The 65,872-nt window shown below is 39.6% G+C and overlaps 4 protein-coding genes across 6 annotated transcripts; 1 reads left to right on the top strand and 3 right to left on the bottom strand.

Annotated features, from left to right (window-relative positions):
* Positions 1–19,011: 19,011 nt before the first annotated feature.
* Positions 19,012–31,463, top strand: LOC108668874 (eukaryotic translation initiation factor 3 subunit B). The gene is made up of 13 exons (XM_018156131.2): positions 19,012–19,319; positions 24,725–24,923; positions 25,661–25,832; positions 26,222–26,356; positions 26,760–26,917; positions 27,112–27,310; positions 28,118–28,270; positions 28,795–29,007; positions 29,239–29,472; positions 29,794–29,889; positions 30,299–30,424; positions 30,556–30,739; positions 31,029–31,463. The coding sequence occupies exons 1-13, from the start codon at positions 19,211–19,213 to the stop codon at positions 31,118–31,120; spliced, it is 2,070 nt and encodes a 689-aa protein (XP_018011620.1). The 5' UTR covers positions 19,012–19,210; the 3' UTR covers positions 31,121–31,463.
* A 79-nt stretch (positions 31,464–31,542) lies between these two features.
* On the bottom strand, positions 31,543–41,843 carry LOC108668875 (cdc42 homolog). 2 transcript variants are annotated; one of them, XM_018156132.2, is made up of 6 exons: positions 41,745–41,843; positions 34,983–35,172; positions 34,300–34,372; positions 33,476–33,585; positions 33,135–33,269; positions 31,543–33,035 (listed from the first exon to the last, which is right to left on the bottom strand). In XM_018156132.2, the coding sequence occupies exons 2-6, from the start codon at positions 35,085–35,087 to the stop codon at positions 32,883–32,885; spliced, it is 576 nt and encodes a 191-aa protein (XP_018011621.1). In that variant the 5' UTR covers positions 35,088–35,172; positions 41,745–41,843; the 3' UTR covers positions 31,543–32,882. The 2 variants fall into 2 exon arrangements, with proteins under 2 accessions (XP_018011621.1, XP_047741698.1); XM_047885742.1 differs by lacking the exon at positions 41,745–41,843 and adding an exon at positions 41,243–41,410.
* Positions 41,844–43,671: 1,828 nt separating this feature from the next.
* On the bottom strand, positions 43,672–52,353 carry LOC108668877 (insulin-like growth factor-binding protein-related protein 1). The gene is made up of 6 exons (XM_018156136.2): positions 52,228–52,353; positions 49,325–49,499; positions 46,095–46,242; positions 45,405–45,548; positions 44,491–44,664; positions 43,672–44,046 (listed from the first exon to the last, which is right to left on the bottom strand). Exons 1-6 carry the CDS (start codon positions 52,329–52,331, stop codon positions 44,033–44,035), a joined length of 759 nt encoding a protein of 252 aa, XP_018011625.1. The 5' UTR covers positions 52,332–52,353; the 3' UTR covers positions 43,672–44,032.
* A 1,348-nt stretch (positions 52,354–53,701) lies between these two features.
* Positions 53,702–62,441, bottom strand: LOC108668876 (nitrilase and fragile histidine triad fusion protein NitFhit). Of its 2 annotated transcripts, none has more exons than XM_018156134.2 (13): positions 62,163–62,441; positions 61,821–61,923; positions 61,233–61,388; positions 60,577–60,780; positions 59,902–60,037; positions 59,620–59,696; positions 59,086–59,258; positions 58,539–58,675; positions 57,946–58,121; positions 57,101–57,318; positions 56,708–56,811; positions 54,917–55,086; positions 53,702–54,358 (listed from the first exon to the last, which is right to left on the bottom strand). In XM_018156134.2, exons 1-13 carry the CDS (start codon positions 62,309–62,311, stop codon positions 54,167–54,169), a joined length of 1,995 nt encoding a protein of 664 aa, XP_018011623.1. In that variant the 5' UTR covers positions 62,312–62,441; the 3' UTR covers positions 53,702–54,166. The 2 variants fall into 2 exon arrangements, with proteins under 2 accessions (XP_018011623.1, XP_018011624.1); XM_018156135.2 differs by having other exon boundaries at positions 57,101–57,315.
* Between the last annotated feature and the right edge of the window lie 3,431 nt (positions 62,442–65,872).

The following is a 65,872-nucleotide window of genomic DNA, read 5'->3' as shown; positions in this document are numbered from 1 at the left end:
TCACTTTCATTCGTGAGTTACGCCTACGTGTATATTGCGAAACAGGCCGAAATTCGCAGTGATCAAAGAATTTCTTCCAAACTATTGAACAGATTTCAACGAAATTTTGAATATACATTCCTAACTACCAAACAGTGATTTTTTTAGCTTCAAAAATTTTTTTTTTAGATTTTCCTTTCGTTTGCGAGCTTTTTTCCATTTCACCGTCATTCTTGATTTCACACTTCATTATCTTCGGCCCGTATCGCCGGGTAATTTGGCACTCAAATTCGCGGCGATCTAGAAATTTCTTCCAAACTACAAAACAAATTTCGATGAAACTTAGTATATAAATACCTAACATCTCAACGGTGATGTTTAGCTCGTGACATTTTTTTTTATTTTGCTTTCGTTTGCGAGTTATACAGATATAGGAGGAACGACCGGCTTTTCTACCGACCAGTTTAACCAAGAGCCGTATAAAGCCGTATAATTGGCAAACGAAGGCAAAACGAAAAAAATGTAACGAGCTAAACATCGCCGTTGCTGAGGTTAGGTATTAAAATACTAAGTTTTGTTCAAGCCTGTTCAGCACTTTTGAAAAAATTTCTTTTATTGCGAATTCAAACACGTATTGCTGTTTAAATCATGAATGAAGGTGAAATTAAAAAAAAAATCGCGAACGAGGGCGCAATAGAAAAAATTTTCACGAGCTTAACATTACCGTTCGGCAGTTAGGACTGCAAATTCATAATTTCGTTCGAAACTATTCGGTAGTTTGGAAGAAATTACTTGATCACTGTGAATTTCGGCCCGTATTGCCATATAACTATGACAAAAACAAACGATGGCAAAATTCAAGCAATTTTCACGAGCTAAACATTATTGTTAGGTCCTAATTAATACGTGTAGGTACTAAGTTTCATCGAGTCAAGTTCATTAGTTTGTGAGATATTTCTTGATCATTGAATTTGGAAATTGGCCGTGAGACCGGCCGCGAGTCCGGCCGTTAATTTGTCCGAGACGTAAACCCAGGAGAGGTTTAAAAAAACAGATCTGGGTGACAAAGCCATCGCTGGGAGTCATGCGCTGCACGTGTTGTGTACAAATCGTCAAACAAATGTTCGAACTTCTGACTTCGACTTCGGACTATCGCTCCCCTATCGCCCCCCAAGCGCCCTCTTCTTCCTTACCGCCCCCCAAAATCTTTCCATCGCCCCTAGGGGGGCGATATCGCCCACTTTGGGAACCACTGCTATAGTGCAACTGAAATATGTGTTTCTACAGATTTGGACGGTAATAAGACTGACAATAGATGTCCAGTTTTCCCAAATATAAGGTGTATTTTAGATTTAAGAGGGAAATTTTACGATTCAAAGGCTATGTTTTTATTTCGCAAAACATTGTCAAATTCATCCTATGTTCCAACCCCTAGTGATAGTTCTTCCAGAAGTAAGACTCTTGACTGGAGTTTTCATGAATTGGATGTAGAGGAAAATACGGACGATCTGGTTCAACGTAACTCAAAGCCTCTTCCTGAAGTAACTATTTCTCCGCCTGAAGTGTCATTTCAGATCTCACCTATTCATGATAGTCAGGCTTGTTCATCTGGTAATGTACATAATAGTTTCTTGGCGCTGCAAAGGTCTTGTACATGTTCCGATGCAATAGAAGCTACCAATTGTAACAGTTTGGATGCCGAAAATACGGTAAACTGGAATGTTGAAAACGAGACTGTGACTGAAATTATTATACCAGAGCACCGGGTGTCCACACCAGTAGAAGAACTGGCACAGGAACTCTCCGCGCATATTTCTTCAGTTAATACCGGAAGTTGCTATAGTAGTGATAAGTCTCTCGGAACGATTATAGCGTGGCTTGAACCGTCTGTTGCAGTTCAGAAAGACTTTGGGGATCGGGTAAGGACTGTTTCGCAATCGCTTAATGAAGATTGGATTGACAATGTCTCCGATATAGTTTGAATGGGTAATGTGGTACGCGATAATGTGAGAAATGATATTTTGACCACCATGCATGAACATTTGTTGCACTTCAAGTCTGGTAGAAGCCTCCGACATTATTCCTGTACTTGCCACTCGTGCAACGGATAGTGAGAGGAGATGTACAAGATCTCAGGGACCCGTAGATCTTGTACATCTCTCTACGGGTCCCTGAAACAGGGTCCTTTAAGCCCACGTGTGCAAACAAGAACTCATGAATATCGTCAAAAGTAACTTCGTGTACGTTTGGTTTTGATTCTAAATTTGTAGCCGGTGAAATTTTTACGTGCACATTATTGATCACTGAATACTTTTAACTTGCATGATTTACTGTGATAAGTAGCGTTTTAGTTGAATATAAATAGTTTCGAAATGTCCATGTAAAGTGTTATATGCCCTATGTTGTAAAGTGAATTTTCTACTATAGACTTATAGATTTAATATTGTGTAATAAATAATCCTTGTATACCGCATGATATTGTCAATGTATAGTCCGTAGGAATTAAGAAGTTGTACGGTTTAAAGTTAGAGTTTATAGACGTGAATTGTTTAATGAAATAGGATGTACTTTCAATTTGTGTTATGTTGCGTTTAATTTTTTTGTGTCAATTTTTCTGGGATTGGAAATACTTGGGTAAATATGTCTTTATATTCTGTAAATATTGAAGTTGCAAGTCGTCAGGCTTTCAAGTGCAATATTAGCAATTAGACTAAGTGGAGGCAATGTTTGGGAAGAGTATAAATTTATTCACATCTCTTAGCAAAAATTATTCCATTTTCATTTATACTTTACCGTTCCGCAATTTAGGTTTTGTTTACTTTCAGGATTTTATTCATTCATGTTTTAGTTACGCGCTGACAGAGACTACCACCCGGCACAACGCATTTGTACACACGTACTCTACTGAATATATTGTGAACTCGGTGTTTTATCCCAACTGAACCCTTTCACGGCCGTATCGAGATACAATGATAGAGAAGTAGTCCCCCAGCAATTGTACATATCTACCCTCATACATTCTATTGTACTTTCCACCAACTTACTACTGTATTCACCCTCCTACTTATTATTGTATTTCCCTCCTCCTTAATATTGTATTTACCCCCTACTTACTACTGTATTTACCCTCCTACTTACTATTTTATTTACCCTCCTACTTTCTATTGTAGTAGCCCTTCTACTTACTATTGAATGTACTTTCCAACTTAATGTTGTATTTAGCATCCTACTTACCATTGTATTTACCTCCTGCTTACTATCGTATTTACCCCCTACTTAGTATTTTATGAGCTGTCTGTTGGAGTGAACTGTCTTGCTATTCCAACCATCAGTCAGATGGCATGAGCTGCAAGCCGCTCTGATGGCATGAGCTGCAAGCCGCTCTGATGGCATGAGCTGCAAGCCGCTCTGATGGCATGAGCTGCAAGCCGCTCTGATGGCACGAGCTGCAAGCCGCTCTGATGGCAAGAGCTGCTAGCCGCTCTGATGGCATGAGCTGCAAGTCGCTCTTACGGCATGAGCTGCTAGCCGCTCTGATGGCATGAGCTGCTAGCCGCTCTGATGGCATGAGCTGCAAGTCGCTCTGACGGCATGAGCTGTTAGCCGCTCTGATGGCACGAGCTGCAAGCCGCTCTGATGGCATGAGCTGCAAGCCGCTCTGATGGCATGAGCTGCATGCCGCTCTAATGGCACGAGCTGCCAGCCGCTCTGATGGCATGAGCTGCCAGCCGCTCTGACGGCATGAGCCGCTAGCCGCTCCGACGGCATGAGCTGCAAGGCGCTCTGACGGCATGAGCTGCAAGCCGGTCCGATCGCATGAGCTGCAAGTTGTGCCGATGGCAATAACTGCAAGCCGCTATAATGGCATGAGCTACAAGTCACTCTGATGGCATGAACTGCAAATCACTCCGATGGCATAAACTGCATGCCGCTCTGATGGCATGAGCTGCATACCGCTCTGATGGCATTAGCGGCAAGCCGCTCTGATGGCATTAGCTGCATGCCGCTCTGATGGCATAAGCTGCATGCCACTCTGATGGCATGGGCTGCATCGGAGGTCATGTTTCAAAAAGTCCTCGTATGTAATTGAGGCAGAACTGTATATGTTGGACACCGAAATGCGACTGTAAGAATAATAGTCGTTCACTAATAACGACGCCTCTCTGATGATTGGCGTTCAATATGCGGTATGGTGTTTTCAAGTATTCCGTTTAATATTTTCAAATATTCAGTGTAGCGTTTTCAAATATTCAGCGTAAATATTTATTCAAAATATTCAGTGTAATATATTGTAATAAAAAATAATAGCAAAACGAAACAAAAAAACAGGGTAAGATGGCTAAATGTGTTGTTATGCAACCCACTATGGGGAGTTTGTGCATAATTTGTAAGGAACTATGTGATGAGACACTTGTACTACAGTGCAGCATATGTCAGTTATTCATTAACTTAAAATGTAGTGATTTGCCGGTATATTGAATCGTTAGGCTCGATCAAACCAGAGTTTCTTATGAATGTAAGAACTGTATTATGAATACTTACAAAAACTTCAAAGAAATCGAGAATAAAATTATTGCAGCAATGAAAGAAAAACCTAAACGGGTGGGTCACGTGCCCGGTGGTGCTGGCCACCCCTCCCTATGTGCCACCTCCTTTCCCGTTGCAGCTAACAGTACCTTACCTCTTCCCATGCCACGCCTCCCACCTCTTCAGTCACTCCTAACCCTACACCCATCCCCAGCATTATCATTGCCCTCAGCCCTTCCAGTGCCCCAACATCTGATCCTATCGACATTCCTTCCTCTGAATTAGGCCCAAACACTAGAACTACATACACTCCGGCTACCGCACTAACCCTGGAGAATGGCGACTTAGAAGATGGCTTGCCATGATCCCTTCCAGCTTTTCCAACCTTTTCAACACTGCCACCCCTATCATTCACCCAAGTTGCAAATGCACCCTCAAGTAGACCACCAGCAAAGAAAGGTGTTCCCTGGAAGTACCTGAAAAAAAACGTGAACACGGGAAAAAGGGAGATGGCTGCAGATTTTCACATCCCTGAATGTGCTATAAATTCTGTACCTACGGAAGCGGGCATCCACGAGGGTGCAAAAAATGAAGGGATTGCGCGTTCTATCACCCTAAGTTGTGGCGGATTGTTATGCAGAAAGAAGATTGGACAAACAACAACTGTAGGTTTCTTCACATAAAATCGCGGAAGCGCATGGAGGAAGCCGACAGAAGAGGAGGCAGCAATTCGCCCCCACAGCGTAGGGCTCCTGCTGGTCGCCAGACCCATCCCTCACCCTCACAGCCCCCATCATCACAGGAAAGACAGGGTAGTGATGGGGTTGCAGGAAACACTGGTAGAAGGAGCGGGGAGGAGGGTAGTTTTTGGAGAAGGAGAGATGTCCTAACTACTTCAGGGAATGGTCCAGGTGTATGGAAGAATGACGCACGCGGGAGGCCAGAGGTTACCTCTAGTGATTTATTAGAAATGAGGAAACAAATACAACACCAGAAACAGCCGCTGGAAATATTTAAACTCCAGATGCAGGAGCTGCTGGGCCTGGCAGAGTGGTGGAGACGCAGGTAAGCGCGGCAATAAGGGAAGAGTCTGTCATTTTGCTGGCTAACATCGAGGGGCTCTTCCCACTGAGAGCGCGTCACAAGATTGGCGTGCTGCGTGAGATGGCCGACGAGGGTGGAATCTTTATGATTGCACTAACGTAGTCGCACCTAAGAAAAGATATCCTCGATGCAGAAATTACAATGGAAGGATTCCAACATTACCGCGCGGACCGGAAAGAAGGGAGAAATAAGGGTGGAGTAATTGTCTACCTTAGGAATTCCCTCGCAAGAAGCACCGTAGAATTGAGATTAAAATCTGTAAACTCTGACGGCTTCGTTGTACATGTGCTTCTCCACATAAAAAATTTAGCTGTGCGTAGCCATAGTCTATAGACCGCCTGCTTGCCCGCCGGAAAATTTCAACAAAACCCTTAAGGAAATAGAGGCCAGGGTGGCTGAACTGGGCAATCCAGACCCCATCTGGATAATTAGGGGAACTTTAATCTCCCACGAATACGTTGGACAAGCCCTGACAGCTTAGAGGTCCTGACAGCTTAGAAGTTTGCTGCGGATCACTTGCTCAGTCAGCAGGTACGGTCGCCGACAAGAGAACACAATATCCTCGATCTCTTCTTTGCTAATAATGAAAGAATGGTGCTTGATGTTCGGGTTGAAGAAACCTCACTCAGATCATCGCTTAGTGATGGTGGAAACGACAATTGGAATTGAAACCCAGCCTAGGATAATGCCCCAAGAGGGACTGGCAGGACTTAACTTTCACAATCGAAGAACGGATTGGGTGGCAATTTGGAATGAAATTGACGAAATCGATTGGAGAGCGGAGTTCCACGAGATGAATGCTGAGGAAATCTACACAAAACTGTGTGAGAAACTAGCACAGGTACGTGTGCGTCATACCCCAAGAAAAACAGGCCCTAAAGTCCGCCACATTCCGAAAGACCGACGAATCCTTATGAGAAAACGCAAACGATGAAATAAACAAATAGCTGAATCTACTGCTGATATGAGGAGACAGAGGCTAGTAGATTTGCACAAGGAAATCGAAGAACAAGTCGCGGAAGAGCGAGTGGTTGAGGTCATCAAAGAGAACCCCAAGTATTTTTTTAAATACGCTCTCAACAAGGCTAAAATAAAGACACCAGCAGGCCCGCTTAAGGATAACGAAGTCATTGTTGAAGATGGCCATGGCATGTGTGAGTTACTGGGATCACAGTTTGAATCAGTGTTCAGTAACCCACGCTACTCAAGGGAGGAGAATGAAATTGAAGTTCTCCAGGAGCTGCCAGGCGGTAGAGGGTTGGAGAACATTGAGTTTAGACCAGAAGACATGGAAATAAGTATCAAAGAACTGGTGACGTTTTCAGCGCCAGGATGCGACGGAATCTCGGCAGTGCTGCTGAAGAAGTGTGTTGGAGCACTGAAGGCTCCGCTCACAACGCTCTGGAAAGCCTCGATAACAGAGGGAATTATCCCTGTGGGTCTCAAAGTGGGACCGATAACGCCAATCCTCAAAAGAGGTCCGAGGGACAGACCCCAAAATTACAGACCTGTGACCTTGACCTCACATGTGATCAAGGTTTTTGAGAAGGTAGTGGTCAGGAGGCTTGTCCGGTTTATATAAGAGGCTGACCTGTATGATAACGGACAATATGGTTTCCGGCGTAATCGTTCCTGTTTATCGCAGTTACTGGAGCACCATCACCGTCTTGTAGCTCAGCTGGGGGAGGGAGCTGGCGTGTACGTGGTATACCTAGACTTTGCTAAAGCTTTTGATAAAGTTGACCATGGGTGCTCTTAAGAAAGCTGAAGCTGTTGGGGGAAGGAGGAAGCCTGTTGAGGTGGATCCACAACTTCCTTACAGATAGAGTACAAGCTGTCGCAATTGGAAACTCGAAATCGAGAGAAGCGAGGGAGAAAAGCGGAGTTTCGCAGGGCTCAGTGCTTGGACCGATCCTCTTTCTCATCCACATTGCCGATATTGACTCGGAAATCATCCACGCATCTACATCGTCATTAGCGGACGATACAAGAGTGCTGATGAAGATCACAGATGACCTAGACTGCGAGAGGTTACAGGAGGACCTATCGTCAATCTACGATTGGGCCCTAGTGAACAATATGCAGTTCAACGGCACCAAGTTCGACGTAATGACATACAGAGTCCGCACAGAGATCGGGATGCCATATCGCTACTTGGCATCAGATGGCACAGAAATTGAGGAGAAGCAACTAGTTCGAGATCTCGGAGTGTTGATGAGTACTGAAGCCACGTTCGATGCCCATATCAAGGAAATAGTCGCGCGCAGCCGGCAACGGATGGGGTGGATATGGAGGACATTTCGAACGAGAGCAGCAGCACCAATGATTACAGTCTTCAGAGCCCTCGTGCTCCCCAATCTTGAGTACTGCTGCCAACTTTGATCGCCACTCAAGGCGGGTGCGGTGCGATAACTGGAGGCAGTGCAGCGGACCTTCACGTACAGGATCAGCGGCACGAGGGAGCTGAACCTGAACTACTGCGAAAGGCTGAAACACTTGGGACTGTACTAACTGGAGAGGAGAAGAGAAAGGTATATTATACTGTACACATTGAAGATGCTAACCGGACAGGCTCTCAACTTTGAGAGTGAGACCTCCACAATAGTGACACGTTACAACGAAAGGAGGAGGAGACTGTGCAAGGTTCCCCCATTTAATAACCGAGCCGCGGCCAGAGTACTGACTCTCCGGTAGGGATCACTGTCTGTTGTAGGACCGAGGCTCTTTAATGCCCTGCCAAAAGAGCTGAGCGAAGGGGAGTTCACCCTTGCAACATTCAAGAGACGACTGGACAATTGGTTGAGAAAGATCCCAGATTGTCCAGTAATGGGAAACTTCCCTCAGCAAGGGACAAGCAACAGCATCTTTCATCAGCTGGCTCAAAGAAGGGCAAGTATACGGAACACGTCTAACGTTTCATCCGGGACCTGAGGGCGGGGTGGCCTGCCTAGCGACGACTCGGAGACGGAGGACGACAAAAGCGGTGCATCAGCGTAACCGGGGACTAGGAAGTCCCGAACTCATCATAAGGTCAGTCAAAATGAAAAACGCGGCGTTGAATAGGTCAAAATTCAATTTGAGGTCAAAATTCAACTCTAGGTACCCTAGAGCAACAAATTTTGTGAGCATAAACTCCCGACTTGAGCTTCTTGCAAACCATTGAGTATACGAATAAAAATCAGATATTCTTCGGATTGGCGGCATAATTGGGATTAATGTGCAGTCCAAAGGATGGGGGTATGGTTAACAGGATTTATCGATGTTTTACATTAAATATAAGGGTAAATAGTTAATAAGACTTACATGTTCACATTTCATGCGGAGTAAAACAAATAATACGTTATACATCGACATATTAAATGTAAGGTAATACGGGTCAATTGATTTTAGATTTTCATGGTAGCCTCGAACAGGGATACTGCCTTTTACCTTCTGCTGAATTTAAAGCTATATTTAGGGTTATAAGTTAAGAATAGAATAGAAGTGTCGGCTCTGAAGAAATAGGCCCTTGGCCTGTTACCGATTCTTGAATTTTTCGTGACTCGATTCACAAGGGAACCGGGATTTGGAACCCATTCTTTTCATAACTGACGATTGATTGAGATAGCTGCTAGACTTATTGCCTGGTCCGTAATTTGTTAGGCATTTTTTAGGGTTTTAGTTAAAGAGGCCAAGCAGCAAACCAGCAATGAGGGAACAGGGTTATTACTCGACCCTGCAATGTTGGAAACAGGACTTTCATCGAAACATTGCTCGATGCGGTTCGTGATGTCAAAAATTTCCGAAACGATGTCATGCACAATAAGACCGAAATTATGAATAAACATCAGTACGATGTATTGCAAAAAGCTCAGCTCGAGCTGATACGAAGGAATGGGCAATTTTATTCTCTGCTTCAGGACGAGTTCGACGAAGAGCCTCTCAGTGACTATACACTCCGCCTAGGGAGATGACGAGCTTCCAGTCGCTCAGTGAAGATGTCAGAAGTCAATTATCTGAACCCATCAACTTGATTCATTTCTGTAAGATGCTGAAGCACTTCCCTGAGGCGATATTCTCGTGGCAGACGCTCGGGGATGTGGCGTCTGACATGCTCAGCTTTTACAAAGAATTTGTCATGTCGAAATTAACAAAGACGAACTACACTAATACAGACGTTATAGCTGCCAGTCTGTTTGCCTATGTCGGTGCAGAAGCACTCAAGTTGCTTCAAGAAAATACCGTCACAGTCAATATGTCCCCTCAAACTAAAGTGGGCCAATATGGTTGACTCTGAAATTGTTTTATCAGCGGTCCTGAAAGTGTACAGGCCACTGTCCGGTAGAGGGTGCAAGCACTTTGAGTTTCGCCACAATCCGTCCAGGAAATGTTCGATGTTAATTGCATCGTCCATCGCCTCATATATAGTCATGCGCTGAGTTCCTCAACCGTATTCTGGCAGTCACATCCGAGGATATAAAAAGGTTTGCAAACACTGTAATAATATAGTAAAAATTTTATATTAGATTTAGTCAATATTGTAGAAAATTTCTTGAGCCAAGTTAACGAAATTGCTTGTCATTATTTCGCGATATTCAAGGTTCATTTGGATTGCTGCGGTGTCTGTACTTAGCTGAGCGTATCACAGATAGTGGTGCGTCTCGTAGGCGAGCCCCGCTTATTTTGCCCGCTACTAACACCACCGCCGCGTTGGTCTGATGAATGTAGAATTCAATGATACGTTGAAATCGATATTAACGGAGACGATGATCTGGATAAATTCAGCGCATGGCCACCACATTTCCTCGTGTAATTCCTTTTGGGAATATTGGGCTGTTGTTGGAAAGACTGAACCAGCGAAGATGATGATGTGCAATGATTATTATTAATGTGTTCTGGTGGCGTTGCTTGAAGTTGTCGCCCGCGTTGTGTCGCAGGAGCGTTGATCGCGTCCAGCGCCCACCAGGAGTGCCTGCCGACGCCCTGGAGATGGCGGAGCCTGGCTTGGGGTCGCAACTTCTTAAACGACTGCGACGTCTCGTGAAGCCGCGACGTTCTTTGGACGTCGCCGTGCAGCCGCGACGTCCTTTGGAGCCGTAAGTTGTTGCTGTTAGATACATTCTCATGGTGACGTTGAGTCGCCCGTGTTGTAATTTAATCATACTTGCTATTGTATTTGCCCTCTTTTTTGCTATTGTATTTACCCGAGGACTTACTATTGTATTTGCCCTGCTTGTATTTACCCTGCTACTTACTACTGTATTTATCCTTCTACTTACTATTGTTTTTACCCTCCTACTTACAATTGTATTTACCTTCCTATTTACTATTGTATTTTCCCTTCTACTCAATATTGTATTTACCCTCCCACTTACTATTATATTTACTCTTCTACTTGCTATTGCCCTACTTGCATGCCGCTCTGATGGCATGAGCTGCAAGCCGCTCTGATGGCATTCACTGCATGCCACTCTGATGGCATGAGCTGCAAGCCGCTCTGATGGCATGAGCTGCATGCCTAACTTGAGGTCAAAATTCAACTTGAGGTCAAAATTCAACATGAGGTCAAAATTCAACTCGAGGTCAAAATTCAACTTGAGGTAGCCTAGAGCGACATGTCTTGTGAGCATAAACTCCCGACTTGATCTTGTTGCAATTGCGAACCATTGAGTACACGAATAAAAACCAGAAATTCTACGGATTAGCGGCATAATTGGATTTATGTGAACTCCGAGGTATGGAAGTATTGGTAACAGGCTTTATCGATGTTTTATATTAGATACAAGGGTAAATAGTCAATATGATTTACTTCGTCACATTACATGTAAGGAAATTACGGTCAATTGTCTTTAGACTATCATTGTAGCCTCGAACATACATAGATACTGTTTTTACCTACTGCTGAAGTTAAAGTTATATTTAGGGCTATAGTTAAGATATATGGCCAAGCAGCAAACCATCTATGAGGGCACAGGTTCATATCTCGACCCCGCATGATGCAAGATTCACATGCTCCCGATGTAAACCCTTCATTCGAGAGAGGTCCACTTTGTCGGCATATTCTACCATCAACATACCACATTCCGTTAGGTTTTCACATCGTCACAAATGTCCGGTAACATATTCAAAACTACCAGGCCCCAACTAACATGCTTCTATTACTCACTTCTAGCTAAATATATGATCTATATATGTAGAACAAAATTTCTGATTCATGACCGGACGATTGCATTTTCTTAGCACTGCTGTAGTTGCTTCTAACCTTATCGTTCTCCGCACTGACCACTTCGCAGGTTTAGTTTGCTAAATATTCTCACACGACGTAACTGCCTTTGGCACGGATAAGATTTTCTAGAATCTTCATAAATGATGATAATCAAAAAGCTGGACTACAGTTTCACTCTTAATATATTCCATGAAATCAAACATGTCCTTTAGCTTTTCTACTTACGCCAAGTTTCTACTGTTAACAATTTTTCGGAACTGCTTCAATGAAGAACGTAATTCGTTACGTGTCGCAATCCCCGTATCTCAATCCCCGTATCTCAATCCCCCGCCATGCACCTTCGTTCAGTGAAGCCGTTCAGAAAACACGATATTGACCTCGCGGCTGAGTCAATGTGTGTCCAATGAGATTAATGTTGCATATTGATGAATTTGAATGAAATGAATCATATGAAACTGGTCACTAAATCGCATTGTGCATTAGTTGTTTTTGCATTAATTTTGGACTAACGATTATAACACGTTTAGATTATTTCAGAATCCATTCACACATCTTTCGTTAATGTCATTTGAAGTAATTACAGTACTAATTCATTCAGCTCCGTTATCCCTTCGATCAGAGGAATTAACTCGGTAGGCTTTAAAGGAAATGCCCTGCCTCAGCCCGCGTTACTCGAGACCAGGGATACACAAATAAAAATTATGAGTGGAGCACCTATGTTTTAATGGTGGCTATTGGCGGACGCAATAGGTGGAGCAGCTATGATTTATACAGTGATTAAGGGTGGCGTGCACCACCTTTACCACACCTTAGTATAACCTGCCGATGGCCCCCCTACCCGTGAAGCTTTTCTTCCGCCAATAACTACCCATTGGCATCAGTGGCACATTGATGAGCCACCGATGGCCACTTTTAAAATGAAGTCGATAAAATTTTTTTATTTAGTTTCTAATCCGATGCTTATGTATTTACTGACATAGTTCCACATAATCACCATTCTAAGGGCGGCGTATTTAAAGTCTACCATGATAGTACAAGTAACAATATCAGGCATGAAGCAGGAACAAATTTTCAGAGTACACGCACATACACATACCTCGTGAGAAATCGACTTGATGAAACTCCCAGCCTGCAGGATTCGAACTTCGGTCTCCCATACGCGAAGCAAAGCCTTTGCTCTTGAGCTATAGGAGAGGACTAGGCACTAGAGTAATTTTAAAATATTTGCCTGAAGTATTGCAAGTATTAATTTCATCAAACGACAGAAGTTAGTGCTGCCACCGTGATGATTAAATGGTTCCATCAACAATTTTATTTGAGCATGCTGCTAGATCCGAGTAAACTGCCACTGAAAGAAACTCCGTTTATTCATAACGAACGATGGTTCAGCTCAGAGTAAAGTCTACGGAAAAAGGCTTAATAAGCATTGAAGTTTCATAGTGTGAACATTACACCAATTTTGAAAGCGGTTTTATTTTAAATATTTTCACCAAGAATATTCTTGCGTGAAATAAGGAATTAATATCACTCGATGATTTTTAAACGTCATTCGTGAATTACCTGCACCACTTCGAGTCGCTATTTTTCTTTTGCATAATCTTTAATCTCTTGCGTCCAAAAGATACCGGAATCACTCTAGCAGAAATTTAGACTTAAAATCGAAATAATTATCTGACTGTATGGGCAAATTTCCCTAAATAATTAAATTCCACTGTCGAAGTAAGCGATAGAAGGCCGAATTTTTATTTGTATCCCTCTGCGTAAAAATGATTTTTTTAACAAGCAAATTTCCCGGAAAGCACATATTTCAAGCAGGACATGGTAAAGATTAGTATAGAAGCAGGACCTGGTAAAGATTAGTAGGAAGCAGGACATGGTAAAGTTTAGTAGGAAGCTCGACGCCGACTCCCGTAAACCCAACTCGTATGAACGTGAACGTGTGCTCACTCGACTTGCTCACTGCACTTGAGGACTGCAGAGCCGCTGCGCTTTAGAGCTGCCTTGCCTCTGCCGACTACGTCGACGTGGTTATAGAGTTTAGATAAATGGAGCAACTTGAGAATATTGTCAATATTACATAACACACCTAATCGATCCATACAATTTATACTTAATGGTACAATAATTATCTGAATTGATCGCAATATTTCCAACACAGCCAGTTGGCGCAGACGCAATATTCGCAATCAATTTACTCAATAACTCATGTGAACATAAAAAATTGTATTCGCTATCATCTTCTGAGAAACTGCATTTTTTGTGACAAAAATTTTCCATTGTTCCTCGGACAATTTATATCAGGAGCAGTCTGATACATGCCCAGTAGCTTCACTTTGGTTTGAAAAATTTGTGAACACCTTGCTTCAGTTTTACTCGTACCTACCGAATTCACCCTAAATTTTTGATAAATTTTCTTAACAGAACCTAATCTTAAAAGCCAAGCACACAGAACGAAGTCATGGTTTCGTCTTGATCTCGAATTACCCGCAACCCAATAACACCTTTCTACGTTGGATAAATTACAGTAGCAAACACCTTCGTGCACTGTGCAGTTTGGGCAAACTGTTATCGGTGGCGCATAAGAGATTTGTCTGCAATGTGCCATAGATTTTTTAGACCCTATATATCATCGATGATTCATCGAGGACACCCACCTATACTCGCCACCCTTTCGATTTATTGGTGTTTTAGTGTCGATTTTCGGCAGATCTGGCCACCCACCGTTACGCCACCTATAATCATCGGTGCGCCACCCTTAATTTTTTATTTGGGTAGTGGCAGGGATCGGGTTATGTACAAGGGAATATATTGTGTTGACTGAGCAGGCATATATTGTGTTGACTCAGCAGACATATATTGTTTTCACTAAGCGACATATATACATAGAAAGTCACAAGTTAACACAATTGAAAGCACAGAACACAATTAGAACCTAAATTTACAAGTAATAGGGCATAAAAACCTATCTATTCACAATTTCAAGGGGATAGGGGCTCACAGCTGAATTTAAACTGGGCCTAAGCCTAAAAATGTACAATAATTCTATGATACGCAAATCTGAAGTACCGTAGGTAGAAGCTAACACCCTAAAGTCACTGTCAGAAACAGGCACATCACACTGCTCGGCGTGAGTGCGCACAGCCGAATGAGGGGGGCGCGATAGCAACTGTCCGGTCCTACAACTCCTGCCCTTATGCTCAGCGATCCTGGAATAAAGAGTGCGTGAAGTGTTTTCACGAGGTTTCTTGGCTGGCCAATTGTCCTCTTGATTTCAAGCCAATATTCTATAATAGATATGTCGATGACACATTTCTAATTTTCCAACATCCCTCCCATGTCAAACCATTATTTGATTACCTAAACTCGCAACATAATTCTATCAAATTTACCATGGAGCTCGAATCTAACAATAGTTTGTCCTTCCTTGATTGCAATATTACGAAATCTAATGGCCGTTCTTTAACTTCTGTGTTCCGAAAGCCGACATTCTCCGGTCTAAATACCAGTTTCTTTAGTTTTTGTTCATTCCAGTTCAAGTTAAATGGGCTTCAAACATTATTATACAGAGGTTTTCGCATTTGCTCAACATACCAGGCTATGATGTCGCGGTTGAGCCGTGTCACAAGACGGACGTGCGTGCTGCGCGGGCTCATAGCTTGCCTTTTCACTATGCGGTTGAACTGTATTAACGCATTTTGTATTGAAACGTCTCACTAAAAGGACTTGAAGTGAAATCAGTGAAAGAGAATGCAAACAGAGAGTGGAAGTAAAAAGCGGTTCCATGTTTTTTCATGCGAAAAAACAAGGGTAAATCTAGTAAGTGATGGCACCTTGTGTCGAAGATACGCGAAGTGCCCTCTGTTAAGAGGCCCGTTCATGGACGCTCCAACTCTAAACTCGGCACACTGGGCGAGAGCATTGTAAATTGCAGCGGCAGCGTCTGGCAGCGTAGTGACGTGGTCTAAGGTGCGCGAGAATAGTGAAGTATGAGCTGCACATTAATTGTGCATGGATTTTTTTAGTTTCGTCGAGGCAAACATTTTCATTACTATGTATTTAAATTCTCTCTATTTCCCGAGTTAGAGCAAAATTTCTCATCTGCACTGCAGACAGCGGCTTATTTTTCACTAATAGATAAACCGTTCGCTGCAGATGGGAGAAATTCAGTGCACTGCGAACAGTATCCACTGGTCTATTCTGATCATTCAAACTGTTCATGGTTATTTGCAACTACGATCATTTAGTTTCTTACGCAAATAATAGCCGGCTCAAAAACTATTTTCGCACATTGAAGAAAGCCAGAAAACTATAGTGTAAGTCGATAAAATTATTTTAATTACATTCGTGATATTAATCTGTTCACTTATTGAATGATTTCCAAAAAAAATGATCACTGGTTACTTTGGAAGTTTACTGAGAGTTTCCTCTGCTGTCGACGCGAATAAAGGAATGCTGTGTAAAGGGAGGCTCAAGTTTCAAGAGGAGGTGCATGGGGAAGAGTAGGAAGGTGGGGCAGCGAACAAAGGGGGACTGAATGATTTAGGGAGGTGGAGGAAAGGATGAATGTAGAGAGAGGAATTGGTGAATGAATTAATTGCTTAAATAATTAGGTCATGTATCGGGTACGCGTAACATATACGGGACAGAGCTGCATGGTTTGTCAACTAGTGTATTATTCAACGCCCCAAAGCTAAGTAAAAAAATTTGAAGACAGACTTATTCTACGCTTTTAATTTTACAACAGCTTTTATTTTACATTACAGTCTCATTGTCTTTCCTGAAACCTTTGTTATGTGTCATTCATAGCAATAATGTAGTCTGTTCATTGATATTATATATATTTTTTTATGTTTGGGAATACTTCGTCACTGTTCAGAACAATGAACAGTCTGGGAACTGGTGAAGAAATAAAAGGCTAGAATAATCGAACGCCTCCTCTCCCCTCCAAGCTCACCCTGATCCCCTCCCCTACCCGCTACATTTATAAACAACGTTCAGTGGTGCCAGCGTCACAGCCGACGTGGGGGTGAAGGTACCCTCATACCCTCAAATAAGTACGCTATATCTCGTTCACACAATCATACCCTGTCAACAGGTTAACAAACACACGGACAAATCCAGTGCAAATATTGTCTCATCCCTGTATTAACAAGTGCGATGTATTCAACCAATTTCAGCCAATGTATAAATAAAACAGGAGTATTGAGGAATTTATCCCCTTCCTTCAACCCCCATGGGGGCTCACCTCAACTCACTCCACCTCTCCACATTCATCAATTGGCTTTTGTTTTCTTAGTCACTCAGCCGGTGATCGTCGCTCCAACACAGGTTGTAAGAGATGCTCATGCTCTCATGTATGGCTCCTTTGTGTACTGTACACAATACAAGTGGCATCGCCTTACCACAATTTCGCGCTGTGCTGTAAAAATTCTGCCAAAAGCTGTGCAAAAACAACCTCCAAATATTGCTTTATTACTCATACGGGCTGCTTCTGGTCATTTTTAAAACTTTTGAAGGATTTGAAAGGCATGCAATTAAAGAAAATTCACTAACCGTATAATGTAAGGAATTTCGGAAAATGAAAATTTCCACATCTACATGAATGCTCCAATTATATATTGCATATAGCGTCTTGTGCCACATTGCTCAAGATGCATAGCGTGATAGCGTGATACTGCATACCATGATACTTTGTATCATTGTGATTATCGCTCNTTTTACGATCCTTATGGTTCAAAATTTTCGTTAGCGATAACACTGGTAATACAAAGTTTACATAATTTATCTTAATGTCCACAGATTGAAAATAATTAGCCAGGATAGCATTCCAAATTTCAGATTTTTATCTTATTTATGAGAGGAGTTATCTGTCGAATTCATAGTTAAGAATGTCCATAGACGACTACCGCGGCTGAGTGCGTTGAACGGGCCGAAATTTTGGAAAAATTTGCAATGAAAAGGCTTTCATCATGATTAAATGAGAGCTCAACGCAGGAAACTCAGAGTTTCTGTATATCTTAAATCTAATAAAAAACATTTTGTTATGTTTTAATTTTCGAAACAAACGATTTCTTTTGGAAACATTTCTGTATGCCAAAACAAACTAAAAACTCTTTTATAGATCTTGAGATGTGGTAAATTTTAGCATAAAACTCTGATTTCTTGTAGGAAGCGACGCCAAAAATTAAAGTACAAAGAGTTTTCACCAACACATCCATTTAATTAGGGAAGACTAACAAGAAATCGTACCACGCATTCAGGCAAGGAACTCTTAATTATGAAATTATACAAAAGATGGGAAGTAAATTGTATTTCCCACACGCATTAGATAACACGCATGCATGTTATATATTAGAGTACATAATAAATACATTACTCATGGAAAATACAACACACAATTTTTCGTTAAAATCGCAGCAGAAGAGCCAGTGCAATTTTACCAGAATAACATATACAAATGTGAAAGACTGCAGATCAGGATTGTTTTACATAATCATATACATTTAATCTACACAAAAGAATTTTTTGCAAGTATCTAGCAATTCAGAATGAAATATTACGTCGTGGATTTAGGATTTATTATCCCATACTCATTATTTATTACCCCCAGGATTCTCATGATAGCTACACGCTGAAAATGTTTTTGTTTTTTAACAAATCGACTACATTGCCTCTGGTCATTTTATATATTAATTTGAATTAAATTTCCATTTAATTAGTTCTTGAACTTCTGCCTATTTTGTGCGTTTGTTTATTAACCGAATCGACACTAGCGTACTGATATTATCTACTTATATTTCAAATTTGAAGAAAATCCGTCCATTATTGACGGAGTTATGCGTGCCACAGTTGAAAATTAAGTTAGGTTTTGCATGCGAGCTCGCAGGCGAGTTCGCAGGCGAGTTCGCTGAAGTGTCGATTCGGTCTCCCATCGGAGCTTAATTAAATAATTATGTTAATGCTAGAATGAGCGTAATGCCAATAAATATCTCCATTTTTTAATTTGGTCCCGATGGATTTAGATTTGACAAACTTATGTGTAGAAGACCTGCTATGAAAATTCTTCCCAGAAGAGTCGATGTTTTTATTTAAAGGCCTACCCAATATTAAAATTTCTCATCTCAACGGTGACTTTACAAATCATCATGCTTTGATTTTGTTTAGAAGAGTTTACTGTATCGAAACAGTAGCCACTCATTTTATATAGCTTATAATTGATTAACTGCCAAATAGTTTTCCTACTTCCGCTTAATAAAAAAAAACTCAGTATTGTAATTGTGATTTGCAATTTGAAATTTTATTATTTTTTTCGTACTATTATAGAGTTGTCATTCGAACCAGTCGTACCTGAACCCGCACCGATATAAAACGCCGACACGTGGCGGCTCCTACAAAATGGCCAAGAAAAATAGATTAAAGACTATGGAAAATGATAATTACAATGAAGATGAAGAACTAGACTTCAGTGATCCTGAAGGTTTTGTTGATTCTATATCTGATGAAGGTATGCATTTGTAACAGTTTTGAAATGAAATAACCATGCATGATGTGACAGATGTACCTAGTATTATCTATGAGCGCTGTCGTGAATTTGGAAATGGCTTCTAATTTCAATTATTTTCAATAGGATTAGAATTGAATAATTAGAATAAGGTGATACGTGATAGCGTTAAAGAACTATTAAGTGGTAGATTTGAATTTTGAAGTAAAAATTTTGTTCCCAATTATTGTATATTTTGGGTTGTATTTTCCAACTCTTTGTATAAAATGATCATTTGAATGTTTGGTATGCAAGCAGACATAGTGGCAAAGCAGAGTTTTTTAGACTCTCCCTCTGTCCCTCAAGTTCATTTTTGAGTCCTATAAGTACTAGACCAGTAAAGTATCATGGATACCAGCATTATCATACATAAGAAATTGGTTCAAATCTTGAGAAAATTTGGAAATTAAAAATTAACTGATTATAAAAAATCTCTGGTTTGTCACTATGCAAGCAGATGCAGGAGATGTATGTTGTACCGTCAAACGGGGTAAAAAGGGACGGTTTTGAGCGTTTTTTTTGTTAATAACTTCTTACCATGCCATGAATGTTACATTTCAGAAACAAGTTAAGGCTCATTTTATACCTAGCTCTTTGCAAGGGCTATCCAATGGCATTATGGGTATGGCATCTTCAAAAAAATCCATGGCATGTGCTATTTGTAAGGTGCCAGATCATCATCATGCATAATGGCTGAATGGCAAAGCAGAGAGTTTTTTAGACTCTCCCTCAACTTCTCAAGGTTATTTCAAGTTTTATAAGTAGACCAGTAAAGTAGGTATCATGGATAGCTACCAAAATTATCTTACTTAAGAAATTGGCTAAAATCTTAACTAAATGAGGAAATTATAAATGAACTGATTCTAAGAAATGTCTTTGTCACTATGGCCAGATGCAAAATAAAACCGTCCTGATTTGCCCCTGGGTCCTGGGAACGGGGCAATCTGGGACACTTGCAATAAAAGTTAATTTTAAAACATTTGAAGCATGCAGAGTGTACTTATCCATTACTAACAGTACTCTGAAGTCCTCTTTCATTGTAGATGATGTAGATGTAAAATAAATGACATTTTCTGTGATTTTTACTTGTTTTTCCTTTATTGATATGATATTACCACAGGCTGGAATTCTAAGAATGGAAGTTCACTTATAAAAAAGCTTTCCACCCAAGCTGGAAAGCTCTCCCACACTCACAGTGTTTTGCCAGCACTGCCAGGTGACTGACTTAAGTGACTACTGACTATAAATGAAAAGGAGGATCAAAAGTGGACAAAATGTTTCAATTTTATAGGACATTAGATTTGTAAAAGAATTATTTGGATGTCTCTTGTTTGATAGATACTTTTTATTTGACTTTTATTTAATGGATTTTTTTAAATTTTCCAGGTCTTTTGTTTGTAATGATCAAGTTTCAGTCAGTATTTAGTTGACCAGTACTGTAGTACATATACCATACTTGGGGGCGGGGCTTATGGGATATGGGCACAACCAATCACAGCTTGAAAGCATCCCCATCAACCAATCACAGCTAGAAAGCAGATAACATTACAATTCCATTATCCAACCACAGCTGGAAAGCTGGAAGGGGCTAAAATCACAATCCTATCAACCAATCACAGCTGGAATTCTGAAAGGGATAGGATATGTAAATAATGGACTGAAAGTGTAAAGTTCCTGGCCTTTCCAAGTTTTCAGGTCCTGCTTTCCAATATGCTATGTGTACTGGTTAATTTGTTATCCCTCTAGAATTCCACACTGTATTACCATAATACCATATTCATTAATTACCCAGGTACTGTATTATTAATGTGATATTAGGGTAAATGCACCATATTCCAACATCGTGGGTAATTCTGACACTTCTCAACTTTTTCCTTTATTTTAAGCTTTGTCTTAGTTCCACACATGCATAGATGGTTGAAATAGTGACGTCATACTATTGCGCGCCAGATTCCCGCAAAACACTAGGTCCGTAGATGGTTGAAATAGTGACGTCATACTATTGCGTGCCACATTCCTGCAAAAAACTAGGTCCGGCGGGAAAATGTTAAGATCCTCAGAGTGAAAGTCCAAGTCAACTAGTGAGAACATCAAAACATATGCCAAAGTTGATAGCTAACCTTGCTCTGCCAAATAGTGATAAAATGTTTGTGTAAAAAGAATATTATAGTTTAAGACTTTTAAATAAGTCTGTGAATATATTAGGATTGGAATCCTTTATGTATACTTGTATTTTCTGATTTTAAGTGGTGAATAAATTAATAGATGATTAAGTTAAGAGACAGTTTTAGACACATAAAAACTAATTCCAACACAGCTTGGAATTGGACAAACACAGCTCGTTCTGAACTGTGTTCAAAAATTAAAATTTTCCTAATTAAAAGTTTATTAGCTCTTAATGAAAAGCTTAATTAAAATTTTTTAATTGAGCTTAATTAAAATAAATTTTTTAGTTAAGCTCGTTCTGAGCTGTGTCGTATTCCGATACAGTTCACACAGGGCGTTGGATTTCCAACACTGGGCGTCAGAATAATAATTAGTAAGAGTTTGAAGCGCTGTCAGAAGTAGTCTCACAATATGCCCAATTTAGTCACACACAGCATTGAAATTCAGGGATTTTGTAGATTTGAATTCTAAAGGCCTTTTAATAAATATGGCAACAGTTTGTGACATTTCATTGTTGCTGGCGCCTAGTGTAGTGTTTTGAGAGTGACGTAAAGCAATCAGAACTCGAGTTGTGCATATGGTAATCTTTTTAAAACCATTCATTTCTTGGTACCGGTACGTCCTTAATGTGTCGGAATATGGTGTGTTTACCCTACTGTATCCATGGACATGCCATTGAGCAGTGAGTGCCAGTGACTATGACCTTGTCCACTGCAAGCTTCATATCAGCAGCCATGTAGCATTTCTTCTGTATCTGTAAGCTTACAGGATGGTTTGTAATTTTGCACAATTTTAATCAAGTCAAGTGATTTCACTGTAACAAAAAAGATTGTGAAAAACATACCTGAAACAGAAAATATTTTAAATAGTGACAACCATCATATGTTTTGGAGTAATAAATCATAGTTTAGGTCAATTACTTTTCATTCTATGATGCCTGGTGCACAATTCTTTATATAGCATTCTATGTACAATTTTGTTTGTGACGACCGATGTTGCACTAATTTTCCAATAAGGAAAATTTTTTTGCTGAGCAAGGTATATGTAATCAAAATTCTTTGTTGTTAATCAATTTTTTTGGTAACTGGAGCCTTTGCTAACTGAGGTTCTACTGTAAATGCCTTTTTAATGGTGTCCCTAATTACCCCAGGGGGGTGTCCCTTTTTACCCCGTTGCGCGGAACTGGCTGCCATTTTTTTTTAAATGAGATAGGCAAATTCCATCAATCAAGTTTTCAAGCCAACACCTGAGTGCAACTTTTATGTAAGTAAAATTTTTTAATACGGTGAATATTTTTGTTGCTCCAAATCTTGGCAGAGGTACTTTTCCAAAATTGCACTTTTCACACTTTTTTTCAGCAATTTTTTAGAGCTAGTAAATGTTTTATTTCTTGACTAGCTTTATATGTAATAGATAGTAAAAATGTTGGAGTTTATGCCACTATTTTTAGTTTTGCAAAAAAATTATTAGTTTAGCTGCTACAACATTTCTATGAAATGTGGGATGCGCGTCTCGATTTACCCTGCCCGTCCCTTTTTATCCGGTTTGACAGTATATGAAATTATTAAAAGTAATTTTTTTGTTGAATTTTAACCTGCATCAATGGTACTCAAGTTGCCAGCCTTCAATAGAAATGATTTACCCTATGAAGAAAAGTGAACCACAACTTTCCAGCTAAATTGAAACTGCTTTGTGCTGTAATATTGTTTCTGGGTCTGAAGTGTCCCCTGTTGTAGGTGAGATATACAGTGGGGGGAAATAAATATTCGTACACTTGAAAAATCATATTTTAATGTGTGTAAGTACACAAACTTAACAGGAATAGAAAAGTTCTACTACAATGCATCAAAACCTGGAGTTATTTTACCAAAAAATAAAAAAATTGGAGGGGGTACTCCGACAAGCTTTAAATAATAGCTCTTTTTCATGGGTCACATTTTTAATTTTTTTAACCTATTAGATATGCAAACTTTTTAAATCTTTCTATTGTGTTACGTAGCCTCAGTATTGGGCCTTTGATGGCCATTGACCCAAATTTTCCATGTTGAATCTTTTTTTGAGTTTTGGGGGTTTTTGTTAAAAAAACGAAAAGTGGTCAAAGTTACCCCGCCAGTCAAAGTAACCCCATTTTATGGTAGTAAAAATGTTGAAGTTTACTCCACTATTTTTAGTTTTGAAATAAAATAATTAGTTTAGCTGCTACAACATTTCTACGAAAAGTGGGATGCGCGTCCCAATTTACCCTGCCGCCTGCCCGTCCCTTTTTACCCGGTTTGACAGTATATTAAATCATAAGGAAGTAATTTTTTTGTTGAATTTTAACCTGCATCAATGGTCCCGTAAAATGGGGTTACTTTGACCGGCGGGGTAACTTTGACCACTTTTTGTTTTTTTTAACAAAAACCCCCAAAACTCGAAAACGATTTGACATAGAAAATTTTTGTCAATGGCCATCAAAGGCCTAATACTGAGGCTATGTAACACAATAGAAAGATTGAAAAAGTTTGCATATCTAATAGGTTAAAAAATTAATAATGTGGCCCACGAAAAAGAGCTATTATTTAGAGCTTGTCAGAGTACCCCCACCAATTTTTTTATTTTTTGGTAAAATAACTCCAGGTTTTGATGCATTGTAGTAGAACTCTTCTAGTTACATATGCAAAAGACAAATTTTAGGAAAGTGTCATTGTTTGCAAATGGGGGGCACTGCCCCCCAATGGGGGAACTTTGACCACCTAATGGCAGCCTTGACGGGGTAACATTGACCGACTTGGAAATTAAGTTAAAATTACCATAGGTACCTATATAACATATTTCACGTTTGATACACCTATTTATGTTTTTTTCTTTATGTTTCAGACTCTAAAGAGTCTTATATATGGTAATTTTAACTTAATTTCCAAACTGGTCAATGTTACCCCGTCACGGCTGCCATTAGGTGGTCAAATTTCGCCCATTGGGGGGTGGCGCCCCCCATTTGCAAACTATGACACTTTCCTAAAATGTGTCTTTTGCATATGTAACTAGAAGAGTTCTACTACAATGCACTAGACTCCTGCGTTTGGTATTTTTTTTAATCCGAGACGAGACGAGACAACAGGCTCTGTCCCGGTTCGCAATAAAAACCGGTTAGTATTTTATAACCTCAAATCTAACGATAACCACTAATCCCTGAACAAAGAATAAAATTATTTTTGTTTCAGAGCTTCTTGGTGACCTCCTGAGACAGCGTCCAAAAGAGAGCGATGCGACCCAAAACGTCATCATTGTTGATGGGGTTCCTCAAGTGGGCCCTGACAGACTGGAAAAGCTGAAGAGTCTCATGAAGAAACTCTTCAAAGATTTTGGAAATGGAATTGTCAATGAACATTTTCCTGTTAATGAAGAAGGCATAACAAAAGGGTGAGATTTTTACTGGTAAATTTATTTATGTCAAGAATAAATTTTTCTTGTACTTTCAAGAAAATGTATTTTGCCATTTGGCACAATAAATGTATATTTAATGCTACCTAGTCATTAAATTTTCTCACCCTCCACATTTATAATCTCTCCTGTGGCTCAAGCACTCGATTCAGAACTTGATCAGTTTTTCAGCCTAGCAAACAAACCTTACAAGACTGGCACAATACTGATGTTGAATTATAAAAATATCTCGTTTTCCTGGAATTTTGTTCATATCAAGGTTTTACTTTAAAAGATTGTACACGTGTGCATAACAAAACTTTTCAGGTACTGTGATAACTCTTAACTGTTCAAGTCCTACACTGAAACAAACATGTTGCGCAAGACAATAATTATTTTTGATCATAGCTGATTATATAATTATATTTATTATTTACAGCTGACACTGGAGCTGCGTAGTGAAGTCAAAAAGCCAAAACTGATGCTCAAATAAAGATATTACGGAAAAAGTCGCCATGAAAGTAACCTCCATGACAGAATGGAATGCAATGTAACTTGTTTGAAGAATGACTGAGTCACCTAAAGGCTATGATATGCCAACTGGATTCATTTCAATCCTGTTGTTATGACTGAACGGTACTGGCCGGAGCACTGTAACTGCTGAATACATGAGATTGGCTATGTGTGCAAGGAAGTCTGTCTATTCCTTTATGTTAATATCTTCACAAATTTTTCAGATTTGTTTTCTTGGAGATGAAGGATCGTGCCAGTGCTGAAGAGGCTGTGAGGTTGCGCAACAATTACAAGCTGGACAAGTCTCACACTTTGAGCTGTAATTTACTCACTGATGTTGACAAATATACAAATGTTCCAGAGAATTTTGAGACTCCAGCTCCCCAGCCATACCAGGTGCTCTCCCAGACTGATGCTAATTTATTTGCCAAAGGATTACTTTGCTTCCTGTTGTTCATCAATCGGTCCGCTACCATCATATTTATATACGATCGCATAGGAATAAATTGGCGCTTCTGCCAAGGATGACTTAATGTTGTTTCATGAGCAAAGATTTTAATTAAAATTTTCATAAATATTACCAGCATACTGATATTTTCAATTTTCATAGAATGTTTTAGTTACATATCTGTAAAACATTTATTGTGCAACAAGAAGAATATTGATTATTTTTTGCGGCATGTTTCATGTTCATAATTATTTGTGTATGCACAGAACGTGGAAATCATGATATTGTGGACTGTAAGGATTATTGACCAATCAAAAGTTTATTTATGTTTTCGCAGGATATGGGCAACGTTCACTATTACCTGCTTGATGAGAACTGCTTCGATCAATTCGCCGTTATATACGATGCTGGTGGCAAGACAGCTATTTATCTCAACTCGGTTCCTGAACCCACACTTATTGAAGAGAGAACGGTATGTGGACCAGTTCTGTTTAACTGGTCATATTAAATTGAAGAATTTTAATATGTGTGAACTCGAGTCACCGTCACAACGCATCTCTAGTCTATAATGTTGTTCTAGCAAAAAAATTTTTTTTTGCAAAAAAATTTTTTTTGCATTGAATTCACTCGTAATTTTACTTTAAAAAAATGTTGATCACTGTTGAAAGTAGTAATTTGAATAAAAAAATTGAAGGAAATTATATCCTGAATAAATTTAATTATCTAAAAGAAATGAAATAGTTGCGTAAGAGATAGAAAGAGTGAGCAATCTCATTTTATTGTCATGGTCATTTAAGGTGCGCTAAACATCCTTTGCTGCATTATTCATTATTTTATATGTGATTGTTGAGTAACTTGTGAGGCGCGTTCTCCAGTGCTGGACAGAGACGATGGTGCGGTGGTCGCCCCGCGGGACGTGCCTTGCTACCTTTCATCAGAAGGGAATTGCCCTCTGGGGAAGACAAGATTTCAAACAAATCCAAAAATTCCATCACCCAGGAGTGCAATTTATTGATTTTTCACCAATGGAGAAGTGAGTTAAGCTACCAAGTTACTGTCCAATAAATGTTGATCTGGTGATATTGGTTAATCTCTAATTAATTTTCTTTTGTAAAGAAACCTGCATTGTTATGAGTGAACGTTGTATTACTTGTACAACTTTTCATCCAAATTAAAATTTCTTTACATTGCTTTGTTTATGAGATGTGCCATTTTTTCTTTCGTTAGGTACATAGTCACGTTTTCCCCAACTGTAGAGCAGCGAGAAGACCCAAAATCCATCTTTATTTGGGACTTCCGCACAGGCCAGAAGAAGCGAGCCTTCCATGCAGAGCGCATGCTTGTATGGCCAGTTTTCAAGTGGTCGCCAGATGACAAATACTTTGCCCGTATGGGTGAAAACCTCATCAGCGTGTATGAAACTCCTGTGAGTTGTGTATGGCTGCCTCAAAACCCAGTGTTAGACTCTTTCAGTCTGCCTGCATGTGTAGTAGTTTGTTCATGAATGAAGTTAATGTACTTCAATTTATGAATTGTCTAGAATAATTAAAAGTGACAGAAACCATTGCAAGGATTAAAAATGAAATGTTAATTTTATTATGACTGAGGTGGTGTTTGCTGCAGGTTTATCCTACAGTTTTCGACCACGGTCTGGGAATATTACTCGTGATAGTGTTCATCCATTTCATTTCCAGATTTACCGATTAACGTTTGTTTAAGGGTATGTTCAAATTCTAGTTGAAATTTGAGCAGAGTTGGGAGCTTCTGTGCATTAGATGATAAATTCTATTGAAGTTGAAGTGTAATGGACAAAAGGAACGGGTTCTCTTAAAGGCTAAAATTTACTCTCATAAAATAAGACGACCGTTATCATGTATGGTTAGTGTTATTAATGATTCAAATTTGGGGCTTTGGCTTCTATTACTAATGGAATCTCTGAGTTATGCTTCAAGTTCAGATAGAAATAAGTTTAAATGAGATAAATTCTTGGAAATTAAATGTGTTATAAGCCTATCTCCCCTTAGAAATTAGGGTACTATAATGATATGGGTAATCTGAAACGCAAAAAGACTCATGATGATCTCACGCATGTAGATTCTGAAGGCTTGTACACGAGCCACAAGTATGTCAGAGATTTTAATTTTACTGTCAATTCAAAAAAACTATTTCAACAACTTAGTAGTAGAGATACTTTTATACTTATTCTACTCACATATCATTTTCTCTATTGCAGTCATTCGGTCTGTTAGACAAGAAGAGCGTCAAGATCAACGGCGTGAAAGACTTCAGCTGGTCCCCCACCAACAACGTCATCGCGTACTGGATTGCAGAGAACAAGGACGTACCTGCTAAAGTTTCCATCATGTCGATACCTAACAGAGAAGACGTAAGTCTGTCCACACTAAGATAAACGATGCAAGTCTGTTTAATCCTACCAGAGCAGATGTTAGGCTATCAGTTCTTAAGCGAGAAGATGCACATCTGCAGCTTGTTTACTTCATAATTTATTGCATAGGAACTTCGATGGCTGATGTCCAAAGTTCCATATCTATTCGTCTCATGTTACCACCACACTCCTCAATGCCAGCTTCAATCCATAAGTAGGAGACAACTTGGTACGCATGGAATACAAATTGATATTTTTTGTGATCGAAATTTTCTTGAATTACTCGTGCCTCAACTCATTTGGTTATTTTCAGACTATTACAATGGTTGCTCCATGCAATCAGCTGCCCTTTGAATTATAATTTGTCAGAGTACTTGGTTTATAACTGCTCAAATTTACAGTTGGGGAAAAGTGTCTGTTTCATATTTCTCAGATTCGCCCGCAGCTGTGCCGAAGGCTTAAGAACCGTGACAAGAATGCCAATTCTGAACACTTCATCATGCGATGTATTTTTTCCTTAACAGATACGATCCAAGAATTTGTTCAACGTTGCGTCGTGCAAAATGCACTGGCAAAAGTGCGGCGACTATCTCTGCGTGAAGGTGGAACGGTACACCAAAGCCAAGAGGGAGAAGAACGAAGTCAAATACACCGGTATTTACTACAGCTTTGAAATCTTTCACATGAGAGAAAAAGGAATCCCCGTTGACAGCATTGAAATCAAAGAAAATATTCTTGTGAGTAACCTTATGTATCCATATTTTAATATCCTTGTTTAACGTTATTGTTGTAGAATAAATATATTTTTTTAGAATGGTGATAATCAGCATTACCTTCTGGTATTGCTTTTGCAAATCCAAGTTTGCTGCAAAGGTTCAAACAAATTTGAATTAGAGAAAACATTTTCGATGAATAATTTTCTCTATTCGCCCATTATGAAGAAGACTGATGAACGTGTTTGTTTGCAGTGCTTTGAGTGGGAGCCCGTGGACAACAAGTTTGCCATCATCAGCGGCGAGTCTCCTTCCATCAGCGTCTCCTTCTACCAGGTCAACAAAGGCCAGGCGCCCACCGAGCTCAAGAGATTCGAGAAGCGTGCGTGCAACTCCATCTTCTGGTCGCCACGTGGCCAGTTTTTGGTGTTGGCTGGTCTGGGCCAAATGAGTGGCGCTTTAGAGTTCATTGACACTAAGGACTTCCAGGTGCGTATCATTGTTGTCCATAGTTACAGCAACAATGTAGTTCGTGAAATTTTATTTCTTTTTAATCGGTACAAATTGTCAATTTCCTCTAAGGAGAAGGCAGCTTTGTTTCTTTAGTTTCATTCTCGAATTGTTTTCCAAAATTTTCGCATTGAAATTAAATTCTATTAAGATGCGACAACGTTACATTCATCCAAAAGAGAAATCCTCGAATTTTACTTGTCAAGCTTTGAAATTTGTCTCGTTTATTAAAGAAGCTGTGATTAACTACCTAATGGCCTGCGAGGTGCTTTTACTGAATGAGGTGGCTTGTTGTCTCAGGTGATGCAAACGACGGAGCACTTCATGGTCACGGACATAGAGTGGGATCCTACCGGCCGCTATGTGGCCACCGTCGTGTCGTGGTGGGGACACAAGGTGAGTTTTCTTTCAACAAACCACGACCTCCAAATGAGGCGGATAAATACATTCTCATAGAACAACCTTTTTAGGATGAAGCCATTGCTATTTATTTATCGGTGTTAATAACTATTTTCATTAGTTAACCAATTGGCTTGCTTGGAATGTTGAGCATAGAATATTGGTCGTGCATAGAGCACGGTTAAGGGGTAATGTAGGGTTGATGTTCATCAATGTAATCATTATCAACGTACGAATAATATATGATTGAACAGTATGTTATATGGTATGTTTCTTTATTTCTGCATTTCTTTCCCGGGAAGAAACCCCTGCTTAGCATCTACAATCTTCACATCCGCGACCTCCAATTTGTGCTCGTTTGATTTCGTCTCTAATATGAAGATAATTCATTGAAATATTATGTCAGGTGGACAACGCATATTGGCTGTGGTCTTTTCAAGGCAAATGTCTAAGGAAGCAGCCTTTGGACCAATTATGCCAGTTCATCTTCCGACCCCGACCGCCGTCCCCGCTCACGCCTCAAGACTTCAAGGTGATCATGAATCCATTATTTTATCTTCGTCTTAACGATTAGGATCTTCAGCTATAATCAATCTTTCTGAATCACGTTAATGGGGGTGTCGAGTCCTGACAAGAAACATAATATATTTTTTTTTTCTTCAGGACATTAAGAGGAACATGAAGAAGTACACGGCCACTTTTGAGATACAAGACAAGATGCGCAGCAGCAAAGCAAACAAGGAAATAATCGAAAAACGCCAGGAACTCATGAAAATGTTTGACGAATATCGACAGCAGACCAAGGAGCGCTTGAGCGCAGAGAAAAAAGAACGCATCAAATTGCGAGGTGAGTTAGTATTCTTGTTACTGTTATCCCAAAACAGACTTATTTTTTGACGAGCGCATTAATGAAGCAAGTTTTGTGAGTTTAGCAGTTATTCATCAGTTAATTACGGGAAACCTGTTCTATTTCAATATTGTGTATCAATTTTATCCGACTATTTCATCCGGTTAAAATAACATTTTTTCTGCTTGGCTTTTCTGATGTTCAAGAACCTTTCCAGTTCCTTAGGAAAGATTTGTCCGTAACAAATAAACATTTGGTTAACTAAAACATTTCTTCTTTCGTATTCCAGGGAAGGATACCGATTCTGGAGTAGCCTCAGACGAAATGATGGAAGAAGTCATCGAGTTCTTGGTGAAGAAAGAGACAGTGCTAGTGCAGTAGGCGGCACTGGACACCCATTCTGTGCCACGCTTGCTAGCCGACTTGCGATACTCGCGTGCACGATAATGTGTACCGTGCGGTCAACTGTCGGTGGTGGTTGGTAGGATTTTTTTGTTTCCCCATTTATCTATCTTGTTCATCTAACTGAAATTTCGGGAAGAAGTGGTAGTGAGTGAATGTTAAAGATTTTTTTTTTCATTGTTCAAGGTAATTCATCACTTCAAGGTAATTTCGACCTGACATGGAAATGTGTTAAAATGAATAGCCTTGGCGTTCAGCAAATACCCACGGCAAAGGCCCTGTAACGGAAAATAATTATTCTGTGAATATACGTACCACCACCGATTTGCTTTGATTACCAAAACCCTTAGCAGTATAAGCTCATCGAATGAATGTGAACGAGGGAAATGAATATGCTCAAGTATATTAATGAATTTTCTTATACAGGGCAATATCTCCAATCTTTGCAAAGATTTCGATTTGCTTGCAATCTAATTACACAAAGACATCAGGACGATGTAATATCGTCCTTGGTATGTGTTGGGAAGGGTAGTTTACCAAGGGTTACTTCTTCAGTTACTACCATCTGCGGCAGCAACAGTTAACCTTAGCCTCCTTTGTAAATGTGGTTAGACACACCTAAGACAGGTGAGGCTCTATGGTCTATGCAGTGACATTTCATAGGTTTTGAAGATAAAGCGACTTTTGCAGTAAAAATGTCATCTTAGAGATTAACTTACACACTACCTACTGATAGTAAAGGTCATTTTCGTGGAGACAGCCCAGTACCCTCAACATTTGGGCCAATGATGTTCACGAGCCCATCAGGTTATATCTAAACCGCCTCGCAGGCCGCGGCATCAAACTTACGACTAAACACACTTCACATTGTTTATATAGTAGAAGCTTTATGTAAAATTCGACAATAACGATTTCTGGCCTAAAGGTGCAAAGCAATCATGTGCGCACCAACCAATCATAGTGATAAATAATAGATATGGGCTTCCTTAATAGAGTGAATATTTGTTTGAATAAACTACAGCGTTAAAACAATTGATACAACAAAGTTAAGACTGATGCACGTAATCTTCAGAAGAAATCACGACTCGAATTATTCAGGTCAGGAAACGCAATTGAAGCCTTATCCTTCAGAGCGTGTAATGCTATCAAATTGGAAGTTACTTATACAACAAAGGACCGGTATTTGTTCATGCCGCACTGGACACGTTTTTTCTACCAATGTCCTGAAAGTATAGTGTAGAGTAAATTTAGTATTTCAATAAAATGACCAATGCGGATTAAGCAGCCTTACATAGAGCGTAGCATATTTTGGCCATCGCATGAAGCATGAGCTGTGACAAGCTAGGTGCACATTTTCTGAATCAAGAGACAAATTTTACATGACGTCGTGATAACAAAGATAATTGTGCTGAAATTATCTATAATAGAAAAAAAAATTATAAAAAGTAGTTTTCTGTTCAACGGCAAAGTGAGGATAGGATTTGGATGGATGGGTTTTATAGAAGAGATGAGTGCGAAATTTGTATCTACAGTGCAGTGGCGGACGTGGTAGTGGCCGACCGCAGGGCACAAGAAGCAATACTTGGCACCACTAAGCAAAAGGCCACAGTCGTGCACGCGAGATTGCTCTAGCGTCACGCGCACGGTAGAAGCAACCATGAGTACGGCATGGGTGGTGGTGATGGTGGTCGCGTGACGCTGGGGGCAGGTTGTCGGCTCAGCACGAGGGCTGAGAAGAGCTCTACAGCAGGACGCACCGTCTCCGTCTTTGGGGCTCTGGAGGCTCCAAGGCAGCAAGGATGGCCTCATCGAACACATTCTTCAGTCCTTTCTGAGTGAGGGCCGAACATTCCACATACTTGACCGCCTTCAGTTCACGGCAAAGCTTGTCCCCCTGCAGGTATAATTCTTTCAGAGATGTTCCAGAAAAAAAACGTAATCGAGAGGACACAAAATAACGAATATGGAAAGAATAGCATCCGAAATATCTCACCTGCTCGTACGAGATGGGCTTCTGCTTATTTTTTGCAAGCTTTTCAATGGTGGCGGCATCGTCGCGCAAGTCAATCTGTGTGCCCACGAGCAAGAAGGGTGTTTTTTGGCAGTGATGACTAATCTCTGGCACCCACTGAAATAAATACGTACAATTAAGGGCTAGAAAACCTGGACGAATATTCGGGTCATTTAGTCAAAACTTTTAAATCTTGCAACTGATACCAACCTCAATAGACTAAAATTCAAATTTATTTTACGGTTGGAGAGAAGTCGAGTGAGTCCAATAAGAAGTAAGGTGCTGGAATGGCAAGACTGGGACACCACGGTTGATATGCATACCTTTTCCTTGACGTTTTCAAAAGAGGAAGGCGACACAACTGAGAAGCAGACCAAGAAAACGTCCGTTTGAGGATAACTCAATGGTCGGAGTCTGTCATAGTCTTCCTGACCTGCAAGAGGACATTGAAGATGAAACGGCTTGTTCAATAAATTCGTGCATCAATTAGCACACGGCCCATGATTTAAATGCATGCTTAATTCAGTAATCCATATAAACCATTTGTTGTCACTACTTCTGTGCATTAATGAATGCAACAATACGATAGCCCGTCATTCTGGCTAAAAATTAATAGTAGGTAAGCTATCGACGTTGTCGACAATAATGGATCCGGAAACTAGTATGTAGAGGATAAACAAGAACACAATGATGACAATTGTGCATTTTTCTTAGGGAAGAATGTTTCGCGGATTTCCGATCTATGCTTAACAAATTTATACTGCCCGAGAAAACTAAATATTATCCAAACATTTCACATAGCAAAGCAGTGAAAATAACTAAATAACAAAATCTACTGGATTGTCGTCCCCCTAAAATTTGAACAATACATAATAGTAGGGGGAGTATACCATACATAATAGTATAACTTCACATAATACTTAATTAGGTGCATGCTTGTGACTGGTGAAGATCTACTAGTGCGTGAATGATAGAAATGAACCACCAACCAGGAAGTCAGCAAAGCATATTTAGAGTCTATCATGTCTCACGATTTCACGAAAATAAAATTGCACTATTGCAATCCAGAAAAATATTGTCCAAATTTTATATCTCATTAATGAAAAAAAACTTTCAAATCATGATGAAATTGGCCATAGGTACTTACCAGCAGTGTCGAAAAGGCCCAGTGTATAGGGCTCTCCTCCTATCATGACTGTAACTGCATAGTTGTCAAACACCTGCAAGGTCGGACATTGTTTCACTGAATTACGCCCTTAATACTTAATCCTTTAGATAATAATCTATTTATAATTATTACAATTTGAAGCTTTATTAATTAAAAGAAAAAAATTCACCTAAAATGAGACTAAAAGTCCTCCCTATCATATTTAGTTCATATAGGACACATCATGCCCTCTTAAAACATAAGAGGGCATGAGCAAAAAAATCAGTAGGACACTTCAATATTCTATAAAAATGTCCTACTTTAAAATTGTTCAACAGATTTCAAGGTAAAAAAATCTTATGATTGCAATATAAATTCATTTATACTTCAAATTGGGACAATGTTTCATCAAGTTGCACCAATAGTTAAAAACCATTCATGTTTCATAATCGATAACATCATATTTAAGGTATGAGCAGAAAAACAATTATACAAGTGGACAGCTCCAATTTTACCCTTCAAACATCTCATTTGATTAACAGTTGCTCAATTGAAAAAAAGGCGAGGTTCCAAAATTCAGTAAAATTAATGATGGAACAAGAGCAGATTACCATGAATTTACAAAGAGAGATAACAATGGACTTACACAGTGTATAATTAGGCAAGAAGATGGAGTTACTGACCGTGGGCACATACTCTGAAGGGAATTTATTGGTGGTGTAGGAGATGAGAAGACAAGTCTTACCGACAGCTCCATCCCCCACCACAACACATTTGATGGTCTGCATTATGCTCTTCCCTTGAGCACCTCAAACTATAAAGGCTACAGTCAAAACAGCTCCACAGCAAACAACAGTCTTGGGCCAACAGCTCCTGCACAGTCCTCAAATTAATTAATACATTTTTAATAAAAAATTATAAGCGTATGACTAATCTTCATTAAAGTCATTAATGCAATTAAAAAATTTGAATGACAATTCAATCAAAATTAATCCAAATCCAATATTAAATTTAAGAAGTGCATAAGATGCTAACAACTCATTCATTTACAAAATTGCTCCTTATAACTGTTGACCCATAAGTGGGCAAGCTACAAAATTTCCATTATTTGCTTATGACTCCAGAAATAGTATCACCTACTGTGCAGCTCAATAATTGAAATATCAGCAGTAAAAAATAGCATACATATACATAGGTTCTTGGACACAAACATGATTCTCATTCCAACTTTTTTCCCAGTACAAAATAAGCAATAACAATCCAATTGATATCTGTCACTTTACTGAATAACTGAATGCTTCTATGTTAGACATTTTCCTTCCATAATTTGGGATGAAAAATTTAACATGTAGCATTTTGAAAAAAAGTGCAGGTGTCATATCATAAAATTCATCATATTTGCTTGTACTATGTGGCCTCAGAAATTCCAATTCATACCCATTTCTATGTCCACCCATTTAAAGTTATTTCCATGATAATAGTACGGTACTAAATATTAGAGGCATACTGTTTCAAATATCTAAGAGAAATTGCATGTTCGTTTTCAACAGAGAAGTTTGAATTATTTTGTTGGTCAAAATGCTACACTATGGTACAATAGCAAGTCAATGATCTCTTCATGTTATGAAATTAGTTCATTTTTTTTAATGCAGGCAAACTTAGATCCAATGCACTGCCACAAAGGTGTCAATTACTTTTTCATCCTAGTTGGATAGTATAGTTATGATAGAACTTAAATGTGGGGCAATTATGCACAACATTGTAAAATTGTACAGTCTGGCATGGGTTTAATTGCAACAATTAGCTATATTTCATCCATGTGAATTAAATTTTTTCAACAAACTGGCACTTGAACAAATTTATTTAGCAAAGTAAGGTTTTAATGTAAAAGCTAACAGAAAATTTGATGCCAACAGTACTGTGGACAATGGAGAGAGGTGGTAGTGATGGAGAAAGGTGGTAGCTTTGATCAGAATATTAGACAATCCTTAATTGAAGGATATTGAAGGGGTTCTGTATGTCTAAAAACAATTTCTGTATCTACTGATCATCTTTCTGAAACTTCATACACATATGTAAAACACAGATACACAAACTTCTTGTTTGTACAAATTTTTTGAGAAAAAATCCAGTGTTTATAAAGTTCAAAAGTTTACAACCTCATCATGCTTGAATTCATGTTTCTTTACACCTGATTGCCTACCATTACAATAATCACCTGCTCTGCCTGAAACCTATTTATCCTGCAGCCAGGTTGTCTCCTGTTTTGCTTCACTGCTCCTGTTTGCCAAGCACCCTGCCAGCACTAGCCTTCAATGGAGGCTAGTGCTGGCAAAACAAATAATGAGCACCCTGCCAGCATTAGCCTCCAATGGGATTTTCAGTTCATTTACCAGCCCAGTTTCCCACACGTTGCTAACAGGTTGGTGAGTACCAAGGGATGTTTGAATGCCTGGGGTGGGTAATAGTGTGTGAATATTGGGGTTGTCAGCACTCAGCTGTGATAACTATCTAGCATTTATAACTAAACATTTAGGGATTCTTGGATGGCAAGTAACCCCATTTCATGCCCTTTATTTTCCTAAATTCAAGATACCAAAGATTATTTGATCTCTCATAGGTACTTGTGCTGGTGCTACATTGTTAACTTGACCTCCACACATAGTGCAGAGACTTTTTAGACTCTTTCTTTAGTTCATTTTTTTGAGTCGTGTAAGTAGACCAGTGAAGTATCATGTATACCAACATTATCATTTTTAAGCTATTAATCTAAATCTTGAGTAGATGAGAATAAAAATGAACTGATTCCAAAATATCTGTGATTTGACACTATGCCTCCACATGCCATGCATTAATTGATCCCATTTCATATTTCCCTCTTCATTAGTAGGGTATTCATCCAAAATATTTGTGCTGATTAGTGTTTCAACCACCAAGGATCCTTTTCCCAATAATTATTTGTTAACCATTTGATCTTCAGACTACTTTGTTTTCATATTTGATGCGTTTCCTTTTCCCATAATTGAGGTAGCATCTTTGGGTGAGTGGGCTAATAACCAAGTGGTTTTTGTGGAACCCCCAGTTGAGCAAACCACTACAATGTAAAAATTTATCATTCAATTTATGTGCTACAAGTAATAACACAATTCAACTCACAATGCATATATCTAATCACTAAGTACTTTTTACTAATTTTGCCTTTTTTAGTCATTTACATTGTTTCTAATGGAATTTTTTAATTTTTCACCCCTATCATCCTTTTCCTCCCAGTTTTAACACCATATATAAACCAAAAATATAACTCAATACTCACAGCAGTGAGTGACAGAGCGCATTTTCTCATTGGCAAAAACTTGAGGTCACGGATGGACGGACAGACAGACAGACGGACATGGCAAGCACAATAGTGCATTTTTTCCATAAATGAAAAAATGCGCTAAAAAGAGATAAATCTGAAAAAAAGGCTTATGGAGCTGGCCAGCTAGAATTCCTCTTTACAAATAAAATACCTACGTCTCTCAATGTTGTAGCTTTAAAATTGGAGTTAGATTTTAAAGGAGGCAAAAGAATGGTGATTTTAATTGTTCAGGAGAGCCCAATAAGTGAAATGGATAAAAAAAACGGCTAAAAAATTTGCTTGATAACATATCCTCATTTTACATTGCATATTTCTCATATTGAGGATGCCATCAAGCACAGCATGACATGTTGTTATCTGGTTTAATGCAAATTATAATCCATAAATACCAATTTTCTTAAATAAACTACCTATTTTAAAGAAATGCTGAAAAATTTTTTTTTTCTAATTTGAAACTGCCTCATGAAAAAACTGAAGCTTATACATACATAGTTTGCTGCATTGGATGCACCTTCTATGCACCTACAACTGAGATCAGAATTGGTGTATATAATTACTGCAAATAATAATCTACATATACAATTTAGCCAAGTAATCTTTGTCCATTTTGTTAAACAATATTCATTTTATATAAATTTAAACCAGCCTTAAACAAACAATAAAACACACACATACCCAGCAGGCATATGACATTGAAACATTCATTATTTGTTGATTTCAGGTTAAAATGTTGAATAACCCAAATTAAGCATCATAACATATGTATGACTAACACTAGGAGAGATGTAAAACAACCATATTTCAACATTGAAATAATATTGATATTGGTACTTCTAATGTTGATTAATTTTCAAACATTGAATCAATGTTGATTTCAGGTTGAATGTTGAAAAACCAAAACTAAATGTCAAATCAACACCAAAATCTGATTAACATTAGAAGAGAGGTAAAACAACTTTTCAAAGTTAAAATAACATGATATTGTTACTTTGAATGTTGATTTATTTTTCAACTTTCAATCAATGTTGATTTCAGGTAAAAATGCTGAACAACACAAATTAAATATAAAATCAATATCTCAATCTGACAAGCAATAGAAGAGACATTTAATAACCTTATTTAAACATTGAAATGACATAGATATTGGTACATTGAATGCTGATTTAGTTTTAAACATTGAATCAATGTTGATTTCAGGTTTAAATGCTGAACAACCCAAGTTAAATGTCAAATCAACATCGAAATCTGACCAACTCTAGAAGAGACATAAAACAACATTATTTCAATGTTTAAATAATGTCAATATTGGTATCTTGAATGTTGATTTATTTTTAAAAGGTGAAAAAAATGTCAATTTCAGGTTGAAATGCTGAACAACCAAAATTAATTGTAAAATCAATGTTGAAATCTGACCAACACTAGAAAAGATCTAAAACAACCTAATTTCAATGTTTAAAAATGGTCCATATCAGCACATTGAATGTTTAGCTATTTACCAACATGGAACTTATGTTATTACAGCAACATTGAATGATATACATATATATAAGTGAACAATTAATGACCAGATAATGCGTTACAATTTTCCAGGAGTAAAACAATTATTAGCGCATTTTCTCATTTATGGAAAAAAGGTGCTATTGTGCTTGTCATGTCCGTCTATCCGTGACTTCATGGACGGATGGAAGAGAAAATACACTCTGTTACTCACTGCAGTGAGTACTGATCTAATTTTTTAGCTTATTTTATTTTATCTAATTATTTAGCCCATGCATGTGTTTGAAAAAATTATTTTCAAATTTATACAAAATCAATGGCATCAGTTGTAGAGTGTAGACTTGTAGTGATATATTTGCATAATTAGGCAGAAAATGAAATATTCATGCACAATTGCTCATCAAAGGTTGCACAGAAGCATCAGGAGTAACATGTTCCAGTATGACAGCATAGCTGGTCAACTAATCTCAATGAACAAAGTTTATCAAATATATCAATACTGTAAACAACTTGCTTTTTTGTAAATTTTCTTAAAAAGTAATGAATCAATGTTCTAATTGGGTATTTTGTATGAGGAAATCATATAACTAAAATGGTCATTTTTAGCGCATTTTTCTTATTTATGGAAAAAATGCACTATTGTGCTTGCCATGTCCGTCTGTCCATCCGTCCGTGACCTCAAGTTCTCGTTGACAAGAAAATGCGCTCTCTGTCACTCACTACAGTGAGTACTGAGTGAGTACTTTACTTTTTATGTTATTAGAAGATTATGTCACTGTAAAACCTTATTGAAACCTTATTAGTTAGTATTAGGTTTTTTATACCGTAAAATGGGGTAACTTAGACCACTTTTTTTTATAAATGATGCCATTTTTTTACTAGCTAAATTAAACTTTAATTGAAATCAAAATTTTTCTATGTCAAATAGTTTTTGAGTTGTGGGGGTTTTTGTTAAAAAAACGAAAAGTGGTCTAAGTTACCCCGCCGGTCTAAGTTACCCCATTTTACGGTATGCAATTGAATACTGAAAATGAACTGCAATTCTGCAAATAAGTGTAATTGTAAATGTATATAAGAAAAATCAAATTTCAATATGGACCAAGAAAGCACTGAGAATTCAATATGTTTGTTGACATTGATTCCAGTACCACAGAAACTGTAATTTCTTTCCCAGATTTCAGGTCCTTCCTCACATTCAGCTCAGCAGATTTGAGATCTCTGCTTCAGTTGAGGAGCATTTGCTTTGAGCTCTCAGGTTAGTAACATTCTATTGTGTTGCATTTTCAACCAAACCAAATGCATTGTGATAAATTTTGTATATGTTAACAATGGATAATTTTCTTAAGCTATCAGGAGTAACTCATGCTGCATGTTTTCAAGAAAACATAATTTTTATGACCAATTCATGAGCAATGGGTTCGGAATTTTTGTCTCTAATATTGTAGATTTAAAATGTGGAGATGAGTTTTTCCTAGAATACATCAGTTGTTAGACATCTTACTAAAATGAATTGCATAATCAAACACAATCAAGAGCTCTGCTGAAAGGTATAAAGTAGCTGCTCCTGCTTGCATGTCTGCATTATAGGAGGCAGAAACTGCTGCATGTACGGTACATTCATGTATCCAGGAGAAGCTAAATTGGATGCAATAAACTAATACAATTTTTGTATATTTACTTTCTAGGCTTTAGAATTGAGGTTAATAAAAGGAATCTTTTTTTAAACTAAATTGATATGTTAGCTAGTTGTTTAAATAGTGAATTGTAAAAACATAGTAATTCTGTGAAAATTTTCAAAAAACTTATGAATTCTGTGCTAATGCTTTCCTGTGTTAGGCTGTGTAATTCAAGAGAATTTTTAATTATGGTATATCATGTTCATTACCTTAAACAGACTTAAACTTTCAGTCAAGTGGACCATGATACTTTGCAGCTGCTGGTCTCCTTAAAAAACTCAAAATTTAACTTGAGAAAGAGGCTAAAAAACTCTGCTTTAACACAATGGACGAATGGTAAATGAAAGTGACTTTCATTTCATGCACATAGACATACCTAGTTTACATAGATGAAACAATCATTTTTACTCACAATTTTTGGAAACTGCTGATCAGGTTCCAGATTATGCTCAATAGTGACTTAAAATAAAGGAATTACACAATCTTCCAACTAGTTTCATCACTCATTTCCAAGCTTGGCTGATTTAGGTACCTATTTGAATTCATCAACTGATCAAGACAACTTGACAAGTGACCCAGCTGGACTGGATTGGTAAATCAAAGAAATTGAGAATCGCCATCAGCGCACATCATAAATGCTGTATATTTCTTATCCTATGACTTGAATGACGATATGATTCAGGCTAATTGAGATCAATGATTAATTTTGAATGCAATACGATTATATTCTACGGCGGCTTCTACCTAGGCTATTCTGAAAATTATGACACAAATTTTGCAGTTGAATTGAAAAATCCAGGAGAATCACGATTCCAAAAACTCGTCAACATTTTTTCAGAAGGCTCATATCTAGAATTATGATAAACGCCTTTCTTGTAATTTTTATGAATTACATCAACAATTACCGCACTTACTTAGCGATGTAATGGTAACGGAAAGCGTCATAACCATCAGGGCGTATCTCATCCGTCACCCGCTGCTGCCCTCTGTACATTGAGCAACAGTATTCTTCTCAGGAATGCCAACCTTCAAATAGGCACTAACAATATCGCAAGAGAATATCACGAAAACTTGATTCCTACTTTTCAATAATATTTATAAGCTGAATACGTTGATTCTTCACTTAAAACTAATATTGTGTTAATAACGATAAGTAATTTTGATTATGTGACAAGTTTTCGATAGACATTAATTAACATGTGAAAAATTCATAATTCACTCAAATCTAAACTTCAAAATTTTTTCCATTGTATTCAATCGTTAGAATAGAAAAGATATGTGTAGCTCTCAACTTTCTAGTCAATATCCTACAAACTGGTCGAACATTATTAGTGACTACGACAGTTTACCGACTACCCATAGAGGATAGAAGAGAATAGAATAGAATAGAAGTGTCGGCGTTGAAGAAATAGGCCCATGGCCTGTTGTAATTCTATTTGCTATTAAATTTAAAACAACTGTTTTAAAAAAACACAACTGTTTGCTATTAAATTTCACGAATATTTGTTTGATTTATTCTTACTTAACCTAATCCTAACAGATTGGAGGCGAATCGACACATTTACGGTCATGTGGGTCATTGACTCATTGTCGAGTCGGCTGGCGAGCCCGGAAAAATATAGAATAGAATATAGAATAGAATATAAGTGTCGGCGTTGAAGAAATAGGCCCATGGCCTGTTGCCGATTCTTGAACTTTTCGTGACTTGATTCACAAGGGATCCGGCCTTTGGAACCCGATCTTTCCATATTCTACTGGCTCCCTTTCGTCCAGCAGGCGGGTCCATTCGTTCAGAGTCGTCAAGAGGTTAGTGGTGCAGGATCTCCCGGCAATAAAGCCATGTTGACAGTCTGATAGGATAGATATCGTCTACTTTCCATGAGATACGCGATTGAAATCAGATTTTCTTTTAGATTCCATCATTAGTTTATTATATTATCATAAAATTATCTTATTTAATATTTGTTTGGTAAATTTAGTATGTTATAGTGCAGTGTAGTGTGGTGGAGTTTGGTGTGGTGTTGTGGGGTGTGAATGAAATTGAAATTTTCCCGGAACTACCAGGTGGAAGGGTGTTGAAGAACACAGAATTTGAACCAGCAGATATTAAAATAAGTATCAAAGAATTAGTGACGTTTTCAGTACCAGGACCCGATGTAATTCCGGCAGTGCTGTTGAAGAAGTGTGTTGGAGTACCAAAGGCTCCACTCACATTGCTCTGGAAAGCCTCGATGACGCAGGGAATTATTACTGAGGGATTCAAAGTGGGACTGATAACACCAAGCCACAAAGGTTTCCAAGGGAAAGACCCCAAAATTACACTCCTGTGACCTTGACCTCACAGGTAATCAAGGTTTTCGAGAAGATACAGGAGGCTTGTCCAGCCTATAGAAGAGGCTGAACTGTATAATAATGGACATTATGCTTTCCGGCGAAACCGTTCCTGTTTGTCACAGTTATTAGAGCACCATCACCGCCTTTCTCCCCTACTGGAGGAAGCAGGCGTAGACGTGGTACACCAGTGCTCGGTAATAGGCTGTTTAGTACTTTATCGTTATCAGAGGAACTGTTTGGTAATCTATACACTACACCTATGAGAAAACTATCTTTGCTTCTAAGATACCACACTAATTTTCTAGCTGATTGATACTCAGCAGTCAGCTTAGCTTGCTGAGCCCCATAAAAATTTCTTGCCACAACGCTACTCCTCCGTTCTGTTGCACTGTTCACCGCCTCAGTTATTGCTTCAAATAAAATCAAAGTAAAGGTTCTAGCTAAAAATATACCAGCGGTCTGCTTATGTGATTCGAGTATATGGTATAGGACAATGAAACGAACAGATGAGCTTCCGCAACATGAAAGATTTTAATTGTAGAACATTTACGTATCAAAACATTTATTTGCAGTATATTAACAATGACACCAGTGTAAAACTTAATCAATATACCTTAAATCAAATAAGTCGCATTATTCTAGTCAACGTTGCCATTTGCTTATCAAGTAAGTATTTCCTTAACGCTAAGAAATTTCCAGTCGAATTCCGATATGAGACACCAATTGCAGGAATAACGTCGGTAGGAGAGACTCGTTACACCACACGCGCAGTCTCAGCAACTCGTCAGTTTTGTCGACGTGAATATTCATTACTTAATACGAAGGAGCTCAGAGAGTGGCAGTGAGAGGCACTGGCCCAACCAGCCCGTTACAGCTCGTTTTCTGTAAAGTATAACACAAGATGAAAAACAGCAGATGAAACTGAAATTACTCGTACATTGATATTAAACGACGGTCGTACCAGGTGACAATTTTCAATGGTCTCACGTACATTTGAAAGATGTCACGTGTTTATAATACCGTTAATACGTATATTTTAGGGAGGGGGAAATCTTTCATAAATTTTTATTTAAACAATGGTGACGTTTTTTTTACATAACTGTTTATTAGAAAATACCAGTAAATGTAATATAAGTTTATATTGATATCACTGGATCAAACGAAATCCGAAGTTCTTAATATGTGCACAGTAATTTGAAGTATGATAATAATGATAATTTTTAAGAGTACCATCTAGCTGCTTCAGTGTGCCCCTCAAGGACATGACCAAGTTCTTATGGTCCCTAGGGTATCGTCGAGTTCTTTGTAACTGCAGGCAAGCCTCACCTCTACCGATGTAGGAGATGTCGGCCGTGGCTTTGGCGGCACCAAGGGAGTTCTCGGCGTTGCAGACGTAGGTGCCTACGTTGTCTTTCGTCACCTTCATGATCTGCACCCACCCCGTGACCATGTGGTGCTCCGGACCTCCACGGATCTGAACCGCAATGCCAGAATCGTCGTCTGCAAATTAATAAATTAATTAAAGCGCGTTACTTCTCGGTAATATCTTTTTCTGGGAGTCATAGATTGTTTTAAGTTGCGGTGCATTCACAAATTTATGTAATTATTTACTTTTTCATCCGCATCCTCGATTCGAGTTTAGAGAAACATTGATTGTTGACTGAAGTTGCACGATAAGATATATTGTACACCGTACAAACGAGATCACGCACCACAAGCCAGGGTAACACAATGACTTTTTTCGTTTCGATCCAATTTTGTATTTATTCTGGAATGCCCTGCACAAGAACCGAAGAACGGCAATTTTTTTCTTACGAAAAGTCTGGGGAGAAATTCATAAAACTCCTGTTCATCGTTCATCCGTTAGGTTGATAGTTGAATTTACGGTTAATGATTTACGTACGGCGGTTGATAGTTGAATTTACGATGTCCGTGTGGAAGTTGAAATGTTAATTAAAACATAAACGACATTCAAGAAGATGTACAAACATCTAGTTCGCTCAAACAGTTGACCCATTTCAGAAGTTGTATGTGTAGGTGCGACTAGCGGAATGCTCAAGTGGAGCTGACATGGAGTATGGAGCTGACATGGAGTATGGAGCTGACATGGAGTATGGAGCTGACATGGAGTGTGGAGCTGACATGGAGTATGGAGCTAACATGGAGTATGGAGCTGACATGTAATATGGAGCTGACATGGACTATGTCGCAATGCAGCTGACATTGAGTGTGTTCCTCACTTGGCAGCTTGATGGTGTTGCCGTCAGGTTTGTACAGCTCCCAGGAGATGCTGGGTACAGGGTAGCCCATGGCCTCGCAGTCCAGCACCAGGATGCCGCCCAGCTGTCGCTTCGAGCTCTGCGGTGGCGTCTTGATCACAGGTTCTGTGGTGGCGTCACGCTCGTTTAGCTCCAACATTTACGAGTGAGGACGAATATTGAGCAGGTCGCTTAGTTCCTACTATGCTTTGTGAGGCATGGGCGTTAAGGTTCAGGGAAATTTTACATGAATAAAGACATGGCACGATAATAAGTGTGATGAGCAGGCATGCGGGCCTGTTTAATGCATGCTCATAAATAATGCTTACAAAAAAGAGTAAAAATGGCAATTATTGGTCAGAACTCTTTACGTTATACTAAATTATTTGCAGTTTTTAATAACATTTTCGTATGATACCACACGTGAATAGCCCCTAAAAGTTAAGGAAATATGATTTGCAATTAATTAGGTTGTGCTTTGCGCCTCAGATTTAATGTCCCGAAACTAGAGATCTTTATTTTAGGCTCTTACAATGAATTTTTTCATGTGATACGGTGTAAACGGCTTTGATACGGCTTTCAAATATACGCCGTATCACAAATATATGATACGGCTTCCAAATATTCTAAAAGAAGAAACAGTTCAAGCTTGCACCAGGGCGAGCCACTCACTGGACAGACACGGCGACTGCTGCTGCACGGTAAGGTTAGGCTGGACACGAGCCTCCTCCAGCAGGTGACACATGGTGGTGTAGGTGACGTTGTCGCTGCCGCACACCTCCTTCTGCTGCACGCACTGACATGTCGCCTCGTCGCTTGACTGTACACACAGCGTCGCATTTTAAACGCAATGATGAAAAATTAAGAGGAAAAGCCAGGATTTATTTTATTTATTTGTGTGAAAATAACATTTTCACACACATTTATTATGTGTGTGAAAATAATGAACTATATTCTTTTTTTATTAGTATAACATAATGGTAAGTGGTATAATTTAATGCCAAAGGCAAAATTTTTAGCAGCTTCACATTTGTTAACAATGAAACTGCCTATTATTCAAGGAATTAAAAAAAACTGTCAAATTTGCATCAACGACGAATGAAATATTTGTCTCACATACTCATCCTGCGTATAATTATATCATTCTAGAATTTCTTGCCTCTCAGCTGGCGTGCTGTTGGAACCCGCAAGAGTAACATAGCTGGTGCACAGATATTATCCCATGCAAAGATTATTCCACATGAGAGGTGCGATCAATTGTTATTCCCATTGACAATATATTCAAACAATATACACGAAGGCATAATCTAAATGATAGTTAATGGTTATTCCATACGCATATAACCAACTTTCAAAATATGTTAGACAACAACAATACGTTACTGAGAGGCAGATGGTAGGTAACCGCTGCGTTACTGAGACCAAAATGGTAGGTAACCTCTCCGTTACAGAGAGTAAGATGATAGGCAACCACTACGTTACTGAGAGCAAAGGCAACCACTACGTTACTGAGAGGAAGATGGTAGGTAACTACTGCGTTACTGAGAGGAAGATGGTAGGTAACCGCTGCGTTACTGAGAGGAAGATGTAGGTAACCGCTGCGTTACTGAGAGTAAGATGGTAGCAACCACTGCGTTACTGAGAGTAAGATGGTAGCAACCACTGCGTTACTGAGAGTAAGATGGTAGCAACCACTGCGTTACTGAGAGTATCAAATTATCTAGCGAAATATCTGATTGAGAGATGTATTGCAAGGAATAAAACTCAAATTTGATTATAGCGTGTAACAATTTTAAATAAAAGCACTATTTTTAGCTTAAAATGTCCTGATATAATTTCTAATGTTTCTTTGTTTCTTATTTCACATAAGGAACAATGAATGAATGTACAATGCTCTAAAAAGTTGAAACTACGCCTGCATGAGCAATGTCATTTTCAAATATGATCGGCATATATGTACCAGACGCTCGCCCTACGAGCGTCTGCAGCGGCCACAAGTTGGAAGTGTCTGCAATATTCATCAAGCGAGAGCAACGAAACCCACGCTATCAAAGCCGCTATAAGCCAGTAACCGAAATGCAAACGTACACAAACCTCAATATATCGTATTTTTCGTCAAAATTTAATAAATAACTCCTACACCAGATAGGTAAGAAGTGCGTAATTCTCGTGCTGAATCACATTTGTTCATCAACAGCAATGTCTGCGAAAAAAATTGTTGTTTGACCAACTCGCAATTCTATCATTTTAACTTAATTATGCAGTGCTCTAACTTTGTTGTCACGAAGCATGCGATAAGAAAAGGCAATGATGAGGTTTGTCGCATCTGGGAGCGTCCGGTCGTAAGCATATGCGAACAGTATGAGCAAGTTATCTGTGTGCAGAACTGGTCCTGTCACATGGCGCGGGATACGACAGAAATCAAAGAAATATAAGCCACTTCTCATTTAAACTTGCCTTGGCTTCGAATTCACGCGGGCGAATGTGAGCTTATGATTAAAATTGCGTTTCACCTGAACCCGATGCGATGAATATTCAACTGTTTGCTAGATAGTCAACGCTCATGGTCGAACAATTTATTGCATTAACGCTTAATTAATAAAACTTGCTCAGCCTAAAATCCGGACTACTTTACGGAAATGAATAATTCATTGCCTGTATTTATGATTTCTTATTGTCCATTTAGACTGATTAAGCTCAGGTAAGTAAGTATATTATACATTAGGGTAGGATAGGATCCTGTAGGTTAGGTTAGGACATGTTATGTTAGGTTCGGATAGGTCAGGCTAAGCTAGGATGTTATTTATTTTGTTTTGTTATTATTATATAATGTTAAATTTAATGCAGAGTAGTCCTTGTTTAAAGGAAAATTCAATATCACTGAATCACATCAAATAATAATTCATAACTCGTACGTGAAGCATATACTGTGAATGCAACCTCAACATAATGTGCAGCGACCCAGCCCAGCGGAGAGTAAACATTCCCAGGGATATTGTGTGGCGATAACGGTCGGCTGACGCTCACGCGTTACAGCGCTAGAAGACGTTACTGTTTACTACACGTCATGTGACATGCCAGAGATGTTGTGTGGCGATAACGGTCGGCTGACGCTCACGCGTTACAGCGCTAGAAGACGTTACTGTTTACTACACGTCATGTGACATGCCAGAGATGTTGTGTGGCGATAACGGTCGGCTGACGCTCACGCGTTACAGCGCTAGAAGACGTTACTGTTTACTACACGTCATGTGACATGCCAGAGATGTTGTGTGGCGATAACGGTCGGCTGACGCTCACGCGTTACAGCGCTAGAAGACGTTACTGTTTACTACACGTCATGTGACATGCCAGAGATGTTGTGTGGCGATAACGGTCGGCTGACGCTCACGCGTTACAGCGCTAGAAGACGTTACTGTTTACTACACGTCATGTGACATGCCAGAGATGTTGTGTGGCGATAACGGTCGGCTGANGCGGAAGCTAATTGGTCCGCTAAAGGTTTTCAAAGTTAGCTGAACAGCTAATCCGATAAGGAAAAAGTTAGCTTCGCTAATTAGCGGTTAGCGGATTAGCGGAATTGTGCCCACCACTGCAACTTATTGAATTATCTCATCAGACATATTCGAGGCTTTATACCTACTAGTTTGGAATATCAAATGCAACTCAAGCGCTAAAAAATGAAAAATTTAAAGCACAAATGAGATGAAGATCTGCTCACCTAATATTAGGCTTTGAAGTTATTGTGCACGCTAAATATTAAAAGCTCAGCATTAAAACGAGCATGGACTCTACTACACAATTTTAACTTTTAATTTTTTGAACCATTTATTGCGGCACGAATTAGTAATGAGAGTGATCAGAATACAGGCAAGTAGAAGTCTCTCCAGCCGAGTACCCACGGCAATGTCAAGGCGTGTTTGGCAGACGAGGTACTCGCCACAGGGCCCATAGAGCACCCCTGCAGCAGGCTTAGGGTCACAGCGCTGCCCAAGACTGCGCCGACACACCACGCAGCAACCGCAGCTGTCAACCGCCTCCGCTTCCGGGCAGTCTTCCTTCGGCGGACATTTGGACCTGCGGACCAAAACACCAGGAATCCGTTAATTAAAGACGATATGCAGCGGATGAACATTGATAAAATAAAGCATAAAATGAGCCAATTTGGTTATTCAAGTTAATTCTTATCAAGAAACAAACGAAGAAAAGAATATATGACTGATAATAATCACGCCCACGTCATTATTACAAAACGGGTGGCCGTTAAAATAGAATAAATTATTCCAAAAAATAACAATCACAATCATGTAACTCATGGTTACGATAATATGATAATTCTAAGCGTGATCACTACCATTAAAAACTATAATTTTAATCGTCAAGAGAAAAATTATCGTAATTAAATAATGTATACTCAACCACAAAATGGATGGTCATTACCATGAAAGGAATTGCCATTACCATTGAAAGTACAACCACATTCTCAAAACGATTGATCATTACCATTATATGGATTATAATAGTCATGTAATGTGTATAAATTCTAATAAATCACATTAATAACCGTCCTTGTTAAATTGTCAAGGACTGTAGCTGCGTGTGGAGGATAGCTGGCAGTGGCAGTGGCAGCTTCACTGGTAAAGCGCATGAGCGGCGACTTGAAACTCACATCATCTATATAGTAGTGAAACGCGTATCAGGAATACTAGTCAAGCAACACCATACATACCAACTATGCCTTTACAGTGCAAACGCACAGGTAAAATCAAAAGTAGTTCATTTATTCAGTTATATGAAAGATATAATTAAAGATAGATAATTAATAAGGACAGATTATCATAAGAACTTCAGCGGAATTCTTTATATATAACGGGCAAATTTCAAGATTTAATCCAGCCGTGAGCTCCTTCATGAAGAACTCGGGTATAATTCTATCGTCCTTAGAATTCATCTTGAACGAATTTTCATATTCGCCGGAATTAAGAGGGGATGATTGAATTGACAGCTGGTGTCTAATACGTCAGCGGCATTGCTGAACTATGTGCGTGGGTCAGGAGACAAGATGGGGAGTCATGACGGCGACCTCAATGGCAGACAGAGGGCCTCTTGTGTAGATCTCAGCCTCGTGCCGCCACCACTACCACTTCTCTGGTACATCAGCCGTCTTTATTGGTGTACCAATCATCTTTGCTAGGCCGCCACTATTACTAATTTTTTCCGATACAACTATCTTCATTGATGCACCAATTATATTTGGTAGGCTGCCACCACTACTTCTCTGGTACATCGACCATCTATGTTGGTCCATCTGCTCCATCAATAACCTTATAACCACTGCTAACTTAAATATTCACTAAAAATCCACCTCTCCATACCCACCACCTTGCTTTGTGCGTTTACTATGTTTGTTTGTCCGATTATAAAGGTTTTCACAACCCGGTCATTCAAGAACTTCGTTCATTGTGGCAACCTCCAATTCGGTTGCCCGATATCGAGTCACAATCTTAGGTAGCTTGACAGAGATTTTATACAGAATAACATCACAATTTTCTACATCGGAGGAAGACAGCGAGTGTTCCTATTATTTCAAATTCAATACAATCATATTCTAAGCAGATTTCATTCTTAACAAATTTTGCATGATCAGCATCAAGAAGGGCGTCGAAAGGAGCCACAAACAATAAATTCTGCCTTCTTATGAGACTTGGTCTTCCCCTAATATTTTAAATTTGCACAGGCATCCTATGTGGCAGCAACAAGTTGCTGTTACACTGAGCGTGATCTTCTGCACTTAATATGGAGAGAATTCACCATTTCAATTTACTTGCTACAAACATGAATATAATTGGCCCAAGTACGGTACCTAATTCAATTTTTAGTTCCGTAAAGAATCCTCGACAACGTAGGAATTGGTGCTCAAAAGCTCAACGTGACTTCAGGCATCCTACTGCACCAGTTACCTTACCTAAAATCCTAACTTAAATTTCATTCTTAGTTATTAAGCTCGAGGCTGAGACAGCTTTTGGCTTGAAATCGAAAGTCACAAAGTCTGGTGCAATGACAAAGAACGTTATACGTACTTCCTAATGCCCAATTAATAAGGATTATAATTTGCAAGCGGCGTCTGTGAAACGTATTTAGAAAAATTCAACACAGTGAACTCTCAGATGACTATCATGCTATCTTCACAGCGTTCATTACGATTTGTAGAATTTGAAACTTATAATCAATTTGTGCATCAAATAATATTCACGCAGTCTGCGATGAGCGATGAGCTACTGAGTCGTGAGTGCAGTTCGACAATGAAACTTAGCATCTGAAGAAAAAATCCAAAATATTTTCTATGAAAAAAAATACTGTTAAACAATCGAAATATTAAACTGATATTCTAGAATCTAGAAGAACAACCAGACGTAAATGGGTGATTCTTCCAAGATTTATCCGCATCGAATAAAAAAAAACAACTATTGCTCTTAGAGAACTGAATCGATATTGTCCGAACATCAAGTTACTAGACAACGAATATTAAATTGCCACACACTCAGAATGATTTTGGTTAGCAAGACGAATGTCATTATCGAGTTACGTCTGTGCCCAAGCTGCGGTGTGGGCTGCAAAGAAACAACTAAAGACACGTAAACTAAACAAAGCTGCGCCCTCACACCCCGTGCCTCGCACTCTGCCCATGTGGTTGATAACACACTCTCCATATTTACTCAAGATTTTTATATTCTATTATTTTTATAAGATACCAGATAAAAATTAAATAAATTAATTTGATAGAATGTATAATCGTTCAACTCACTTGTCACACTCTCCGCAGAGCGTGTCAGGTTGCTGAGAGGACACGCCCTGCAGTAGCACCAGGGCTACCGCGACCGCCACAAGCCACACTCCCTCCCTCGCCATGACTTGTAAGCGACTGAGGTTCGAAGTGGGACGGGGTAGAAGTAGGAGAGGGCAAGGATAGTGCGACGAGATCGTGGGTAGCCCGACTGGGGGCGAGTTTTTTTTTAATGAACATACCCACGAACGATCTGGCAACATGATAATAATTCGCGAGCGTTTAATTTTCGGTTTCATTAAGATCACGTGGCATTGATTGGAAGGATGAACATTCTGCATAACATAACATAACATAGTGATGTCGGCTCTGAAGTGTAGGCCTGATGTGGCCTGTCGCCGATTCTTTTCCTTTTCGTGCCTTGTTCATAGATTCATTTGACCGGATCTTTTCATGACTGACGATAGTTTGAAGTAGCTACTAGACTTCCACCGGGTTCGATAAGGAGCTAGGCATTTCAAATCTGAACATATATTTTTCCATAGCTTTATCTAGTCTGTTCTTGAACGCGTTCATACTTGGAGCGCCAACTATGTCATTGGGGAGGCTGTTCCACATGTCGGTGATTCGAAGCGAGAAGAAATTTTGTCGCGGGGAGAAGTTACAGCGCAGTTTTTTTAGCTTATAGCCGTGGCCCCTGGTGTTGGTACTTGTTTCAAATTCTAGTAACCCTTCAGGGACCTTGTATAGACCATGAGTATACTTGTATACTTCAATGAGGTCCCCACGAAGACGTCAACTGTTTGCCAAAAAAATATTCATTCATTCATAAATGCATCTACGTTGTTAATTAAATCCATCAGCACGTGGCAAGAAACCAGGAAATATGAAGAGACGGTTGCTCAGCGAAAGAGAAGTAATCATGCATAAAGCCGAGGTTCCGTAACATCGGCGACAGGATTCTTCAATGCCGATGATACTATACTAAGTAATCACATTCCTACAAGCAGCTCATCTTATTCGAACCGAACCAACGTACTCACGGCACACATTATCACGACTTACTAAGGATTTTCGCCCCGCCAAGCTTCATTTATTTTCGCCCCGCTAATGCAAACTTACATTTTTGCAGTCACCTTCAGGTCAGGCGTTATCACATTTTTTGGAACATACTTTTTGCACAAAAGCTAGTCCAACGATGATTCATCACAAAAAAAGTAGAATACAAAGGAACAAATTTACCAGCGGGCTGCATCGACCTTATAGGGAGAGAACGAGCTCATCTCACTCAAATATTACGTTGAAAACAGACGCGGTCGTGTTGGGCTTTTTATCAGTATACAAGATTTAGCTTGACTCTTTCGTACTGTAGATTCGCAGATCTGAGTAGTGACCAACTACAACGTGTAACATAGAGTGATGAACTAAGTTAGGCGAGATCATTTGAGCCCATAATTTCCAAACTCATCTTTGTGAAGGTTAAACGAACAGGAACACAAGTCAACATGTTTATTTTTCACATATTTCAGGATTATTTAAGCTGTTAGAGCCACAACAGGATCAGATGACAAACATAATGCAGGAATTTTATTTCCTACCGGTACCTGGAATAAGCTTTTCTCTCAGGAAGACGTTTTAGTTTGAGCTTCCTGGTTCAGAAGAGATGGGACTGTCAACCAATGTCCTTGGAAAACAAAAATTATGAATAACTATTGCATGGATAGTATATAAAACACCTGGAGACAGCAACAATAACCTGAATTTGTAAAATTTTCATGTTGTTGAATCACAGAAATATATAATCGGGAAACGAGATAGTTATTTCTTGACGTTCTACATCTGAGAAGCTCCACGCCTGGTTTCCCTCATCCTGCACTTGAAGTGCTGAATTTATCCACGATACCCGAAGCGAGATGGGGGAACATACGAACAAAACGCGAGAGAATAAGACCCAGAGTGTTTAGTCTGTCGGGAGGCCAAGCAGGGCGCGCAGGGGGTCGAGAGAACTGTCGTCTTGCAGGACGCGTTGTAGGGCAGCGGCTAGAAGGCGCTCCTTCTGGGTGACGGCGACGCTGTAGGAGCTCACAAACGTGTACACGCCATCGCTGGGCTGTCGCTCCACCAGCCACGGCAGAACGTGCACGTGTACACTCTAAGGAAGAGTTGTATATGGTATAGATGAGTTGTAAGACGAAAACTACAATGAAAAAAAAACTCTACAATGCATCGTATTTTGTGTGGCATCGGAGGATCATAAGTAACGTTGAAGCAAAAAAGTATTGAAAGAATTAGCTTCCCATTTAAACGCACACAATGGTCTTCTTCTAACAGCCTGCAGGAAACATAACACCAGTTACTTGCTGGCGCACAATTTCTTGGGAACTTTCTGGTTAATAAGCTAAAAGCCCTTGGTTCCAAAATATCGAGCAAGAAGCTTCCTGATTGACGATTCTAGTCCCGGTACTTTAACTGTTTTGATATCGGAGATCTCGCGTGATCACCTTCTGCATAACCTATAAGTCATGTTATTATTCAGGTATTGAACTCTTTGAACTCAAACCCCAGGTATTGAACTCAAACAAGTGGTCCAGGTATTGAACTTTAATACAAGCGATAAAATTTATAAAAAAATGGAATAAGCAATTCTTAGAGTTGCTTGCAATAAGGCAGGTAACTTTCTTTCATTAAACTACCCTGGCGGTCAAGTCACCTGGAAATCTTGATTAGGAGGTCTGAAGATGAAGGAGGTGGAGGCGTGAGGAGTGAGGTGCTGCAGGACGCGCTGCTGCAGCAGGTGACACGCCCCCAGAAGGCTAGAGGCCTCGGAGGGGAGGACCTCGCTCAGCGACGACACGCGTCTACGCAGGAGCACCACCAGGTCTTATCATATTAAGAAAAGTTCACGCGTAACTCGTGAGGCACAGGAAGAGTGGTTCAGTTGATATGACAAATGGGCGGACGTTGAGTCTCATTCAAGGATTTGCTATTTACGCGAGCGGTTTAAGCGGCACTGCTATGGCGAACCTGAGTAAACCTCCAAGTTAAAGTTCCTCTGATTTAATGAAAAAATATTCCTGTGATTTCATCTGCACTCCAACAAGATCTCAATCGGCAAGCTATGAAATTCAACCAAGAAGCTATTTTGATCCGACGTGGGTAGGTAAGCAATGAGAGATAAACATCGTTCTCGAAGCGAGTCTCGTTTATATGCCAGCATATTATTACCGAAAATTCGCGCTAGGTATCAATTTTCGTGATATCAGCTTTATTTCAATTTTAAATATCTTTGACAAGGAAGCTAACAGTGAAATACCAAGTATGCTAATCAGTTGAGAATAAATTCACCTAGAAATAAAGTATTTTATTCCTTCACTAAATGAATAACACAGCAAGGTAAATTTAGAAGATTTTGTGTTAAAATGAAACGATAGCAAATCAGTAGCTAGAAGAGCATAAGTCATTGGACGGTTATCCTTAAGTTAGCAGGAATCTCCCCGTGAAGTTTGAACGAATCTTTCGGAGTTACCAGGGCCCTCCACGTGAAGGAATGCCAGAGATGATACCCAGTCCTTGTTCGGAGGGCACATGGCGGAGCGAAAGACTTTGAGATATAAAACATAGAAGGGACAAATTAATCAGTAGCTTTGTGAAAAGTGTCAAGGAGCAGCAGCTCATCGTACTTTTCAATAATTTTAAAAGTTATTAATTAGGGCGTAAACATCACATGGGATCGTTGATTATCATGTGCCTAGTTTATCGTAGGTATTCGAACGTAATTCCACCGTTTGTAATTACATTCGTTCTTTGCTCAAGTTAAATGCAAGTAACAATCGCATCCCATACACCGCTAATTCAGAAATGTCCTGTATTATTCACGAAAACTTGGAAAACTTCCCATAAAACTACCTGACTGAGGTGTACTGTACAGTGTTCCTAATAACGGTACGAGCGTGTCTAGGATGAGCTTCATTTTTAGATGTCACAGCGACCAGGGAACACATGACGTCATATGCCGCTACTCGCTCCCGAGATGCTCTGGCTGCCGTCATGGGCTTAGACCAACGCAAAAGGCTAAGAAAAATGACATTAACGGAATGACTTCAAGACTAAGTGGCCAGTCTGTCCAGCCAGGCCACCCTCAGCACACAAATTACTTTCTAGCCGGTAGACATCAACCCTATACCGCCGTAAGTCAATCTCCAGGAACATAACTTTCAACTGAAGTCAAACGTAAACTACGGTATTGAGTGTAGCAACCTGAGGACGTTTGTGTGCAACAGAGAGCATTTTAAAGTTATCGTACGTGGCGGCAACCATCAGTGCAAGTCATTTTGCGCTCACTAGAACGTGAGCGTACTTCCTTTTTTGGGTAGTAGGCTTGTGACAATATTGCTCCGGTTACTCGTGTCGGGCGGTAGAGGGTTAAAATTAATTGACTGCGCTGACGACACTAGGGTCGCTGCCGAGGATCCGCCCCTAGTCGCGCCTGTATAAAGGATACGCAGCCGCTGCCAGGCGCCGGCGACGCAGTAGACGACGCAGTGGCGGCTGCTCAAGCAGGCGTTGTCGCCGTCTGCGCGGCAGTCGTCGTTGAGAGCCAGGTCTCTGTAACGCGTCAGCTTATATTAAAATAAAGTGTTATGAGCAAAGAGTCCTAGATATACATAAAAGAAAATGTCATTGGGAAATAAAGCCAATTCAGTAATAGTTAATTAGTTAAGATTAACAAGAATCAATTTTGAAAACTTCCTTATTGAGCACAATTTCATAGCACGAGTAATTATAACCGCGTTGTAAACATTGCAACTGTATGAATTATCTCGAGTCAAATCAGCTAAAATGAGGATTTTGCGGACAGGCTTGGCCTAGAAGACAACTCGTCTTTATTGCTCACTGCGGTATATGAAAAGAAGCGTCGTGTGCGCCGTAGATGACGGCAGGTGATGACGCAGAGACGGCGCGCAGCTCGGCAGCAGCGCACGCCATGGCGGCGCGGTGCTGCTCAGGCGAGCGCCGATGCGCCTCTGGCGTCTGGCTGACGCTGGGCACATCAGGGCTCAGTAGGCTGCCCGCACCCGCGGGAGAAGGTAGCAGGTGTACGTGTACGTGCTGCTGGCACGCGCATTATAAGTGAACAAGCAATAAATTCATTTGAAAACCTACAAAATATTTATTTTTAGAATTGCTACGACCTGCTAAAATCCTGTGTGGAGCTCAATAAATTGAGATCTAACCAGTGTCTGGTATCGCTAACAATGCGCAGAGTGTGACTGTGGGGTGCATTTGGTTCAAATGTTTAAAGGACTTCTTACATGTGTATGGCTACCTGCTTCTCTCAACACTTCATCGGACCAATTTATGCGGCAGCTACAACGCTATTTGTGCTGCTGAATAAATGTTTAGGTGTTTAAAAATCACATTAATGATGCTAGCTCAATGGTGAGGCAATTAAGGTTCAGTGGTACCTCAATGGTGAGGCGAGTAAGGTCCAGTGGTACCTCAATGGTGAGGCAAGTAAGGTCCAGTGGTACCTCAATGGTGAGGCTTGGTACCTCAATGGTGAGACAAGTAAGGTTCAGTGGTACCTCAATGGTGAGGCAAGTAAGGTTCAGTGGTACCTCAATGGTGAGACAAGTAAGGTCCAGTGGTACCTCAATGGTGAGGCAAGTAAGGATCAGTGGTACCTCAATGGTGAGGTAAGTAAGGTTCAGTGGTACCTCAAGTAAGGTTCAGTGGTACCTCAACGGTCTGGCCGGAGAGCGGTCCGTCCTGAATGGCGACCTCGTTATGCATGACGTTGTGCGCGGCGCACAGCAGGCGATGCGTCATGACCGTCAGCTGCGCCAGGTCGCTCACCTCCCCCGCCGTCAGCTGCGCCAGGCGACCCACCACGCGCACCGGACACACTAGGCTGTCTGGGCCGCAGTTAAGGCGCTCATGCCAACAAATTTAAATTAAAAAGGTTCAAATTTGCATTGCAGACTTAGAATATAAATTTAAACTCTTGTGTATTATACAGATCAGAGCAAGATGGTTGCACCTAGTACCTCGTCAACTTATATATTCTCTGTACTTCTACTTTCCACATATTTTCTGATTGTTCATTCCTGTTAACCTATCACCGTCACATCTTGACTTAGTCTCTTTCTGACTATTGAAATTATTCTACTTGAACTATATAAAGATCAACTGTCATAATGTTTTTCATGGACAACATCTCTTTTTCAAATACCTAAAAGTATATCTGGATAACAACCCTAAAATCCGTACTAATATTATGTGTAGACTAGAACTAGCTACGCCACAGCAGTCCTCATATCACAAAAGGATACGACCAGGCAGGCGGGGGTACAGGTTACTGCAGGAGAAGCTCAGGCCGCTCCTCAAGAAGACGCCCTCGCCGGAGACTTGCACGTGGCCGAACTGGAGGCTGCATTGCGGGGGCAGGTGGCGCTCCAGGTGACATAAGCTGCTCGTGCAACACGCCAGTGAGCTCGGTATATACTGAGCGTCCAGCACGGTATTTATATACGCACATCACAAGCGATGCTACAGGCTATTGCAATAGGCAACTAATGCTAGTGCAATATAAAAAATATACGTCCACAGCCTACCAAAGACTAGGGTCATACCATTCCCATACATCAATGTGCAAATCATTTGCAATATTTCGTGAGATGGGGGAAATGCTGCGAGGAAAAACCTTTTAAAACCAAATCTAAGACTTATCGCGATAGTGTCGCTGATATTTTGCAGACATTGGTAGTCTCACACATTGAGAGAGATTCTCTAACAAAGCTAGAGATTCTTTAGTTATAAATAAATAAGAGGTTAAAACAATTATAAATAATAAAATGTTTGAAAGTGCCCCCGTCTCACCGCGGCGACTGCAGATGAGGAGCGAGGGCAACGCCCGCCAGGTCCTGCCGTGAGTGCAGCAGGCAGGGCATCTCCCCGCGCACCTTCGTCAGCTCCTGCAGGTTGATTTCTGCCGTGGCGACTCCAACTCCTTCCGCCACCTCGCACAGCACCTCCCCCCACGGGTTGATCACCTGCGCAACCAACCATATCATGCCTGACACGCACCAACACACGCACTTCAGTAATATAGCACAATTGTACAATAACGACGAGGCTATATGAGAAGTTACTTATTTTTGTTAGAGAAGACAACATTTAAAAAAAATCCACTTAATATCATGCAGTTTAGAGAAACCAACATAGATGGAGCCACAGGCTAAGGAGCCACAGGCTATGGAGCCACGGGCTATGGAGCCACGGGCTATGGAGCCACGGGCTATGGAGCCCGGGCTTTGGAGCCACGGGCTATGGAGCCCGGTCTTTGGAGTCACGGGCTATAGCGCCACAGGCTATTTAGTCACGGGCTATGGAGCCACGGGGAAGACGTCTCACCAGCGAGTGCCCGTAGGAGGAGCGTCTGTCGTTGTGCTGCCCACACTGCGCTGCCGCCACCACGAAGCTCTGGCACTCTGCCCAGCAACGGCACTTCTCAGGGTACTGCATTCTGGGCACCACACGGGGCACCTCACCATACGGGACACCTCACCTCAACACATCGGCAACTACACAACACACCAGCAACTATACAACACACCAGCAACTACACAACACACCAGCAACTACACCACACAAAACGGTCACCACACAAGAAGTAGCGACGGTCGCCAGCCTCACCGATGGCCCGCGCCCTCAGCAGGACGTGCCAGTGCGCCCTGCCAGTTGCCACCGTGAAGGCTGAAGGGAAGGTCAGCACGTGCGCCCCCAGCCGCCTCAACGCCTGGCTCAGCTCAGGGAACCTTACGTCGTAGCACTGATACAGAATTATTCTGTTAAGGCAAACCCAGCAGGTTGATGTGGCTCAAAAGCTTGGCACAAACTGGTCTTCTATTCATATCAAACTTAACAAAATATAAATTAGTTTCCTGTTCGATTCGAAAATTGCAAAAGAAATCAAAATTATGAATAGGCACCAAGAACAACAAATTCAGTCAGTGCAATGACGATCGTGAATTGCTAAAGAACCACCAGCGTAAATTTTAATCATTAGAATCATCAGGCAAACTGGGTTGATTTACTTTAATTCAACTTGTACGAAATTCTATGGGAGATTTGTCAAAAAAATTCAATATAAGCAGGCAGAAGTTGATGCATGTGTCAATAAGGTCTAAATAATGTGATTCATTCCAGAGGCTGCAGAGCATCCAACAGGTCATTTGGCACGGAGGTAAAGGATCTTGAACAGGATTTCCTAATACTAATAGAGGATACTATGGCTAGCTCAACTTTGCCCGGTGTCAGGGCACGGCAGAAAATTTGTAAACAATACTTGGCACCAGTCATAAAGGATACAATGGCAAGCCCAACATTGCCAGCAGGCGTGACAACAGGGGCAGATAGCTCATCACCAGGCTTCACATAATCTGCTTCATTGATGGCCAGGCCAGGAATGTTGTTGGAGAAGAGATGCGTCTTAGCATAGCTGCCGCGCAGGGATCCATCACAGCTCACTATGAGGTGGGTGTTGCTCAGACGAGGTTCATCTTCACACGAACTCTGATAACATATGGCACTTGTCAATTTATTCAAATGTATTTAAATCGTCAACATGGATCAATTTATTAATTTAAGTTTGTCTAGTTAATATAGGTAAGGCTTACTGATATTAATCACATCAGTCATTTTAATGGAATTACCTTTGTCAACTTTGATGTGATAACGCGATGCTCATATGAAAAAGAACAGCTACCAGTAATAAACCTAAAATATATATAGTTCTCTATCGTAGCCTTTAGTAGGTAGTATAAATATATAGTTCTCAATAGTAGGTAGTATAGGTATATTTCACTATACTTCATTTCATGGCATAGATATATATAGCAAGCTTTCCATCATTTCGGTACCTATTATGCTAGAAATGTAACCAAATTATGATTGTAGTAATCCACATTAAGTGAAGAGGGAAAGAAAATTGTGCTCAGGCCCAAAGGTCCGCTTTAAGAGCTCACTTTAAGATGCACACCTCCAAGAGAGAGCCAAACCTTCTTCTCTCTTGCAAGTTCTTGTATTCTAGAAACAAAAGAACCTGTTAGTTCCTCTGCCATTTCCAAAGACTCCTTCCTTGTGCTTGCAATGTAGTCACACCCTTCAGGCAGGAATATCATCTGCAAAAAAAAAATATATTTCTGCAATAAAAAAGAAATGCAGAAATTATGTTTTTCAAATACATTTTTAAAATAAACACCAAGCAAGCACAGAGGCCACAATGATGGATTTTGTGGTTGACCATTCATGTTATGAATTTGGTAGCAACTTATGTTGCAGAAGAATTTAGACGTAAACAAGGTACTCTACAACCCAAGTCTTAACTATAAATTATGTTCTGACTTCAGACTGCTGGTTTACATGTCCTTGTTGAAAATTCAACTCAATTCACAAGTATCACTTGATTCTAGACTAGACAATCAGAAATCTAAAATTATGTGAATGGAAATGGCTAGCCAGTTATTTAAATACATAAGAATGCTTAGAAATGTATCAAGAGATCTTAGGAAACCCTAAGGAAAGGAAATGCCAGTCTTAGGAGCTTCACATGCCTTAGCTTTTTGTTGCACAGCTTGGTTTACCAAGCCAGTGAGTTGTTCAAAGTTCTTCTCCTTGTTTGATGTGCAGGTCATTTGAGCCACTGCAATCACACATCTGTAAATATTTTAAAAGGGGGTTAAACATTGAAATTTAACTTTACTACCATTACTATTAATGTACTAAAATGCCCAACATGATATATACAATGCCAAACTTCAAGAAATAAACTGTAAAAAATTTTTAGAGTCACTTAAATAAAGGCATTGTAATTGACAATTTTTCTATTGGTCCATAGGATATTATTCAGAAAGATTATTTAAAGAACAATATAGGTAATTCTCATTGACCCGTACCTGGTACTTTCTTGCACGTCCATCTCCTTAGCTTCAGAAAACAACTTCCTTAAATTATGTCTGGAAATTCTCCAAATTATGGAGAAGACGTCTCTTGTTTGAACTGAAGAATTAAAACTGCCCGAACTACGAAAATTACATTTTAGCATACTGAAAGTGCCACTTATGATTTTATCTTAAAGGAAATAGGCACAGAAGTTCTCAATGGATAACCAAAGGCATAGAGTGAACTTTTCAAAAAAAAATTTTTTTTCACAAGTGAGAAAATTTTGAAAGCTATTAAAATGGCAATAAAAAAAACATTTTCAGCTTTTTAGGAAAACTGTTATTGCTACTAAAGTCACATTGTTGCCACAGCACTTAGGTAACTAGCCTTCAATAAAAATGATCTATTATGCAAACAAAACTGAACCAGAAGTTTCTCTTTAGCAAGATTGAAACAGTTTCATGCTCATTATGTAGTTATTGAACAATTACGGTAAGCTCTCCAAATCTTAGTTCTGACCAGTATTGAATGGTTTCTAGTGGTGAGCAGCAAAGTAAGTGCAGTACCATATCTGCTGACTTAGGCTAAATCTGCCTGTGTGCCCTAGATGCTCAATATTATTGTGCAATAAGGTTTGCAAAACAAATTGCAGGAGTACCATATATTATTTTGTAATATTTTGGTTTGCGTAATCACTCCACCAGACCAGCCAGACATACAGCCATATTGTGCAAAAGTCTCTGCTGGAATTTCAAGAAGAGAAGAATGAAACTGAATAATGTTAATAGTTAATTAAAATTATTTGGCCAAAAGTTCTAACATATAAAAGAGAAAGATCCTATAAAGGAAAAAGTGGTCCAAGCACTATTTTATTGACAGGGTAAGTTTATTCAATAGAAAAATTATCAAGCGAACTGATATATAATTTTTCCTGAACTGAGAGTGCTTTCATCTTATACTGCTCTCCTATTTTGAATGATTAGTATAACCTTTGCATTAAACATCCCATAAAGCTTGGAGTTGGAGACCACTATGAAGCTTACTAGAGTCCAGAAAAAGTTTCTTTCACACAACAAATAATTTATTGATAAGGACTAGAATCTAAAAAACCTCTTTGAACATCCACTAGCCATAGGAATGCACTGCACGCACAGTCACACACTGAGCAAATAGTGCACAGTACAGCCCTCTAACAGTCCCTGCCCCCTAGAGAGTCTGAAAGTAGAGACTAGAGGTTAGAGAGTAATGGCACACTGACAATACCTTTCTAATTCACCAATTGCAAAATGCATTTTTAATATTCTTAGAATCTTGCAACATATTGCACAGATCAGAGGCACAATATTATTGTGCAACCCAAAATATTGAGCCTTTTGTTTCTAGACAGAGAAATTTGCACCAGAACTTGTTGCATCATTGAGATAGCAAACATTTTATTGGGATGGCTGCTTCATTTTCTTCAGGGCATCTTGATAGGAGACCCTCTGCTTAACCCTGGTTCTCTCTGCCTGGGCCTCCTTCATGAATCCGCATCCCCCATAGTTGGCAGTGTGCTGGCCGCCACAGTTGCAACAGAGAGGGTTGCCTTATGCCGAACAGTCTTTCATATTGTGGGAGCCACTGCATGCAACACAAAGTAGGACATTTTTGCACCTAATGACACTGTGGTAAATCTTTAACATTTCAAACACTGCCATGGCTTGGGAATATAAGGGCTTACATGGAAGCACTGACACGTACCTAAGGCAAAGAAAGGCTGGCAGTATACTTGTGTTAAAAGTGACTCTGAACATTGTCATATTTAATTTATCTTTCCCTTTCAGAATTCTTTCTGCAGGGGCATTGCTGTGTCTAGCCAGAACCAGAGCCTCAGATGGATCTTCATTCCAGACATCTTCACCAAGACATCTTCGTTGACTCCAATAGATCTTATGAAATTGACAGGAAGACAACACTTTATGGCAAGCCAATTGATCCTTTACAAAGAGGCCATCTCAATACCAAGCTCCCTCCCAAATGTAACAAGAATTTTCGGGGCAAGATTCTTGCTAAACCCAGTAATACCTGTAAAACCACTAACCAGTATACCAATGTTACCCAGTAATACTGGAGCTTTACTCAGAGACTCAGAGTCAGATCATTTGAGAAGAATTTATCAACTGGATTGTCTGGATGGGTATGATGTATCAGCAACTGGCTCAATGACAATGAATTTTACAAATGAGTTAAAAGCAGCAAGCTCTCACTCCTGGATGGGCTTAACCAGGTCTCTAAGTCTGAAGTTAGCACTAGTTTAGGTGCCAGCAGTTCTTTGAGCAGGAGTCAGGACTCAGGAGGCTCATAGCTCTTACCTTCAGATATGTCTGAGTCAATAGGGAGCTGACTAGGGCCATTCAATCAGGTAAAACCTTCAAATTACTTATGAAGGAACTACCTATCTTATCAGTTATCACCAGAACTAGCCTCCTCTGCATCTTCTAAGTCAGGCACTGCCAGATGGTAAGTTAATGTTCACAAGTGTCAAGTTAGAAGTTTCAGGAACATAGTAGCAAACCAGTGATTTTTTAGAATCAGTTCATTTTTGATTTCCTCAATTACTTAGTATTTTAAAAAATTTCTTATGTATGATAATTCTGGTATCCAAGATACTTTACTGGTCTACGTATAGGACTCAAAAATTACCTTGAGGAAGAGTCTAAAAAACTCTCTGCTTTGCCAATATGTTCAGGAATGTAGTTTGAGCTTGAGGGTTTCAGTCAGTATCAAAGTATGAGTTTCTTAGAAGTGATACATCAGCAATTGGCAATGATTGGCTCTATTTCCGTATATGGGTCACAAGGGACCAGAGTCAGCGTCAGCCTGTGCATGCCTTGGTTGCTTATGAAGAGTTCTTGGAAGTTGGCACTGTCAATGTCAGTATGTCACTCATGGACATTGTGGCAAAGCAGAACGTTTTTTAGACTCTTCCTCAACCTCAAGTTCATTTTTGAGTCCTATAAGTAGACCAGTAAAGTATCTTGGATACCAGAGTTATCATACATAAGAAATCTGTTAAAATCTGGGGTAAATGAGGAAATTAAAAATGAACCGATTCTAAAAAATCTCTGGTTTGCCACTATGCTCAATTGCTCATGGACGCTGACAGAGTGGCACTGTGACTGTGGCAAACTGAAGATTTTTTATAATCCAACCATTTTTACTACACTTCTCTTTAACTTCACTTCTTGACTCTTGTTTGTCCGTCTGTCTGGCATCTGCTAGGGTAAACGCGGTATATTCCGTCATCGTGGGTAATTCCGTCACCTCTCTAGTCTTTCCTTTATATTAAGCTTTGTTTTAGTTCCATGCGTTCATTGATGGTTGAAATGGTGACGTCATACATTTGCGCGTTGAACAAATGCCAAAACACTAGGTCTTGGCCATCTAGTGGGAAAATATTGAGATCCAAAGAGAGACGATGCACGCTACCCAGTGAGATCATCAAAAAATGTGTCAAATTTGACAGTTGACCTTGCTCTACCAAATAGTGAATAACTGTTTGTATAGGAAGAATATTATGGTATGAGACTTTTAAATACGTCTGTGAATATATTAGGAATCCTTTAAGTATACTTGTATTCGCTGATTTCAAGTGGTAAATAAATTAATAGATGATTAAGTTGAGAAATGGATTTAGACACATGAAAACTAATTCCGTCACAACTTGAATTGGACACACACAGAT

This window comes from Hyalella azteca, unplaced genomic scaffold, assembly GCF_000764305.2.
Source record: "Hyalella azteca isolate HAZT.00-mixed unplaced genomic scaffold, Hazt_2.0.2 contig2957, whole genome shotgun sequence".
In the NCBI taxonomy this organism is placed as follows: domain Eukaryota; kingdom Metazoa; phylum Arthropoda; class Malacostraca; order Amphipoda; family Hyalellidae; genus Hyalella; species Hyalella azteca.
The sequence above is the reverse complement of the archived record's forward strand: the minus strand, read 5'-3'. Positions and strand labels throughout refer to the sequence as shown.

Bases quoted from the DNA above. Each gene is read 5' to 3' on its own strand.
- LOC108668874 (XM_018156131.2), top strand. From the start codon at position 19,211: ATGGCCAAGAAAAATAGATTAAAGACTATGGAAAATGATAATTACAAT. The intron at 26,918-27,111 runs GTGAGTTAAGCT...TTCTTTCGTTAG, and splicing joins GATTTTTCACCAATGGAGAA to GTACATAGTCACGTTTTCCC. The intron at 30,425-30,555 runs GTGATCATGAAT...TTTTTTCTTCAG, and splicing joins TCACGCCTCAAGACTTCAAG to GACATTAAGAGGAACATGAA.
- LOC108668875 (XM_018156132.2), bottom strand. From the start codon at position 35,087: ATGCAGACCATCAAATGTGTTGTGGTGGGGGATGGAGCTGTCGGTAAG. The intron at 34,373-34,982 runs GTCAGTAACTCC...CCGACCTTGCAG, and splicing joins CTTCAGAGTATGTGCCCACG to GTGTTTGACAACTATGCAGT. The intron at 33,270-33,475 runs GTATGCATATCA...TATTTATTTCAG, and splicing joins TTGAAAACGTCAAGGAAAAG to TGGGTGCCAGAGATTAGTCA.
- LOC108668877 (XM_018156136.2), bottom strand. From the start codon at position 52,331: ATGGCGAGGGAGGGAGTGTGGCTTGTGGCGGTCGCGGTAGCCCTGGTG. The intron at 45,549-46,094 runs GTGAGTGGCTCG...ACGCCACCACAG, and splicing joins GCAGTCGCCGTGTCTGTCCA to AACCTGTGATCAAGACGCCA. The intron at 44,665-45,404 runs GTGAGGAACACA...ATTAATTTGCAG, and splicing joins CAACACCATCAAGCTGCCAA to ACGACGATTCTGGCATTGCG.
- LOC108668876 (XM_018156134.2), bottom strand. From the start codon at position 62,311: ATGCTAAAATGTAATTTTCGTAGTTCGGGCAGTTTTAATTCTTCAGTT. The intron at 59,259-59,619 runs GTGAGACGTCTT...TTGGTTGCGCAG, and splicing joins CCTCCTACGGGCACTCGCTG to GTGATCAACCCGTGGGGGGA. The intron at 54,359-54,916 runs GTGACTTGACCG...ACTCTTCCTTAG, and splicing joins CTCCTAATCAAGATTTCCAG to AGTGTACACGTGCACGTTCT.